The 72,089-nt window shown below is 35.6% G+C and overlaps 1 protein-coding gene across 1 annotated transcript; it reads right to left on the bottom strand.

The window, feature by feature from the left end:
• Window positions 1-40,562: 40,562 nt before the first annotated feature.
• LOC146745891 (uncharacterized) lies at window positions 40,563-49,585 on the bottom strand. Its single transcript, XM_085498797.1, has 5 exons — window positions 49,363-49,585; window positions 47,178-47,475; window positions 43,638-43,791; window positions 43,070-43,517; window positions 40,563-40,777 (listed from the first exon to the last, which is right to left on the bottom strand). Exons 1-5 carry the CDS (start codon window positions 49,583-49,585, stop codon window positions 40,563-40,565), a joined length of 1,338 nt encoding a protein of 445 aa, XP_085354923.1.
• Window positions 49,586-72,089: the final 22,504 nt, after the last annotated feature.

Raw genomic sequence — 72,089 nt, 5'->3', positions numbered from 1 at the left:
CTATGGTAAGTACAAAGAACTGTAAAGATTTGTGAAGTAAGTTCTGCTATTTCGAACAGCGTTACAACTGATATTCCAATCCACAATCCCAACGCACCACCAATGTCAGCAAACAAACCGATGACCTAAAATAGACACAGTTCATAGGGTAAATAAATTGATGTATTCTCACTAAGAGTTTTTAGTAATTATGCAAGTGCAATTAACTCACTAAGATATCAGTAAAGATTAGCAACCAGTGTAACATTATGTTAAGTAGGGGGATTGGATTATACTTGACTCTATTAGTTGAGACAATTTTAAACGATTATATTGATATATAGATGTATACGATTACCTACACCATATGCTTTCTCTTGGGATACTGTTTCAATATGTAGATTGTCAAAGTAGACATGCACTAGACCAATGTTTTGCCTGTTGAAAAGCGTACAAACGAAGGATAAAATATCTAAAATTATTGGTCATCGAAATAATGCAGTCTTTGTGTAATCAGATGTTATGACACAACAGGATGTAAATATGAATCATGCTTATTCAGCGCATGGCTAAAGAATACAACATGTTCATTATGTTTTATTAATCGCCGCCAACTACACATGGGAATGTACTCTTGTACACTTACGCTTATTGGACGAGAGCAGTCATGGGGAATGATATAAATCACAATATAACACTCAAATTATGCAAATGACAATGATAATTAACTCAAATTTATCAGCAGAAGAAGACATGCAAACACGTAAACAATTGTCATCAGTCGGCTGGTGAGTATGCAAGGCGAATTTGAATATTGTAATTTTGAAAGGCCGGTTCTTGGCAAACTTTCTAGTAATAAAGCAACACAAATGACGCAAACACAACCAGGGAGTCAGCAGTTGGATCCGCAGGAGTTAGCAGAAGGGTGATATCCGATCTTCAAATGCCAGATCTCGAAAGCGAAGCTCGAAACTGTGTGGGAAACTGTACGAATATACATCGAAAACGCAAAAAAATATGATAAATATCGCCATCTACAGTACCGTTAAATACATCGATGAGTGATTAATGCTGGAATCACGGTGTATAATTTAAAATTTTCGGTAAATGATTGTCAAAGAGACAAAACTTGGTATATCCTCAAATTGCAAATAATACGAAATATGAAATTGAATTACATGATTACAAACATTGGAACGCGCCATTAATATCCCCATAATTGCAGAGCCCTGCAATACATCAGAAATGTTTACGAATTATTAGGTGGATTACGAAATATGAAATTGAATTACATGATTGCAAACATTGGAACGCACCATTAATATCCCCATAATTGCAGAGCCCTGCAATACATCAGAAATGTTTACGAATTAATATCGATTATCTGATTAAATTATATATAGTAGTCTGTAACTTGGATTGCAATTTGTAAGCGTCTTTTGCAGTACCTCTCCCACCTTCGCTGAAATTTATTAAAAAATAAACCAGCTAGTCTACTAATTTAATAGTAACATACAAGTTATGAACACAATGTTTCGTTACAACGAACGGATTGAGTGTAAGTGTATATGGTAATCAGCACTGAATATACAGGTTTAGTCTATTTAGTTTAGTTTAAAGGTGGAATCGGTGCAGCAATATAACATTTACAACTCGTTGTCATACTACAATACCTTATGCCAGATGGTGTACTAATAGACCGGGTTTTACCATGCATTGCATGCAGCTGGTGTAACAGACGTTCCTGTTAAAATAATAAATATGTAGCGGGGTATTCCTGTAATTATTTACCATGGATCAGTTATAATAGATTCTACATATTTCATCATTGCTGGTGAGGACATTTAGTGAAATTTCATGGATATATAATGTTGTTATTAACTATACTGCTGCAGGAATACACAGTCGAATAACGTGGACGAATATCACTGCAATATCCATTAGTTTCTACTCAAGTAAACATAAATATTGCAACATTATATCTTTTTTAGGACAAGGGCAGTATAATACACTGCTTTTCGCGATGAAAACATATTACATCAATGAAAATATATGAGCATGTAATCGGACTTCTGACTGAAAGCATAAACAATTATTAGTGATACAAGTGATTTTCATTTTTCAGAGGCGTGGCACATATACTTAAATTACTTACAGTGTAATTCTCCGACGGCCAAATTGACTGCGATGCAGTCAACCTGTAACTGTATCGACTGGAAGGAAATAAAGACCATGAGAACAATGAGTAGAGATGATTTCCGTTTTTGTCTCTGGACCGCGGAATTCTTCATTTAAGCAATTACAGTATCATTTGTAAATGTAAATTGGGTGACAAATACCTACCCACAAGGCTCTGGACATTGACACCCCAATTTGCCATTCTCATGTAAAAAGTTCACCAGTTGGTAGCACATATCTATTGTAAGTAAATTGCATAAGTTAAAATGCATTTTCCGAAAGCTACAAAGCGGCAACGAGGACGCCAACCATAGTTAACGGCCTGCTAAGGGTTGAGTTTCTAGTGAACGCCAGTGGTTTATAAGAACCTATTCAGAAAAACTCTCCTTTCCCAGTAAACCGGTAATGTTTTGAATAAGAATTTCTAGTAAACGGGCATTGTTGAAAACAATGAAATGAGTACTGCCACAGAAAAATTGCCATTCTAGTAAACGCTGACCAAATTGTCCTTATCTAATATCAAAACAGTGGATATAAATAATGATGATGTACATATAATGCATGTGCGGATTACAACCATTTAATTGCCAATGAAACTGAGAATTACAGTAATTATCACTTGCCTTGTGTTTGGTTATGAATATTGCACTTATTGAATGCGCTTAGGGTTATTTCATCCACGCAGCCACACTTGTCTAGTAATACCATATTTAAACACTCTTTCTCACAAGCCTTAAAACACACAAGATAAACAGCATATAATTTTATAATTTTCCATTTTTTATCAAATATATTGGAAATATTTATATAATTTATATATAATAATAATTTCATTGAATTTCTTTAATAATTTTTGGGTTTAATCTTACGTCCGTATACATTTTCAAGGAAAACGAAAATGCAAAAAAACGTTGTAATGCATTTGCTGTGAGCTTAGAATGTAAAGCCATTTTATTTAGAAAATAATAACTCACCAATTTGAATCAAAACTAGTGATTTTCTGTTCCATCAATTCTATTATATTTTCATGTTTTTGACGATTACATTGTTGTTTTTGTGTAAATTGCAGCGATGCAGTTTAGTAATAATTGGAATAACGCACTCGTCTGAACAATAACGGTGGTATAATAATAATAATAATAATAATAATAATAATAATAATAATAATAATAATAATAATATAACCACATACCAGAATTGAATATGGATAATGACCATATGGTGTTGTTTCTTCTTCTGTGCAATTGTCCCATGGATATCGTAGTTTAGTAGTTTCCGTCTTTAAGAAAAATCATTAATGATATCGTGAATCATCGCCAACAACCAATGAAAAACAGTTATTCTAGGGATCGAACATCCGGGAATTTTCAACACTTGGCATCCACAACCGGTTAAAACAATTAAGGTTGAAAAAATCTGTACTTTGGGCCAGTTATTGATACTTTACCTAACAGTATAACATGATTACCCCCAACATGTGCAAAATATATAGTGTATGGATCAACTATCAAACTTACCACCGAAATTCCAATGGATGTCTCATAACCAGGTATAACGCTAATTGACTGGTCTTCGGGAAAAGGTTGATTGTTTGGGTTATGTACCGATAACACAAAACCGACCCCCTCAGAAAATAGTGTTAAATATTCGTTCTGCTCAACAAAAAGTATTACTGTCAATCCTAAGAAAAAAAAACATCGCACGTGTCAATGCACGCTATTCAATTTCAGAATACCACTGAAATTATGTAAATTAGTTAGTAAAACGTTTTCATACATAAAAGGCATTAATAACAATAAGGCAATTGCGGGCATCCTATGTTCTGCTCGCACGAGCATTTCGAGCCTCGTTCTGAGTTAGCAAATTATGCGCTTGCCCGTCTTCTCGTACGTACAAACAAGTGCCCCACATAAATAAGATTTTGCAGTGTGATATATTGAATTATCGTGCAGTCCTAAGATAATTATATATTTGAACGAAATGTTAATTAATTATTGGATCACTATGATTAGGACAGTATAGTGTATTGGATTCTCCGACTACAATACCTAGTGATAATGTGAATCGAATTCGTCTATTCTGTATGGAAACCGTGGTAATATGTTTTTACAATATACAGTATAACATATGGTATATAGACATCTTATGTTTACTATTCATAGTGTCTCAATGATTTAAACGTTGAAAACAGTCCTTTACAGCAACATGGAATTATTATGACCATGAATAATCAACTTCACAAGTAGAAAATACAATAATAATCAAAATAGCACAATTTAACCCAAAATTACCAACATTTTGAAAATCAATACATAACTACGTATTACTAGCCCTGTTATCGGGACAACTTGGGGATAATATTATTACTTCAGAAGTATATTAACACGGGGATGTTCGTGATATGCATTAAAAATATCCATTTGGGGGGATTGTTTGTCCATTTTACTGACGTACGGGCGTTAGGGTGCTTTATAGAGTCAAATCTTGTTCAGAATCTGTGCTCTGATTTGCAATGATGGCAAGTCAAACTATAAACGACGATCATGACCCTGAATACTATGAAAGAAATTATAATGCATATATGACTTGCAGCAAGTCGTTTGTGAGTTCATGAGCGAATGCTCGCTTATATTTCATCATCGGCGTATTTAAAAACCGGTCGCTGACGCCCGGCACATCGATGTCCCGCCTCGGACATATCACTATCATTTACATTAATATAATAGAGGTCGATAGTAATAATCATAATATGTGATATGATTATGATTGTTATTATATCGCATTGTTTCAAATAGTGTGACCTACCGTATCGTTTACCACTTTTCGAAGAAGTATATAATTCTCTGTTTTCATTAGATGGGTTGAAGGTGAAACAATTTCCATACTCGTCGTTTTGAAATTCTATGAAGTCACTGAAAGACGAAAATGTTCACAGGTTTACACTATAGTCCAGTCACTTTGTGGACGAGCGTAATGTATGCTATGTATTTGACGTATTTAAATGATACAAAATTCGGTGAATATTGAAATAGTCAGTACGATGGAGTAATTATGACGTATTTAACTGATACAAAATTCGGTGACTATTGAAATAGTCAGTACGATGGAGTAATTATGACGTATTTAACTGATACAAAATTCGGTGACTATTGGAATAGTCAGTACGATGGAGTAATTATGCCGTATTTAAATGATACAAAATTCGGTGACTATTGAAATAGTACGATGGAGTAATTATGACGTATTTAAATGATACAAAATTCAGTGACTATTGAAATAGTACGATGGAGTAATTATGTTATGACATGACATTTTATACACAATATATCAGATGGGGAGCACATACTTATTTTATGTATATTCGAACTTATATACATAATTTAAGCTATTTAAAGAGGATATTTTGCGTAAGTGTTAAGACTATCAAAAAAGTTTTGAGTCGTCACCTACACGTGAAGTAAGCGTTAATAGCGTGCTATTGTTTACGATTAAGCGTCTACCCATGAGTCATCGTGTGTTAGGGTTGTTATCTTCACTTATATTAGGATTTCATTACTTCGCGTGTGCAGGTGCCGATCCAAACGCTTTAACAACACATTTGGAATCCCTAGAATACTGGGAAACGCATGTTACATTACCTTGATTGACATTCATGCGTTAGATATTGACATTGCAATATCATATCTTCTTGCTGGTGTCCATATTTGGCAATGTCTTCAACTGGTATACTGAGTACGTCCCGGATGTCAACTGCCGGGTTATATGCACTCGCCAAAATAATATGTTTCATAGATAACTGGGTTCCATTCTGGATCATGTTAATTGATATATTGGTGTAGTATTTTTCTTTGAAATTGGCGAAGAGTTCGAGATCATGTGTTATGTCCAAGAACTGTGTAAACCATTCAGATTCAGCAAATACGTCGCTATGATGAAATGTGTCTAGAACATTAATACATTTTAATGTTTTACATGATTTTTTTTTTAGGAATGTTTTTCAGATTTTATCACCTAACTACAGTGGAGGTCTGCCAAGTTTGAGCGAAATCCGCTCAGCCAAAAAATCACACAAGAACTAATACGTGAAGACACAAAAAAATACACACACAAGTGATTTTAAGGGCAATCATAGTGGAGCGGATCGCACTGCTGTCTACAATGGTTGCGTCGAGCGAACATCTAGGTGTCAACAAATTTGCGGTTCGATGTAGTCGTGGGCACGGTGCTGCTCGATAACCAACATTTATTCAGAAATAGGTTTATTACGATGTATAAAATATATCAAATTCTCAAAAAAATAAAGTATGAAAAAAAATCTTATGCTGCAGCTTGCTGTATCTAAAATAGTAAATTGTTAGTTCCAGGGCACATTAAACTTCTAACTAATAAACAATTGACTAGCATTGTTTTGATCAGATGCGAGCCACGTAAATTGTTTTGGGACTTAACTTTTTAATCCGATAAACAGCCGATCGACCTTACGAGACTACAATGTAATAACGCGATATTCATTTATTATTCCATCAAATAACGCGAGATAGTACGAGATGTACACAGTAATATTTGGGTCGTAGTTAATTTTTTCTTAGGGAAATACTTTTCACAAATACGACAAACATATGCAAGTTATTTCTGTATTTATTCTTCATGTTTCTATAGTTATAAAAAAGAAGAGATATGATTCAAATTCATGCTCTAATAAAATATCAGCTTTTTACTGAATATTAAATAGATCATCAAAAAAATCTACCGATTTGAAACGACAACGATCGAAAGGTCAAAACACTCAGATTTCATTTCCGGTTAGACCTGAAAGTATTCACCTGTGCATTCGGCACTAGAATGTTATTACGGTGTTATTGTCATTTCTAATCAATACTCGAAATTACTGCTATGGCTATGATAACAATAACCCCGCCGAAGTCGTGCACCACTCGATATAACACAATCTATTTTATGTGCTCATAGTTCGTGCAGTATTTCATGGCATACTGCTTGATAATTACCTACCATAATCACAGTTCTGTTCATCATCGCCACCACTACAGTCAACAAATTTGTCGCATTTCTCATAAAGTGGTATACATTTCGCAGGCGTGTTACCATCCAAAAATACACCAGATGCGCATTGGTATTGAGCAGGACACACTGATAAAATTGATAGAATAAACATTTCAACTGACAATATAATTATATTAACATGAAATGACAATTACTTGCATTCCCAACGCACTTAATTAAAACGACACTGTCGTCTCGCTGCGCGCGCGCTTTCCTATTTTGTGTGAACAGAAATGTATTTTACACGTGCAGTACTCACATGGGACCCATATCGAAGCCGACGCGAGCGACAACTGCGGAGAACCACCTTCGTACTATCCCGAACATTGCGGACCTTAACAGAAAGCATAAGTTGCGCACCAGAAAGCCGCGAGTTGTCGGGTGTGTCACTAACATGGAGTAAACAATGAGCTGCACTTACATTCTGTGCAGTTCTCTTCGTCGGACTTATCTCCGCAGTCATTCCAACCGTTACAAAGATTATCTATGTCAACACACCATCCTCCTTTGCACTGGAATTTATCATCAGGACACGTGTCTGAGAAAGTAATACAATCTTCATACATGCTGTGTTTTTATTATGGCTTCGTAATTTGCCAAGGGCAACAATTGATAGGCAATTTTCCCTTTACTGCGATATCTCGCGTAATGCGTGAAAGACGCGAATCGAACGTTTTCTACAATAATTGAATGATTTAATGTTGAACTTCAATTTCTCTATTTCGGAGTTCACTGATCAATTCCCATATTCCTGGAATATGTCGCTGCGTTATCTCTACTTGATCTATATTGACCATCATCAAATAGCTATAGCAAGTTAGAATATAGCGTTGAAATATCACAAAAAAGTTTCGCGCTTGTCGAATCCCGCGTGATGTATTGACGCCATTATGTCCTTTTATTTTGTTTTGTTTTTACGTTCGCAGTAAACAGTCTATTTATGATCTATTAGTTCATGGTTTTAATTTATGCAGAAAAGCTGGAAATAAGGAAAGGACACATCATGACAGAAAATAAAATAGAATGAAATCAAAACAAAAATATTATTGAATAATTAATTCATGCGTGAACGTTTAATTGATACAGTATTATTTTCATTCCACTATTGACAACATTGACAAAACAATCACCCCAATATTATACGTATGAGAGTGATTTCATGTCGCTCGCATACACTGACTACATGCGTACATACATTCACAGTAGATCGACAGTCTGAGTTGTATATACAAAACATGCATTATGACGTAATTATTCCCCAAAAACTTACGGTTACAATATCTCTCGTCGGTCCCATCATTACAATCACCATAACCGTCACACCACAAGTCACTCTGTATAAATTGTGTGCTTCGACATTGGCTAATTCCATCTGGAATGTTTTCTATAAAGCAATTGATATGTTGACAGATGGCATTTTTAGAACTGCCTGAAACTTTTTCTGATACTGTTGATTGATAACAATATATTAGTATTTTTAAAGAAACCCTCCACATTTGAAATAACAGTAAAATAATTCAAATACAGTAAAACAAGTCATGAATGACATAGCCTTCACTAGTTGTCATTCTAAAGTTGCATGGACATAAATTGGCAAACATGATTTCTATGGCATTTTCAAGTTTATTGCACTCTCCATCCTGGTCAGCATTATTCTCGGCAAGGAAACCAGATAGCACCAAACAAGTACAACAGGTAAAATGACAAGGAAGTATACAAATCAGATCTGCAAATATGTAGAGTCAGTGTTGTGTCTGTTTGGATAAACTAGTTTGTGGCCATTGGATTAGTTTCAATATCTCTAATAAGGACAAGACTACTTCTCATACGACAATGATACAAATAAAGTGCAAAAATCCAGAAAAATATTATCAAGTTTTTATTATCATACATTAATATTAACAAATCGTGTGAAATTGTATGTACAGAGAAACAAATATTTATGCTTTGGTTGACAGAACTTCTCAAAGTAAAAAAAAAGGACCTGCAAAACGTTATACAATTGTCAGATACGCAGTGAATAGTACCGGTATGTTTTTGTAATACATGCAGTTCCAGTGGCTTTGCTTTCTGAGAAAAAGATTCTGGCTCTGCACCTGAAAAAAAAAGAAAGAAAAAAAAAGAACATTTAGTCCAAAGTAAGCAGAGGTTGTAGCATATGTGCTCCCATTGGCTGTTAGATTCAATTAAAAAAGATATTTGGGTCTTTTTAGCACGAAAAAATAATACTTAATAAATTTATACCAGCCAGAAAGAAATTGCAGTTTACACTGTACTATTTTAAACATGTTCCACCAAAGTCTAGGAAGAACTAATTCACCAGTCTGTTTCCACTCTACAAAGATGTCAAACTAATATTCACGGGATTCTGCAAAAATAAAATACTACGAATGTGCAAAAAGCCAGAGTACTTGTGTTGTCAATGTCATTAAAATCTGACCAGAGATATGCCGAAAATTTCACTTGAGCTGAACCAAATGGATGCCAAGCTATCAAAAGAAATAAAAAAATACTATTGAGAAAAATACAAAAAAATACATTTAAAAGCAGATAGAAGTGCATAAAAAACTAAGCAGCAGAGGTAGTGATCATGTAACCTAAGTGTATGTCAAATTTCATTTGAACTGGATTGCAGTGTTCATTCTAGAAAATTGTCTTAGATTGGCTGCTAATTTGCATGTTAATTTGCATAATAATTAACATATTGTAGTTGTATTAAAATAATATATAAAAAAAATTATGACTATTAAGTCAACATCATTAAAATTGAGGATTACGTGAATTTGACCCCCTCCCTAATATTGTATCACATATCCCTTAAAAACATGGCCGCCGTTAAATCCATCTCAGTCGAAGTCCGTAATTTATTTTCTTGCTCATAATGCAGATATATTATGGTAGCTAAACATTGAAATTGCCACCCTGACTTCAGTACCGAAATAAATAGCTGATTGGGAAAATGTGTTTCTGTTGACAGAGGTTCGATTTACCGATAAACTTCAACACTGGTAGGTCCCGGCATGGAGGTCCCGGTCACGAGTGTAGTAACGCACTCGGGTATCATATTTACTTCAAAAGTAATTTAAAAGTGATGATAGATTCATTGATATCGAATTACAGTACTTCTCAATTTCATCATTGCTTTTAAACAGTCACGGTTGGCCGAACTTGTGTTTCTCGATAATTCTAGTCTAATATATGTCGTCACGAAACCAACGAACACCGGAAAAAGCAATTGTGCTTAACAGAATCACGATCAGCGTGTTCTAAACTTTTATGCTTATATTATTCCAGTATTTTATATGCCAAACGTAATTCCCAGGCATCTTAAATGACGAGATAAACTTTCGATTTACACGTTTCATAACCAGTTCTTACAATAATAGCAGAACTGTTTTTTTCTGGCAAAATGTAACCACACTGCGCGATCGCTAGTTTCTCACCAAAGTCAGAACACAAAAAGATAAATCAAAGTTCATAATAAATACCATAAGCACAGTTTCTTACCTTTGAGATAGAATTTAATCTATATAAGCCTTGTGCAAAGAAATGATACAGTCCCGGAATACAATATCCCCAGACGAAAACGACGCCGATTTTCTCATCGGTTAGACTGGCGCATGCGCAATACGTTATGCCAGTTCTCTTGGAAGATGTCGTTAAAACTCGGATTTTTCCGGCAAATTTTGGCATTTTTACTAGTATGAACGCAGGCACGCACGCACGAATGAACGAACGAACGGACGAAAGCCAATCTAGAAGCCTTAGCTTTGTTAGACTTCGTCTGCGAAGGCTAACAAATGAATATAAATATACCCCCACACACCGCCACGAATATTCTATATTAGAGTCTCAACTTATGTCGTTTTGTAGGCAACTTGATGTTGTGAGGTTACGAAAATGGAAATGAAACGAAAACCACCAATGATGGAAGTACTGTATTTTGCGTTGGTTATTTATAAGGGCTGTAATATATATTTTATTAAAAATTAAAATTATTATAACATGATTTTCAAAGAAATGAATTTGAAAGCTGAACGTTTACAAAGATTGAATGTACTGACACTCGACATAATTTATCACTCAAAACCAATAAGATTTTGAGAAAAGTAAATAAAGGGAACACAATTCACAAAAGTCGATAATTATATAACAGGACATTTGTTGCACTGCAATAGAACGATTATATATTTTTTGCGAATTATTGTGATATTTTTCAACACGTTTAAATCATTGTTACACATACACAAACATAACCCATTCAGTGACCACACATTTGGTCAAGTCGAATCTCATGCAAGTGAAACACAAAATCATGTGAATTTGCTACAAGAAAAATCTCAGTAAGAAATAAAAACTTACGTATCTGACAAATACTGAAATTTTCATCTTGTTTGTTCAAGCAGTCGGTACGACCATTACACCATTTACGTACTTCAATGCATTCACCATCGCTCTCACAAGGCAGGTACCCAGTTAGGCAGGTTTCTATATAAATACAAGTAAACGTATACTTTTAGACAAATTATTCCGAAAGTAGTAAATGGAAGCAGAATTGATTGAAATTAAACAAAACCAAATATGTTGTTTTTACTTACGATTTTCACCTAAACATAACAGCGCATCTTCATCTACTGCATCATGACAATCTTCATTCCCATCACACTTCTTCCAACTTGGTATACAAGTGTAATCGTGGCACAAAAATCCAGACTTTTCGGTACATTCTAAAATATAATGACATGACAAATACCGTTGTCTAGTCTAGTCTAGTATTATCTAATCTATTTTCATATTGTCTAGTCTAGTCTAGTCTAGTCTAGTCTACTCTACTTTACTCTACTCTAGTCTACTCTACTCTACTCTACTCTACTCTACTCTACTCTACTCTACTCTACTCTACTCTACTCTACTCTACTCTACTCTACTCTACTCTACTCTACTCTACTCTACTCTACTCTAGTCTAGTCTATTTCATTCAATATACGACAATAAAATCACGGCATTTGACCTCATACATGTCAAATTCTAATTGATCATTTCAGTTAATATCTAATTACATTAATGTTTTCATTCATGACAATGTCACCAAATCTAGATTAAGATCTGATTTATAAGTACTGAATATTTAATAATCAAAGAAAGCTTAGAAAGAACTCCTGTGTGCTGAAGGTACTGGCGGCATGAAATACAAATAAAGAATACTGTGTTTACTATGTAGTTACAGTAAGCACGTGTGCTTCTAGTAGAACAAATACACCATTTAAAAATATAATTGCAAGAAATGGTCAGGGTTGGTACCAGGAAGCAATGGTTTAACAATTATAAATATTTAATGAAATAATGACCATATATGTTGACTTGATATTTCGGTTAAATAACACCAGTTGCATGTTTCCGTCCGCAACAGTACTTAAGATATAGTTATGCATATTATTGAGGTCACATATAACCATATAAAATCATCTAAACATTAATCATACTACATTGATCTCTATCAAAAACTAATCACGTATGTGCATTATCACAGAGAATCTATCTGGAGCATTTGTGTATAAAGATTTATTGAAATCCGTTGAAATGTGTTTTGAGAAACAAATGAAAATGATTGAAATTAGCTACAAATATGCACAAGATTTCAACCAAAAACGAATCAGGTCTACGTAATATACCAGGGCTTCTATGGACCACGTTTCATTGAAATCTGATGAATAGTCATTGAGAAACAAATGAAAATGCCTAAAGATGGCTAATCAATATACTAACTTGGTAATTAATTTGCATGGATTTCAACTAAAAACTAACCAGGCCTGTGCAATACCCCGTGGGAATCTATGTACCATGCTTTATTGAAATGTGATGATTAAAACTTTGAATATCAACAGAATAGCCCAAAATTTACTAATTAGGTCTGTGTATTGTACTATGACATCTATGTACCTGAAACTCGGGTATTTCTCGCACCAAATCCACCGCGAGATATTTCGTTTTACGCACAATGGAGGACGTGGATAACCGGATTTGGACTCCGGTGCGAATCTCGCAATTTCATAAAAATAATCGTATTCGAATCTCAGGCTAGCTAATTTGGCGTGGTGAGGAGCATACAGGCATTTATACCGCCTGGGGGAACGAACAACTGACTTGTAAAGTAAAAATAAATAAAATACAAATGTAAAGTAAACAGATTTAATATTTAAACTAGTAATTCACTCAATATAGAAACGCCATAGCAATAACATGTCAAAGTACAACGGCAATTTCTGAACATTGTGAACATTGCAAAACATGTGCTCCACAGAAAAATAAACAAGGGGAGAGCTGAGTCTGTGCCGTGCTGCCCCCCCCCCCCGAGAAATGGTAGCGTCCAAAAGTACCGCTATCCAACGTAAAGCTGAAAAAAATTACACAGCGATAGTTTCTAAGTTATAACCAAACCGCCAGAAACATGGACAATCGCAGGGTAATCTCACTCCAAACTAAATTACTGGGGCAAAAACAGACTCACCCCATCCACTAAATACTATGTAAAATTTTACAGTGAGGACACAATAGCTTTACCGATACCGTCAGTTCTCATTAAATGATACATAATACAATAATAAACTTATGTCAAAAAATAAATAGTACGATGTCAAATATTGCCAACCAGTTCACAACGTTCGTCACAGTCCCGAAAATCTGCTGACCACCAGGCAAGTATAACTAGCGATGACGCAATGTCGTCGCCAAAGTACACGGCCACTCTCAGATAATTACAGCTACTTCCGAAGATTCCAAGCTCCATGATCAGATGTATGTCAAGTTCCTTGAGCCGTTTCACCGCTTATCGATCAGTTCCTGAGTCACATCAATTCGGTCATCGACGACACAGTCCAACGCTGGATGTCAACAGAGTTGGTGCAACGCAAGTACGACAGTCACTTTGATTACTTTGCGGTACGGGAATAACATAAACTCGTCCGTGGGCTGCCATACCTTGAACACAGTTCGTTCCTAGTAGTTCGTACGCCGACTTGATGCTTTCCAGAACACGTTTGTGTTCACATTTCCAACGCAATCCCGCTTTCAGCTCCTGCCAACTTGTCTGTCCTGCACCTTCTTCTCATGTGCGCGTCACAAATACTGGTTACCATAATAAATAACGCGCGGGCCCGTGATAACAAGAAATATAAAGAAAACTACATAGATTTAAAGAAATGGTAAAATTACACTGGTTTCATAGCAAGTTTCATTGTAATGTAATGATTAGTACTTGAGATATGAGTGCAAAAACCGAAAATTGATTAACCATTATGCAAATTAGTTAATTAATGTGCATGGGTTTTTACCCAAAACTATCAGGGTTGCGCATTGTTCCAGAGCATTTATGTGCCAAGTTTCATCAAAATCCAATGATATCAATCTTTAGATATCAGTGGGGAAAAAAGGAACAGCTAAAAATTAGCTAATTATCATCCCAATTAGGCAATTAATATGCATTGTTCAAAACATATTGTTCTTGAGATATCAGTTTAACAGTTGGACACACACATATACAGTGGTGATACAGACACAGTAACTGTAAAGACTCCCATTGTTTGCTTCGCACACGGGAGTCAAAAATTACATTCATGGCAATATAATCATGTTCAGAGTCATATATAATTTACGTTGTATTCCTAAATTTGAAATTCAACAAATCGTATACTTTCGTATATATACTCACGATGTATACATATATCGACATCTTCGTCATCTCCATCCGGACAGTCAATGTACCCATCACAATCCCAATTCTCATCTAAGCAGGGACCATTGTTGCACTGGAACCCCTGACACGTTTCTAGAAAAAAAAACACAATTTAAGTCAATGTATGTGAAGATTGGCCATGTCAATGTCTCAATTATTTGGTATACAGTTATTTAGCATGATTTACTTGACTGTCTTTCATTTTCTAATTATCTGCCTTGTTTACTCACGGTTTCTACAAATGTCGATATCTTCGTCATCTCCATTGGGACAATCATCATAGTCGTCACAGATCCAATCTTCAGGAATACATAGGCCAGTGTTGCACCTGAAACCATGGCATGTGCCTACGGAAAACATCATATTTTCAGATAATGTGGTCAGTACGTTGTATGATATAAGCCATTATTCTTGCCTATATTTCTAAGGTAGCCAGGTAAGAATTCGTCCCAATTGTTTTGCCTTATGATTTTGTTTTGTACAATAAATTTTCTTTTCATCATATTTATTTGTTGAGTGTTTTTATAAATAATTACTTACGATTCAAACAGATATCAAAATTTTCGTCTTTTCCATCGACACAGTACGTCAACCCATTACAGACTTCTTGTTCGTCTATACACTTACCATCGTCGCATTCAAATTCAGGACATGCACCTAATAATCATGTTAGACGTGTATGTGTAACAAGCACAGTTTTCATCACAAATTATATCGGATATTAAGCACTACAACTCACACAAAAATCAGGATTATTAATTAAGGTGTTACCATATCGTTTATATATCCACCCACTGGATTCACATGGTAATTGACACTAGATAATGTCAAAATTGCGTTTTAGATTTTTACTTTTCAACTTTTATCTACTATTGCTATTGTTATTCTTGAAAAGATATCCTTAAGGCTCATCCAAGAGCTCATTTAATATAATTGTATCTGCCTCTTGTTACAACACTTACAGTGACTCAGAAAAGCAATAAATATCAGAGCGCTTGTGAGGAGGATATGATTTGAATTTGGGACCATAACTAACTTTTGTCATATTCGCATATAGTTCAATATAAACCAGAGTTAAAATTTCTTACGATTGCCACAAATATCAATTCCTTCGTCTTCTCCATCCGGGCACTCTTTGGTACCACTGCAGACCCAATACCATGGCACACAATTGAAATTACTGCACTTGACCCCATTGCATGTTCCTGTATAAAGCATGCAAGTCAAAAAAACGTGCATAAAATTAAATGCAAAAATGTAATTTTAGTGACGTCATACACATGACTGTTTTGAATGATGTCAAGTAAACACGTAGGAAATAGTAAAATCAGTGTCACTTATTTGTATGACCGAATAAATCATATAAATCCAATAACATCTACAGTCTTATCATAATTAATTGATGGCATTGATATAAACATCTACTAAAAGTATATATCGATATCATATAAGTAAAGCAGAGTCAATAAATTAAATAAATTAGACCTTTTCTACAAGTCTCACTACCGTTCAGTGACATGACGTTTTCGTGACGTTAGATGACGAGCGAGTACGTCATTTTGGTGTTCCAGAAGCGCGTCATTCCTAGAGGTCGCGATTCATAGAAATGGCAGATTGACATCACTTCGAAAACATCATGGCTTACTTGTTGATTATTATAAGAGTGACGTTATATGAAGCGTGCTTGGAGTCATGTTGATGTACTAGTTGCTGTAAGAGATATTCTGATAGAACTTATTGATCAAGGTGATCACAATTTCTTTAACACATTCTTGTATTGCCTGGTCTCATAACGTTTACTTACTTATTCAACATTTTGGAGAAAATGGCAACTTAATGTTAGAAATCTAGTGCATCTTATATGAAGAGCAATCTATATCGTAAACCTTTGAATAAATGTCAAAAAATGACAGTTCATAACCTGGATATGACAATTAAAGCACTTCCAAGCATGGGTGCCTCTGCTGTACGATATTAGACGTCAAACCTTTATCAAGCTTAAGATTATTTGAGACTTACGATTTCTGCACATATCGATGTTTTCGTCTTCTCCATCAGGACAGTCATTAAATCCATTACAGACCACATTTTCTGGTTTACAAATATTATTATTGCACTTGAACGCATCGCATGTATCTAGACAAAAAATTAGAAAAAGTTACAATTTGTTGAAAACAATGTTTAGCAATCATCCAAGGAAAGGCACTAGCGATATTCGTATGTAATTATGCTGCACAAATAATCTTTGTTTTTAAAGCTGGGGAGTCGTCACCTGCGCATGCGTCAGATTGCCATAGCGTGTCATTATTTACAAACAAACGTCTACCCATGAGCCTTTGCATTTTTAGCGTGTGTTGTTATCGTCGCTTGGAACTCAATTCCCGCGCGTGCGCAAGTGACGACCCTCCCGATTTAATTAAGTATATACATTGCCATGCTGCACTAAAAAGCAAATTCCACGAATATATTAATTTTGTGTCCCAATATAATAAAGCAACACTACAGAATATAATAATCATGCGGTATTGTATAATAAAATTAACGGGTTGTTAACGTATACAGCAAAATCGTGGGATATAGAAGCAACATTAAAACACACACATTTGTATTTGGGTTTTTTGAATACCAGCAGCATGAAACACAAGACAATGATATTTCTAATTCGGATGATAGTATATGTGCTTACAAGGAAATGTACAGTATATACTCGTTTCAAATTGGGTACTAGAATATTTTGTATAATGTCTCAACCGAAAGCACTAGGCACTGAGAATTATTTCAGAGTGTTAGTGTTGTCGTGTGAAGAGTAACAACTTGAACCCATCATATATATTTAATTTTAATTTGAAAAACAAACACAGACAATACGAACATACTTGAATAACAAGGGATATTATTATATTTATGATGCAAATGGGGTCCCTGGATGTAAAAAACAAAATACGATATTATAATACTGATTATATTCCAATATGTGAATATTTGACATCCCATTACTTTTATTTTAGTACCACTTATGCAAATGTGGTTATGTATGTAGTGTATAACGATTATCGTCAATTTTTTTTATTTGTGAAAATAACTTCAAAACTTCCACGTCAGGTGAGACAGCATTTGCTGGGCGGCCCTGATGATATTTGTTTTATAGTACATATAATGCGTAGCGACCCAGAGGCTCCATTGTATATAAATAAGAGATTCAGTGTTTTTGCAGGAGACATGAAGCGAATAATTTGTTTCCAGTTAAATTTGTTAAACTACGAATTAATTTGAAGTATTACAACAATTGTACATTTTCTAAACTGCTGAAAATAATGACACACCACCGATCCACGAATTTTCAAACAATTTTGTTTATTTTATTGCCATTTTAAATACGGAATAATGGTTGATCGATGATGACAATGCAATATCTCGGGCATACTTACAAGCTGCACACATATCTTCATCTTCATCCTCCTCATCATCACAGTTAGGTATACCATTACATATGTGGTGTTGAGCGATGCACAGGCCATCATTGCACTTAAAATAGGAGCAACTATCTAAAGAAAATAATCTGGTAGTTAATATATGTTATATTGATTGAAGGAATATATCCATCGACACTCGCAACAATTAAAGGTAACTTTTTATCTGGATTTCCACTTAGATGTTGACAGGCTGTCCACGTTGCAGAACTATTCAATTAGTACCAATTAAAACCATTTTGAGTTAGTCACATGAATTAACCATATACTCACAGGTCGTGTGCATTCATGTATGGTCGCCGTCCATCAAACTTCCACGTGTGTTTATCTATACTTGAACATGATGTATGTAAGCGAACATAATGACTGGCAGTAAAAATGTGCCTGTCTTCTGGGTGACATTTGCTTGCTTACATGAAATGTTGTTATCTTATCTGTTTAATTGAGACGAAGCTGCATAAATCTTTCTTGAAGTCAATTTAAACTGGCTTTGTCGATCACTCAAAAACTTTATATGGGGAAACCCACCCAACAGAAACAAATTCTTTTACAACATGCTTAGGTTAAATTATGTATCAAGTACCAAGTTACATAATTAACTTACAATTGCCAGTATGTATTTTAACTTTGGATCAATCGGGTCAAAATATCAATAGCAACATGTCAGACCCTGAACACCTTGGCTAAGACTGTACAGTTTGGGCCAATGTGCAATGTCCAGAATTGACAAGCAGACAGAGTTTTTCCTCAACTATTGAAAAAGTTGTATGAGGAAGTGTTTCAGACCCACGACACAGCAGTTCGAGCTTGAGCTGTTGTCATTTCGCCATTTAAGGCTAATAGGCTAACAACTGTGAGCATGCTCGCACCGGAAACGTGTGAATATGCGCTCTACCAGCATAATGTGCTTGTTCTAGATACAACAGACATGGCTTATTTGGTACTCCAGAGCTTCTCTATTTGCTGAGGCTGTCTCTAATCAATAAGTAAACCCCAACTCTCACCAGGATGAAAGTCATTAACCAAATTCATGATCTTATTCAAGATGGCCAAATGTTACCCACTTTAAATTACAACAAAAGTGATATGCATCAAGGTCCAATAAATCCGATAAATGTACCAAATACTAGACAATATCCTGGGACCTTGGTCCTTATTATCGCTTTAATATAATAGCAGCTGGGGCGTAAAAGGTACAACAGTAATTTAGCTTACGATTATCGGAAATCCCTTGACATGCTGCACCTCGTTCTAAAACGTTTCACTCGCTTTTTCATGTCCCTTTTTCTCCTGTACTTTCTCTTTTTAATGCAGGTCAACTAATGACACAATTCATATTTTTTATCAATTTTAATAGCTTTAAAAAAACAATGTAGTCGCTCATTTTAGAAAGTAATGGCTATTTGTGATTTTTAAAATTTGATAATTTTGTGAAATATTTTATTGTACAAACCCTTTCCACTGAATATTGTTTCACAGACTTTTAGCCAAGCACGATCGTTGTGACTCTTCATTATGTTTGCATATAAGTACCCCCAGCAAAGTATATGCCTAAATATTTAAGGGGGAATTATGGTTATGCTGAGTTGAGAGACAGGGTCAGCCAAATGGGGCGTGGAAAGCCCTACGTGGAGGATACGTCTAGTTTTCTCATTGTATAAATATATGATACAATGAGACTATTAAATACATGGAAAATACCAGAAAGTGTACAGAAAAGTGTGTGTATGCTGTGTATGTATGTAAGCTGAGTGTAGGGTCTGCCAAATGGGGTGAAAAGGGCCTTAGGGGAGAATATGTCCAGAATCCTCATTGTATATAAGAATGTTTTTGCATATTCGCATATGTTCATTAATATAGCACTGTGAACATTATTCATTTTATCTGAATAATGAATAAATGTATTAATAATATTAAAACAATTTACGAGCGGAACAAGAAAACTCTCGTCTTTCCTTTGTATATTGTAAGAGTGTATTCTGATCAAATTAAGCAGGTTTACTCACAATCGTCACAGTTAGCTAAATGTTCTCCCTTAGAACATGCAGTCTGTGACGACAACTTGTTACATCTTTTAGAGCGCTTGATACATTGTCCATCGTAACATCGGAACTCTTCATCAGAACATTGTTCTGTACAGCGACAAACAAAAAATACCAAGTATGCAATCATAAATTTACGTATAATTTTGCATGACCACAACAATAATCACTGCTATAAAAAGTATTTCTGTAGGCTATTCCGTAAAGGTAATACCGATTACTCAGGTAAGTACTAATGACACAATGTTTTTAAATATAATTAAAATATAAAATACCAGATTCATTCGTTTGATTGAATTTAGTTATATATAATAATAATGAATGACGAACATGGTTTTGTCAATTGAGGGGTAACATAGGAAACTTTCACTTTTAACCCTAACCTAAAGAGTTTTTTGCAGAGTTATTGCCATTTTAATATGCATTTTAACTAGTAACACCAAATATACTGCGGGATTCTTCGTTAACGAATGGAATATCAGAATGTTATGCAATTTTGTTATATATGTATATAAGTAATGCAATACTTTGTATGTGTTTCAATTGTACGCAATACCCAAATATTTCCAAAACCTTGTATACTAGCTGATTAGGTTCCCCATTCTCTCAAATTGTAACTAATGTTTTCTTATGTTTTATGCCGAGAAACGTGAAACGCGTTGTAGTGTGTTACGCTGTGGTTCATACTTACGAAGTGGATATCTGCAATCGTCATTATCGGGTTCATCGCTATAGTCGTAACAATCCCTTACACCATTACAAAAGGCTGCCATTGGAATACAGTGCAAACTGTTACACGTCCACTCATCTGTACCGCACGTTACTAAATAATTAAACACATACACGAGTTTGTTGTAGTTATATGATCAGTATATTGGGAGTGCACATAACCCTGTCATAATCACAAACATCATAAAATGAAATGAAACAATGCACCGCACTGCCGCCAACTTCTTCTTGGAAACATCAACACTTGAGTCTTAAATAATGTTTTTCCTATCTGGTGGAACGTCCTTCAAAAAAGCATGTACACAACAACCAACAACTAGGTTTATATATGCTTTTTGTTTACTTATACAAAAAATATCTAACAAAAAAATGGCAACTGCACCTCTTGCTAAATAAAACCCTTCCTAAAAATGTCACAAAAACCCATTTATAAACTTTTTAGTTGGTAAATTTACCCTCACATCCCTATCCAAATATAAACCCCTTGTTTCAAAGAAAAATACCCCCATTCAGTTTCATAGAATTCAGCTATATTTGTTGTAGTTGTAACTAATTATTCACGTAATTGTTGTTTCCATGCCAGCTATATCTACAAAAATCAACCTTCTGGGTCCGTATCCAAGGTAACCAATTCTAAATATTTTACATAAATAACCTTCCAAGTTATCAATAAGCTTTCTAAATTCCAGTTTCCATAGCAACATCATCCATATCTCCCCCCAATATTCATTTGTCGGTGCATCAATATCATTCGTTCTTGAAAATTGCATAAAAATATATGCGTTAGCCTTAAAACAACCAGACGTACACATTTGAAGACGCAACCATTTTGGCAGAGGTAATAATAGCATAAACACAATCAACAAATACAAGACGTTTCTGTTCTTTCTAGAGCTCTGTCACAGTGAATATCAACTACGTCGTATTCAAATAAAACGAAATCAATGTAATACGAATGACGCTTTCTAAAGCTTAAATATATTTCAGAAGTAATATTTCTTTTATTCAAAAAATATCTGAAACACGGTTCATTGATATACACTGGTGATAACCCTGATTCACTGAATATTAACAAATAATCAGAAAATGATGAGTAAGATTTAGTAGTGAGTTATTTCAACAAACGTAAATAAATATAAATGTGAATAAATGAACATCTGAATTACCTATAGGACAATCTGCTTCATCACTGTCATCAAAGCAATCAAATACACGATCACATTTCTGGTCTAATGGTATGCACGTGCCATCGTGACATTCAAATTCCGACTCAGAACAATCTCCTTAAAATCAAAATGAATAACACAACGTTGCGTTTTTACATAATTTTGGTGATGTGAATACACAATATATGTATTACAAAGTGTGCTTTATTCATTAAAACAACAGGTAGTTCAAAATATACATACTACAATTCATCTCATCTTCTGAATGTAAACAGTCCCTTACTCCATTGCACCACATGTAAGATTTAATGCAGTTGTTCTGTCCATCATTACACGGTATATCTTTTGCTGAACAGGGTGCTAATAAAACAAAAGTTAATTAATCATTACGTGTCTATTTATATGACAATACTGTTTTAATTAGTTCAAGTTCAGTTTCAAGTTCGGTTAAAGTTGTGTATTTTAATGTAACCACGTCTCATAAAAAACATGAGTGCCGATTTATAAAACGTCATTATTACTTTCCCACGAATTAAGAGTTTTTAGTTGCAAATAATATTCTATAACGCCGCTGTTTGTGCACCATGGCATAAGAATGAAACTCTGAGAACATGAGTTGAATTTACAGATTTGACATAAGAGATATGAGTAATAATTCAGACTAACACAATAAACAACAATTTTGTTTTGAGAACTTAAATTTGCAATAGTTTAGATTAAAAAGTAGAAATTATGATTACTTTCTGTTTTACCTAAAATGATATCAATAAAATAGAAAATCTAAGAGAGATCCACCCGATGTACCTATATAATCAATATCATAACATAATTGAAAATATCACAAAAAATATAAATTTGAACAATCTAAAAAAGTCCGCCGGTCAACCCACACATTAAATACCAAAACAATCACACTTGCGGTTTTCAAGAAAAAGTTGAAGATATAATTTTAACAATAGAGGTTCATATAACGTTCACCATCCATCAAAGCAATAGGGTTTGTAGTTTTCAAGAAGAAGTCGAAAACAAATTGAGAATGTGGGTGTGTGCAATCGATGGGAGCTAGAGAAATAGCCGAGACACGTAGATTTCAAGTTGCAAAAGATAATTTTCAGAGAAAATGAACGGAAATAGACATGGTATGTGTGTGTTCGCTGAGTAAATATGACCGTGACATAGTTTTTCAACTTCTAAAAAAATGAAAATATTACGTTATAGCCAAAGATAAGATTCTTGTTCGTTATTCTTGCTAAACGGAATAGTGTGCAAATGCTGGTATGAGTTAGTTGAAAGATGATTGCAGTTTTATTTTATGGGAATTCTGCGAGTTTGAAACATTGATGTTCGATGCACTGCGTTTGGAAAGCTCGAATTTTGTCATACCTCCCGGTTTGTTCACCTCAGGTCACGCAATATGCGCAAGCACATAAACAGTGAACGCGGAAACGCTACCAAATTCGGGAATCGAGAATAAAGTGGGAAAATTACATGGTTTTATGACATGGTTTACGTATAAATATAATGTACAATTTAAAATGAACTGAACTAATGTTTTCATTATTAAAAAAAAAGCTACAGCATATTGCTATTATATGCTTTGACTGAAATATAGTAACACTAACCAAAACTAAGACAGAAATAAATACTAATAATTAAAATTATAATTACCTTTATATATTATTGGAAAGTAGTCGTCAAATTTAGCTATATCACTATATGCCGTATTCCTAATAGCCGATTTACGCAGTTTGTTCATATTACACATCGTCACGGAAGGGAAATCAATAGTATGATTTTTTGTAACTTTCAGCTTTACGGTTACTTCAAATTCAAAATATTTGATTAGTAATGCACTGACATGCGAGGTGAAGAAGATGAATGCAACCAATACGACCATGATCCACATGAATTTGCGAAACGGTTTCTCAGATGAAGACACTCGGTTGATTCCATGCGCAGTAGTCGATGATGCAAACTGCTCCAACAGCTCCACGATTTTGTTTTTCTTATTTTTCTTGCGTTCTTCCCCTGGGATCCCCGTTTCTAAGCTTAGCTCCTCATGGTTTGATTGGTCTGTATGGCTATGCCTAACACTGGGCTTACTACTATGTGTCTTCACTTCTGAATCATTTTCTCCTGAAATAGACTGCCTATCAGGCACACCCACTTCCAATTCAGCTTGGCTGCCACAGAACATCGCTGACACAAACACTATGTTGGGATAAAATATAGAAATATATGATAAATAATGCTGTGGCAATGACATTTTAAAACCTTTGACACGACTTCATGGGTCCCATGAGAATTCGTGCATTATTCGTCTATGTTGACTATGTTGTGTAATGTCATTTTTGTTTCCTCCACTTAGTATTTTCTTTTCAATGATGAATTTCCTGTGTTTTTTTATTTCATCTGTGTTATTTTTTTTTCCCTAAGAATAGGTGTATAATATTTTCCTGTGCATTTTTTTTCAATTATGACATCACTTCTAATGGAGCACTCCTTATTTTCTAATAAATATCGACCAGCATAAAGACGCATTCCACAAAACCTGATCATGAATCGTGAAAAGGTGTAATATTGAAATGCGTAATATTTAAATGCGGACTAGAAATAGTGTTTCATGTCATTTTGATCAACGGCAAATCACAGATCGTGCGTGGCGCCCTCTTGAAGTCTGCTCAACTCGCGCGTGATCTAATCCATCGTACGCACGCACTTCTTTGGTCACGTCAGTTCCATTTTTAATAAATAAATAAACTACTCGACTGCGACGCATTTCGGGCATTGTCTGCTATATATTATTGAAATGCGATAATAATATTCTAATATTTATTAGCGATCTGAATGCTCGAACTGAGCTTGTGGGTTCATTATTGTTGACAATATTGATTATTTGTTAAAGCGGAAGAGTCGTCACTTGCGTACGCGCGGGAATTGGGTCCCAAGCGACGATAACAACGCATGCTAAAACACAAAGGCTCATGGATAGACGCTTATTTTTAAACAATGACACGCTATGGCCATCTGACGCATGCGCAAGTTACGATTCCTCCCGCTTTAAACAATTTGAATATGTACGAAGATAGCATGTATAATATTTTGCGTGTATCAAGGGACACAAAACTATAAATACTTTCAGCCATTCCTTGCTATACACCCTTGCTATACATCTACACCTACAACTGATGGTAAAAGATGAGTAGGTGTATTGTTTTGCGAATTTCCATGTCTTACAACTACGTGTCGTCGATTATGTGTTTGTTTCCTCTCTATTATACGAAAACATACTCAAAATCAAATCACGCACAGAGTCTATTAACTGTCATTTACGATGGCAAGCATTTAGTGACATCGAAAACATCAGAGCTTGGTCCAACAGAAAATCTTTCTTGAAAATTTGAAAATTAGCATTGCAAATCTCATTACATAAATCAGGTTCAGTTTCTGACGTAAGGAATTGTATGAGTATATATCGTTTAAGTATCTTTAGTAAAATATTTACTTCAATTTTGTTTCGATGCATTGTTCATTGGTCGAACGCAATGGGTAAGCACAATCTAGTTGCAGGCAAGATTGCTTCATGGACAACATGTTTAATTTATAACCCAGCATTGAAAATATCTTCAGTATATTCTACAGTCCGTTTGTGGATTTAGTTAAAACTTTCCATACCCAGTAATTAATATTCTCAAACATAATGTTCTACTGTCATGATTTATTTCCATGTGTCTAGAGATTGGCAACTGATATCGACTTGATAGCTGGTTCCTAGTAAATAGCTGGTTGACATCATTCAACACTTTCCCATAACCTGTCACCATTTAAGCTTATACAAGGTCCTGGACGGAACTTGAATCAGTGATTGAAACTAAATCAGTTTGGTATGTGTAGTTTCTTAATATAGCGGGCAATTAATCAAATAATATATGACGTGTTAAGTACTTCGTATGATTGGCTACATGCGAGTGATATGCGTGGATGCAAAGCCTCTCTTTTTTAAACTTCTATGTAATTGGTTAAAGTTGGAAAAGTAAATAAGAGTCTTAGTCAGACGTGGCAAGGATTCCAGAGAAAGTCTTGATGGAGTTGTCGGCAAGGCAAGCCAGCCTTGGCGGGCTCTCCACTGGGCGACTGAGACGTTTAGTTGACACGAATTAAGTCTCTGTGTGTGTGTCTTTATTCGGTCGAAAAAGTTGTGAATGTAACGAACCCTAGTACATATTGTAAGGTTTAATAAGAACACGATAATTAAGCCAGCATACTACTGTGCCGTTTTTTTTCAAAGACTCACCCCCATAGCTTTAAACGTTGTAGTCGCACCCAACTTTGAAAATATTGACCCATCTGATGATAAACATACACTAACATAATTATGCACACATAATAATTGTTCTTAAGTGTATAGAAGACAGTTATCATTTCTTTCATTTTATTCATGTTAAATATGATACACGTCATGCATTTTTTTTATCCAATTGTGTCATAAACCACTCATCAAAAATAAAATCTACACTGCAACTACAATGTATTGATATTAAATTTGTTTTTTAAGAGCAAATGTCTGTAAGGATCAAACAATGGTGACAGGGGTCAAAAAATCGATTTGGCTCATATTTTGCACTGTGTTAGTACTCGGTCCACAACCCCTCAAAATAGCCTTCTTTTAGATCAAAACTCCTTGTTGCCATGGTAACGGACAAACAAAGGTTTCTGGTCATTTTCTCCATTTTTTGCATCTCAATAACACGGAAATAAGCATAATTCGCGGCATTGTCTCTGTCACACCTTGAACTTATCGTCAAAACAAAACAAGATCCTAATAGACCAACATCTTGGCTTTTTGAAAATTGTTGTGGAAATTCGAAAGAGATAGACTTCAGTTCCTTGGCAGCCTGAAAACAATGCAATGTTTCAAGCTTCTAAAAAATGAAAATTTGTGCCCAACTTTGTAATGCTATAAGTGCCGCTCTGGTATTTTTTTACTTGAATTTTGTACCATACATAGATAATTAAAATATCTTTCAAATAATATCTTCCAAAATTTGGTAACTTGTTTGGTTCATACGTGGTCGTCGCAAGAATTAGGTCATTTTTTGCGTTTTACCAAAATTGTGGGTGTAAGCCATCTTCAAAATACTCTACATGACTCAACTTCTTTCCAAATGTAGATCTATGAATTACTTATCAAATAATTGCTTGTAGAGTTTCGGGTCGTAATGTTTAGTCACGTGGTTGTCCCTGAAAGTATGCCATTTTTTGCACTAGGCACAATTTCGGAAATTTTGCGATGTTCAAAGTACTATATTAAGAACGTTAACTCAACTGCTGGTCAAATGTAGATGTTTAGTCACGTGGCTGTCTATGAAAGTAGGCCACTTTTTTGCATTTGCCAAAAAAATGAAATTTTAGCCATCTTCAAAGTACTCTATCAAGTCCTTATACCTCCGAAGTGACTATGCTTGGTGTTATCACAACACACTCATACTTCAAGCAGCTTGGCATATCAACGAAACGGCAGGCGTCACCATCAGATGACTGGACTATTGTGACCAACAAGGGGGGAAAGGGTCATGTGACAGACAGGCCGCAACAGTGAAGTCCCACATCAAGACCTGGATCAATGAGGGCCACAATGTTGAGACGGCCGAGGAGTTTAAGATTGCCGTAGAGTATCGTGTTAGAATCCCGGGAGTAAAGTCTTTCTGTGTGAAGTGATTGCAGATGTTGCAGCGACATCCATGCAACTGGATGGAATCACCATACTCTTTGAGTTTAGTATATTTAGAATATTTCCCTTGGCTGTGATTGCCTGCCATAGAACCACCGCTGCTGAAGATTGTCAGTCAGCCGTCAAATCTTGGTTCTGCATTTCGACGCATCAGGTCCAGGCAGTTGAAGGTGCAAGCTCAACAAGAAATCAGATTCTGATGAAGATGCGGCAAGTCATGAGACTGTGCAACCCAGCCAGTGGTAGCGTTTTCCCTTGTCCAGAAGAGAGCTGTGTCAAGATTTATCAAGCATGCAAAGGTCTGGAGGCTCATGTAGGTGTCGTAAAGCACAAACGTTGCCTTGAAAGAGAGACTTTGCTGGACAAGACAAGGTTGAAATACGCAGAAAAGCTTGCACAGGGCCTATCAGAAGTGCCACATGTAGAGCCATCCTTAGAAGTAAATAGAACAACATCTTTCTCACAGCAAGGATGGGCACTGCACAGTCCGAAGAAGGCTGTCAGGTTTAGCCATAAGCAAAAAAAAAGAACCTTGATAAGCGGTTTCGGCTTGGACGAAAGTCAGATCCCATTACTGTGTCCAAAAATATGAGGCATGCGTGTGATGCACAAGGCCAACGGCTATTCCAGGTGCAGGACTTTTTGACTGGCCAGCAAGTCTCTAGCTATTTCTCCCGACTGGCAGCTAAACGCCGTAAAGCTTCAGAAGATTCTGAGGAAGAGGAGCAACAGGACCCTGCTGTAACCGAATCCTCCAACAGTCGCATACAGGAGGAAATCATCACCAACGTCGAACTATGTCACCCTGTCCTGTACGATACATTCATGCTTTGTGACTTGGCAAAGAGCTGAGGCCTGTATGAGATTGGCATAGTACTATTAAGGTCCATTGCGAGCACTTTGATGTCGACGTATCCTCCATCACTGACCATCGACGCAAGTCAGCATTTGTTGCAAAACTTCTAGAGTACTTGAGTTTCTGCCTGGTTTGTGTAAAACTAGAGTGTACTAAGACGTAGAGGTTTGTGTGTTCTTATGTAGGCTTAGTTAGATAAATGCTTTGGAGAAGATGCCTCTTGAACATACATTGTCAATGTATATTATATTGGTATTACAATGACTAATAATGCACTTACAGTGTTAACTTAAAGTTTAGTTAAGCGCCGTGTAAACATCAATTTGTAATAAAGAAACTAAGATATTGTTTTAAATTCAGCTATGTACTATAATGCATATCATGATGATGTTCTATAATGCATATCAAAAGGAACACTAACACAGGAACAAACGTTTCTAACATTCAGTTGATACACACTCCCTAAAACTCTACGAGCATTTACTTGATAGACAACACATAGATGACTGCCTTATGAAGAAGTTGAGTTAGAATCCTTATTTGTCAGGTACAGTAGCATACTTTGAACATGGCTAAAATTCACAATTTTCGTCGAGCACAAAAAGTGGCCTACTTTCAGGGACAACCACGTGACTTAACGTTATGACCCGAAACTCTACAAGCATTTATTTGATAGACAATACATAGATATACATTTGACCAGAAGTTGAATTAGAATAATTGTTCACTTCGTCGCGTAGGGTACGTTAAACAAAGCTAAAATTCACAATTTGCGTCAAATGCAAAAAATGGCCTACTTTCAGGGACAACCACGTGACCGAACGTCATGACCCAAAACTCTGCAAGCATTCATTTGATATGCAATACATAGATTCACCTTTGATAATAAGTTGAATTAGAAATATATTTTACTTCATATAGCATACTGTGAACATGGCTAAAGTTCACAATTTTCGCAACACACAAAAGTGGCCTAATTTAAGGGACAGTCACGCGACAACCAAACAAGGTGCCAAATTTTGCAAAAATGCTTTTGATAGATGTTCCAATTATCTATATATGGTACAAGTTTCAAGCCAAAAAAATACCAGAGCATTACAAATTTGGGCCATTTTTTTTTTGAAACATCTAATTGTTTTCAGGCTGCCCAAAAACTACAATGTATGTCTTTGGAAATTGCACAACAATTTTGAAAAAGCCAAAATGTTGGTCTATTCAGATCTTGTTTTGTTTTTATAGTAGGTTTGAAGGTGTTGCCGAGACAGTGCTGTAAAATATGCTGATTTCCGTGTTTTTGAGATGCGAAAATTAGAGAAAATGACCAGAAACCTTTGTTTGCCCGTTACCATGGCAACAAGGAGTTTGGATCTAAAATATAGCTATTTTGAGGGGTTGTGGACCAAGTACTATCACTATGCAAAATATGAGCCAAATCTATTTTTTGACCCCTGCCAACATTGTTTGATTCTTACAGACATTTGCTCTTAATAATTTAAATACTCCGTATTTGTTATTTGAATGACTTTATGGAAAGTGAGTAGCTAAAACATCAAATATTTATTTCCGAGAATACACTATGAATTATCTCGAATATTAATTATTCAGTAAAAACTTTTATATGATTTGATTAATGAGACAAAATGAAACACGCTTTTGTATAATTTGAAATTACTATTTCATTCCTCATTTAATTTTTTATTACGCTAAGTATGTTTATTACTTGCCACAGTAACACTCACAACCTTCAGTATAAAAATATATCTAGATTGAAACGTAAAATGGCCATAAATGAACATGTAATAGAAGAACACTGTTTTATTTTCTCAAATGCCTACAATCTCCGTTAATATTACGGTCAGGCATCCCCATTTTGTTCCGTTTTATTGAAAGTGATACAACACTAGTTAGCGAGATGATGGCTTGTTTACATTAGACAGTTTTATAGCAACGGTCTTGGCGACTCATTTTGCTAAATGTGAATATTCTAGTAATGTGTTCCTCGATGTACCTTGGTCGTCCCACTTTCTCGTGGTATGAGTTCGACAAAAGCAAACAGTACAACGAGATCTCCGATCTGAACTCAGTGCTGAACAACTCCCCTATATATACCCCCACTGTCTATAAATAGACCATTACATCAGCATACATAATGAGTCTGGAATTTACTATAAATTTCTAGAATGTTCCATTACCTTCTATTGCCTCCTACAGTGTTCTATTATCTATTCAACCAGTTTCTAAAAAAATCTAGAATATTCCACTCAGACACAGTACGGTTCTAGAACATTCTCAGTGACACGGAAGTGGTATATAAGTCGCATGCGACATGCCTCCCCTCTCAAGAATATTATAACATATAATATAATATTACATAACTAGCAACGACGTCAATAATACGAATACGATAACAATTTCAAATAAAACAACAATACAATATATCAAATCGAACTGAATAAAGCTCTGAGTACATAAATTCGAAAATCACATACAGTAGAATATAATAAAATATGAAATACAGTCATAAACGAATAACATTCTACTATACTGTTCAAATGTTCCTCAGTCCATCAATCTACTCAGATAGTCCGCTACCACATTGTCCCGTCCAGGAATATCCTCAACACAATAATTATATCCTTGCAGAGTCATCGCCCATCTCATCACTCGTTCATTTGCAAACTTGGCTTTATCCAGATAAGACAATAGTTTATGATTCATCTGCAAAATGAACTCCACACCGGGTAAATATAGGCGAAATTTATTCAAGCCCCATACAATGGCTAAACATTCCCTTTCTACAGTTGAATATTTCTTTTCTGCATCGGATAACTTCTTACTTGCATAAGCAACTTCTCACCATGATTCTGCATAAGTACTGCTCCAATTCCTACCTGAGACGCATCCGTCCGCAACACAAATGGTTTCTGTGGGTCTGGCAACTGGCAAAATTGGTTTGTCAAATAAGTATTCCCGCAAAGTGTTATATGCTTTCTCCTGGGCCTCTTCCCATACAACTTTGTTAGATTGTCCTTTCCTTAGTAGGTCACTCAAGGGTGATGCAATAGTTGCGAATAAGGGGATGTGGTCTCTGTAGTAATTGACCAGCCCAAAGAATGATCAGACACCTTTCTTGGTCGCTGGTCTTTGCGCTTCTCGAATTTTCTCCATGTTTTCGTGACTTGGACTCACCCAATTGTGTCCAATTTCATGACCCAGGAATTCTACTGATGTTGCACCCAGAACATACTTGGATGGTCTAGCTGTTATGTCTGCTGCCCTTAGTCTTCGTAACAACTCAGATAATACTTGAACATGCTCATCCCAGCAACTTGAATAAACTATCAGGTCATCTATATAGCTTCCAACCCCTCCATACCTGACAATAATTTCCTAATTCCCCGCACCAGAGTAGCTCCCGAATTCTTCATTCCAAATGGCATCTTTAAAAATTCATAAGTTCCATCGGGAGTAATAAATGCTGTCTTTGGTATATCTTCTTCAGCTACTGGTATCTGCCAATAACCCTTACTTAAATCAATTTTCGACAGGAAATTACTATTATGTAGCCTCTGAAATATGTCCACTGTTGTTACCATTGGCTCAGGGTCGCTTACAGTGACCTTATTTAATTTCCTATAGTCTACACATGTGCGATTCGATCCATCTTTCTTCTTTACAATCACCACCGGTGACGCATAGGGTGATATGGACTTCCTGATTACTCCCATTCTTAACATATCTTCAATATCTTGCCTAAGGTTCTCCCTTATTGCATATGATAGTGAGTATGGCTTAGATCGTATTGGTGTATCATTTGTCAGGTCAATCTTATGACTGATTATCTTGGTCTTTCCTGGCAAGTCAGTAAACACCTTATCATAGGTATTGACTAAGCCCACTAGTTCTTTCCTCTGATGTTTGAACAACTTTACCTGACTCCTTGTGTTTACAAATTCCTAACTCTAGAAGATCATCTTCATCTACAGCATTCTCTTCATCTGACTCGTTGGACCCCGCTGTAGCTGCGCACACAGCATTCATCAGGTCTATGGCCGTATTTGGTGAGTAACTTGTCTCACTTCCATCTGGTTGAGGTGACGTCTCGCGCTCAACATACAACTTTAATATATTTACATGATACGTCTTGACTTTGTCACCTACCCTCACTCGATAATCGTTTTCGCCTATTACCTGCTCCACCACATAAGGACCCTTCCACTGCATCAATAGCTTGTTGTTGTCAGTTGGCAGCAAATTAACACCTTATCTCCTTCCTTAAGCACTCGTTTCTTCGTTTTACGATCATAGTAACACTTGTATCGGTTCTGTGCCTTCTGTAATTCCTCTCGAGCAATCTCTAAAATCTGTTCTAACCGATCTCTCAACTCAAACACATACTGGTAACTATTAACTATCTCAGGAGTATCGCTTTCTTTGGTCCATAACTCTTTAAGGATCTTCATTGGGCCTCTAACCATTCGACCATATAACAGCTCAAATGGGGAAAAACCAGTTGACTCCTGTGGTACCTCTCTATATGCAAAGAGTAAAGCACTAATATACCGATGCCATTGCCTTGGTTGTTCATGGCACAACTGCTTTAACATCTTCTTCAAAGTACCATTAAACTTTTCCACCAGTCCATTACAAATGGGGTGATAGGGCGTAGATGTCAGTCTCTTAATGCTGAGCAATCTTGATACTTCTTGCATGCATTCTGACACAAACTGAGTCCCCATGTCACTTAGTACTTCTTCTGGAACCCCCAATCGACTATAAAAGTCAATCAACGCCTCAGCTACAGTCTCTGTATCTATATTTTTAAGTGGAACCGCCTCTGGATACCGTGTAGCATAGTCCACCATAGTTAAGATGTATCGATGACCCCCGTCACTGGCTGGCGTAATTGGTCCAACCAAATCTATAGCCACACGCTTGAATGGCATATCAATTTTAAAGGCATCTTACCTAATGGGGCCTTCACAAGTGATCCCTTTGAAACAGTCTTCTGGCACACATCACACGACCTACAAAAACTGGTAACATCTTGATGTAGCCCAGGCCAATAAAAGCTAGTCACAATCCGGTCTTCTGTCTTCTTTATTCCCATGTGTCCACCAAATATTGAAACATGGGTAATCTCCATAACACGAGTCCTCAACAGTTTCGGCACAATCACTTGACGTACCGTCTTGCCTCCTGGAACTGAACGATCCCAATACACACGAGCAAGCTTCCATATACCTGGAACTCAGTTGTAAGGTGCCCTCTCACTTCTGGTTCTCTCTTATTATAATACTTCTTCAACGATGTGCCTGCTTGCTGCATCTCGATTAATTTGTCTTTTGTTACATGTGCTCCAGTCTTTACATCACACACTTTGAGTGGCTTCACCTTACCAGATTTCTTCGCTTGCGCTCTGGTTGTTACTGCTCCACTCACATTCCACACTGGATCCGGGTCATTTGGTGGTCTTGCTCCGGGCACATTCCCAGCAATTAAATCATAGATTGGGTCCTGCACACATAATGCTTCAACCGTGTCTCTCAAATATGGCGTATCAATTTCCACCATGGCGACTGGAACCCTTCTTACAGTACAATCAACCATCAATATATGACCCATCTTTTTGTATACTGGTCATCTGGTACCAAGCTCTTATTGACTATAATGCCATTACACCCAGTGTCTCTCACATGATCACAACTGTGTCACCAACCTTCCCTTGACCCACAGGCAAAGTCCTGTCCTCCACAACACCACTTCAATCCATACATGCACCATTCACAACCTTTAACTGCTCCCCCAATGCCAACAACATTTTAGGCACATCACTGTTAATTTGAACAGCACAACTAGCACTGATATTAGACTCTTTAACCACTGCAGCTGCACCAGTAGTAGTGCTGGGTTTGACACTCTTTCTTCTTGACCCCTGTGTTGTCCACTACGGCAGAACTTTACCACATGTCCTATGGCACCACACTGAAGGCACTGTTCACCTTTGTCATGGTTGACATCAGTAACACCCTGACATACAAAACAACGGATACTACTACCCTGTCCCACATCAGTATTTCTAATGGCAGTCGTATTACCATTACGCCTCACCTGGTCCTTCGTGGATAACTGTCGACCATGTGCCACTAGGTACTGCTTTGCTATTACTGCCAACTCATCTAAATCATTGGGTGCTCTTTCTTTAAGATAAACTGCAAGATCTCTTGTACAGGCACCAATAAACTGCTCCTTCACTATCAAGTCGGTAACACCATCATATGTTGCTGCAGTGCCTGACAACTCAACCCATCTAGCAAAATAATTCTTAAGCCGCACAATTAACTGGTCAGGACTCTTGGAATATTCAGGTTTAATTTCACGGAATCGCTTCTTGTACCTATCCTCTGTGAAATCGTATCTTGTCAACAGCGCCACCTTCACACGATCATAGGCAACTGCATCAGTGTCGAACATCCTGGAATATACTTCCAGTGCTCTACCAGTCAACAGCACACTTATTTGTAATGTTCCTAACAGATAAACTAACAAACCTACGCTACCAAAAACATAACATTATTGTCGGAGGTAATTATTGTTGTAACAAGAAACATATCAATGCAAAGTAAGTGTAATCCATTCTTATTAAGACAACATGGAAATGAATAGAACTTCTAAACTGATTACCGTGTATATCCACGCTTTTATACAAATGAGTGAAATAAAAAGGTAAATGGTTTCATAAATTCTGAGTAAATCAGAATTAGATCAAAGTACACTTTTGGGGAACCCTGTTTGTTTGCCTATATTACCATATTTACAAATTGTTAGGATAAATACTGACGTAGTCGCTATTCTCGTTACATGTTTTGTTTAGTAAATGTTTTGGGTAAATTCCATATTGATAACATGATAACAAGATATTGCTATAATAAGTACTAACCTTAAGTTAATGTTGAATTAGAAAACAGCAGCTAGGATGAGACTAGACGAGTAAGTGACTTCTTTGGCAAAACAGGTTTGTATATGTACATAGATAATTAAGTATCGCAATATGAAATACGTTGAGCTTCCTCACTGCGCATGATTCCGGTCGGTCACATGTTGAATATATTACAACGCAATGAAATATCAAACATGCGATGGTTGTCTAACAATGGGTTCAATTTTTTAGCCATATTCATAAATTGGTATTAATGTTTCATATCTACTTGCGGTGATTTGGGTGTGTCATTCTAAATTCCCATACTACAACGTTGATGAAAAGAATGAGAAAGAGAATATGTTATTTCAAATGTAGCTCAACGATTATAGTGTGTTTCTAATCTCATATATAGAATATTCACGTTTTCTATATAACATAAGATAGGTGCTGAAATCACACGTTGTAATGACGATACGGACAACAAATAAAAAACAAACAAGTTATTTAAATGGGACTTTGATATCAATGCGTCAAAATATGAATAGATTACTGCGAAAACATCGATCACGTGACCACGAACATTTTTGTTGGGCACCGACCAAGTAGGACTTTTGATATTGTATTTGTGTATGTTATTCAGTTAACGAATTAATTGTAGAAATTCACAAAGCTTTGATGCGTCACTGACATATGCATACAGTCTTCAAACACTGTCACAATCAGCGTACCTGTTTTATTCATTTTTGATAGTAAACAAATAGCTATAAGTTACATGGCGCTGTCATAGACAGTCCATTTCCACGCACACAGTGCGAGTAAATTGTTGTGCGTAAATTCTAAAGTATTGACATTCAGTAGACCCATCTGATGATAAACATACACTGACATATGAACTTATAGTTGTTGTTGACGCATGCAGTACGTGTTTACTTTGTTTTCAAGTGTATAGAACACAATTATTATTTCGTTCATATTATTTATGTTGAATAGGATACACGTCATGCATTTATTTGGGTCTAATTGTGTTATAGAACAATCATTAACAGCGACCATATTTTTAAACATTTTTTCTTCTTAAATACTATGAATTTATGATTAAATAATTGCAATGCCTTTTATTTTAATGCCTTTATCGGAGTGAATAGTTAGGTTATCAAATAAATATGTCTAAGAATGTTCTTTCATTTCAAATATCAATTATTGATTCAGTAAAACGGTCACATGACTTGTCTTCTTCGGTTAACGAGACAAACAAAACAAGGCACGTTCCGTGAATAAATCAAATTACTATCTTTAGTATGTTTATTGGTTGCCATAGTAACACCCACTAACTTCAGTACAAATATACATTGAAATGTGAGAGGGACTTAGATAAATATTGTAATAAAGCAATTTGGCTGTTAGTTTTCAAAAAGAAGTGTGAAATGGCACTCTTTCACATCAAAGCAATAGGCCTAGTAGCATTTTTTGACAAAAATGACAAAAATATTTAATAAAAATAGAGAAGTATGAACAAAATCTTATGAATCTGAAATCACGTTACTGTCAGCTTTTATTACAGTCTACCGATATAATGAATGCTACGAGTCTTTACGTTGTTTTTTCAGAGTCACTGAACACATTGATCTGAAATTCCGCTTTTAGCATCTGTGTGTTTAAACCATATTGTATTTGAGAAACCCGTTTTGACTGGCCACGTGTTTTGGCAGCTTTTTGAGTTTTCATCAGAACGGAAGGCATTTTTTTCACAAGTCCTAGTTCTCCGATAGGGACTAAATTTGCCAAATTGCATCTGTACACTAAAACTTTGTCACAGCATAAAAATAGTTCAGATAAGTAACATTTTCGATTGCCCGCAAAAATTATAATATATGAATATTACGTAATTGGTTAGAAGACAATTATCATTTCGTTCATAATATTTATGTTGAGAGGATACACTTCATGCATGTATTTGGGTCTAATTCTGTTATAGAACAATCATTAACAGCGACCATAATTTAAAATAAATTTTCTTCTTAAATACTAATTAAATTTATGATTGAATATTTTATATTCGCTTTTAATGTTAATGTCTGTAGGGAGTGAGTAGTCAAGATATGGAATAATTATGTCTAAGAATGCACTTTTCGAATGTAAATTTATTGATTCAGTAAAACAGTCATATGACTTGTCTTGTTCGGTTAATGAGAATAAAACAAGGCACGTTCCGTGAATAAATCAAAATTACTATCTTTAGTATGTTTAATGGTTGCCATAGTAACACCCACTAACTTCAGTACAAATATACATTGAAATGTGAGAGGGACTTAGATAATTATTGTAAATAAAGCAATTTGGATGTTAGTTTTCAAAAAGAAGTAGAAAATGGCACTCTTTTCATATCAAAGCAATAGACCTAGTAGCATTTTTTGACAAAAATGACAAAACATTTTCATAAAAATAGAGAAGTATGAACAAAATCTTATGAATCTGAAATCACATTACTGTCAGCTTTTATTACAGTCTACCGATATAATGAATGCTACGAGTCTTTACGTCGTTTTTTTCAGAGTCACTGAACACATTGATCTGAAATTCCGTTTTTAGCATCTGTGTGTTTAAACCATATTGTATTTGAGAAACCCGTTTTGACTGGCCACTTGTTTTGTAAAGAGTGTATTATTTAGGGTTAACAGCGAATTAATTCTACCATTATGTGGACTAATGAAGGTTAAATGCAGTCAGTTTCTCTGATACAGATTATGTCAGTTCATATCTCAGACAACTAATACTAGTTGTCTGAGTTCATACGTAGTGCAGTGCATACAGTATTCTGAACGTGTGGTACATGAACTCGTGTAAGTAAATACCAAAAATCTCATATGTCTGGTGTGGACATTACATGATCGGGCAGCATGACAGTTATACATAAATTCATAACAAATCACAATGAAAGCTATTTGATGTATTTATTATGTTTTGAAGATTTATTTGTCTAACAGTCTCTGGACTTTGAAATGAGCAGCATGAATTCATCGGATTATTTTATTGAAGAAACTAGTAGCTTCGCGATGAGTGGCTTTCACTGTGAGTGGCATAAACTTGTCTTTTCATTGAGAATCTAATTTTGTATGTGTCATTAACAACCGGTGTTAACATGCGAATGTGTCCCGACTGTTTTAAGAACCCGATTTTAAACGTTTGTAGAGAAGTGTTTCACAACCCAGCAATTCACTAATAGTTAATACATTTGCATTGTATTTGATAATGCAGACACTTTCGCATATCTCGTGGGTATGTCAGTCATCAGTGTAAAATTGATATACAAGGCAATGACGTAGTATATTTGATTTGGGCCGCAGTAAGTTACTTACATCATAAAAAGTTGAGAAAACACAAAAAAATGTAGCGACACACAAATGATTTGATTTTTATTATAACAAAATACTTAACATCCATTGTTATGTGAACATACCAATCAAAGATAACCCATTGTCAAACATAAGTGATCCATAAATTCACTGACTGTTTACAAATATGTTATAAGCTACAATTCAAGTGCATCTTGTAAGACACAATCAAATATGCATTTCATCTAGACCTCCCAAAAACAAAAACTATATTTATTATATTAAATTATTTATTATATATGTTTAGTGTTTTAAATATCAATCAAAGGAAATAATTACTCAATGACACTAGCCAAATACACTTATCGAGATTCATTTTATAATAAATGCGATTTTAAAGGAACACTGATTAAGGTCTGCAGTTTCCAGTGTTTGACTGGGTCTGATTCACGACACTGTACTTGATATTGACAATAAGAAGATTAATTGAATCTGTAAACGGGGCTCATGCTTTCATTTATCATGCATAATTAATGAGATGACGTGATTGTCAATAGGGAAGTTTAAATCATCAGTACCACGAGGTCAAAATGAAATTGGTTTCATGTATTTGGTTATCAAGATTTGGTTTTCTGAATATATAATGAGCCTTGTGATTATATATATTAATGATATGTAAATTAATAATCATGCGAATGATTAGTCAGACGACCCCTGCCCACATGGCCGATGATCTCAAATAAAAAAATTGCTGAGTGAGAAGAAATCAAAATTGGAAGAAGAAAAAAAGATGTCTGCAAACCACTTGCTCGATCATGGTCAAAATCATTTCATTTTTCTCTCAAGAAGATTCAGCCATGCATGCTGACATCAAGCTGACCGGTTAAATCACTCATGAGAAATAAGTGCTTCAAATATTTTCTATGTTGCCGAAAATGACGGCAAAATCACGTCACTGGTCCACATTATTTTATTTTTTGCATAAAAAGCTTGCATCATACATTCTATAAGTTTATTGATTAAATGCCTCCATAATGCCTTAAATTTGTATTGATTAAATGTCTTCACAAATGCCTCAATAACAAGATGGCGGCAAAATCACGTGTTTGACAGTTATTTTCTTCTTCCTGAAGTTCAGTGTAAAGATACAAGATTTCAAATCAATAGCAGAAAAGAAGAAAAAGATCTTATCTTAAAGCGGAAGGGTCGTCACCTACGCATGCGCGGAGATTGAGCCCTAAGCGACGATAACAACGCACGATAAAAAAAGCAAAGCCTCATGGGTAAACTCTTGTTTGTAAACAACGATACGCAACGGCCGTCTGCCGCATGCGCAGATGACGAATCCCTGCTTAAAACATGCATCAACGTAGACAGTCTCTTAAACTAACTATTTCAAAGTTAGACGTCTCAAAAACATAATCCAAAAGAAAAGCTGATATTAGATAGCTGTCGGGAAAGTCGGAGTCCAAACTCAAAATTCCCCCTGTGTTTTCGAGGGCGGTGTGTATAATCTTCAGCGCTTTGGGAATTCGTTCAACATCTCTATATTTGAAATACTTGTCGTATGTGAAGTAATCTGGAAAACGAAAATATATATAATACAAATAATAATGTAGTGATAATTCAATGAGGCTGAAAAATCATACCTAAATGGTCAGAAAATGTACATATTGAGGTTTCATTCAGTATATTCACTCCTTGTTAAATTATGAAATATTGTGATACTTTCAATTTATCATGGCAGTTCAGTGTAATAAAGCAGTGTAATAATTGTCTTTATCCCATATATCATGGCAGTTCAGTGTAATAAAGCAGTGTAATAATTGTCTTTATCCCATATATCATGGCAGTTCAGAGTAATAAAGCAGTGTAATAATTTCAATATTTCATGCTATGTATTACTGATTGATTGATGCAAGCATATTGACTTTTCGACGTCATGGATGAATATCGCAAAATAAGCTAATATTTCAATATATTAGTGTTTTTTTTAGTGGAATAACTGTTAAGAAATATATTAATATTTCCGGTAGTTTCAGATGTCTGCTAAAACGTGTGGGTGATATAATAAATCAGTGTATATGTGAGACGTAATTTCAAATTCAAATCTCAACTTCTCCCGGCACATTATCAGTGGCGATTCGCCGGCACCGATTGTGATACAGTCACGATTTGAATTGAATTAAAAATTGGAAATTGTGTTAAAGGGGAAGTCAAGTCAAACAATACAATGACCCCAAAGAAAAAGCTCCACAAATGTAGGAGAATGCAATTTACAGTTTTTTATATCACTTTTCATTCTCTAGATATTCAACATTTCATCAGTATTACGTAGTCAGTCATCTTGATTCTCAAGCTAAGGATTATGGGTGAAGTATGACATCATAGAGTCAGTTGTCAAAAACTGAGAAAATGATTTCATCTATAAAATGGGAAATACTGATGCGAATTAGTTCAAATTTGATTATAGTAATGTAAACTAGAATGTTACAAATACACATAAAGTGAAGATATTGCCAAAAATGTTATATACATAAAAATCGTTATTTTCGTTGTGAAATATAGAATGACACTTTTTTGTCCACTTTGTTATGGTCAACTGGTAATATGTCACCTATATAACCTACTCACATCGGTAAATTGTATACAATATAAGAAAATTTGAGCATTTGGTAGAAAAACATAAATATTTTCAGTTCTGTTTCCCTTACAACTATTTTATAAGCATGTTTGGCACCAGTACATGTATGCTACCATGTTCAAAACTTTCAGCCAATTTGAAGTTCAACTTTTGAAGTTATAGATGAAATCATTTTCTCAATTCATGACAACAGACTTTATGATGTCATACTTTACCCATAATCCTTTGCTGAAGAATCAAGATGGCGGTCTACATAAATTGATGAAAAATTGAATATCTAGAGAATGAGAAGTGCAAAATGCATGTTCTTACATTTGCAGAGCTCTTTCATCGAGGAGTATTATGTTGTTAGCCTTGACTTTCCCTTTAACAACCGTAAATTAGTGATGATTAAAAAACAAAAAAAAACAAGTATATTAATTAATCACAACATGGTAAACAGTAATTAACAGCAATCGGCGCATCACAGTGTACGATGATCGGTTATGCTAAAACGATAGAACACTCTATGATGGCAAAGTGAAACTCAGAAAACACTAAACAAAATCGCTGAACTTGAGGTAAGCGGTGTATATTGGGTGTACTATAATAATTCAATGAATTATAGAACACTCTATGATGGCAAAGTGAAACTCAGAAAACACTAAACAGAATCGCTGAACTCGAGGTAAGCGGTGTATATTGGGTGTACTATAATAATTCATTGGGTGTACTATAATAATTCAATGAATTATAGAAAAGAGACAAAACATCATGATGGAAAAAACACAACAGAAACACCACGGCGCCTGATTTGACAACGCCATCTAAACTCTAGCTACGAAATTTGGGATAGATTTTCTAAAATTGCAGAACAAACATTTGTACTAAAACGTTCTTTCTGGTCCTGAAAATGAACCCGTAGCATATTGTTATATGCGGGATGTAGTTTATATTTTCGTATAGATCTTTAATTTGTGAACATGTTCCAGCAAAAACGAAACTTGTTTGCAAAATCTAGTTTTAAATCTAAAATAAAACATAAAGGCCCAAACACGACAGATTAGCATTTATCACTTTCGTTCTAGCTTTGGAGCGCGTGATGTGAACTTAGGCAAGATGTATTGTTAATTATTTTTCTGACATACCAATACCATCTATGGTCTATCGCAGCACATCTTTAAATTAAAATAATAACATTTCTCATCAAATATTGTCAATGCAGCTATATCAATGATTCATAATTACCTGCTATTGGTGGAAATGTTATGGTTGAATTAATGAGTCTGAGGCTGTTTTCTTTTGCTATGTTGATGACGTTCTCATTTATCCCTAATGGTAAAAAGTATATTCCAAGAAGACCTAATTCACGCAGTCTTGCTACTGTGCTGATAACAGATAAGCGAAGATTGCTTGGATTCTGTCTCTCCCATAACCCATCCGGCATCGGATTACTTCCACGAATGCCTATTTCAGAATGTTTGCTCCAATTAAGCACTAGCTCTGGATGTTGTTCAACAAAGTTGCCATACAGGAACAACGTCAACGGAACGTCGTGCGCATGCGCCTTTACTGCATCTATCAGAAGTAATGCGTTTTTTCGGTCCATTCCAACTTCAACAACAATCGACAGTTGGCTTGCATTGTGACAACGACTGTTGATTTTACCAACAGCACCAGGTGTATCAGCTGGAATCTGTAAAAATATAGTATAAATATGCAAAGACAACACGTGTCATGAAGTTCTTATTGTCTCGAAAATGCAAGTTACTATGGAAAATAATGTATTCATACTGATTGCATGTGACGTAGGTACCTCATTAGACTGTAATGTAATTAAATCAGCGATAGTTTTAGTTTCTGCCGCCCAATTTAGTATTGCCATTTGTTTACTGGTTCCGTTGACGATATTCTTTTTTTCATCTGATGTCAGACCAGTTGGTTGCCAAGGATGATACTCACCATAATACCTTAAATATATAAATGAAAATAAAAGTGAAACAAAAAAGTAACCATACCATATCTGATTTTATTTTTTTTATATTTATTTATTGTTATTTGTGCTTATTTATGGATATGATTTTGATTTTACTTGCCGTTAAGTTCTTTTTTATATATCTTATATTGGTAACCGTAACTACATCTGCAATTGGAAAACTCGTGTAATGGTCAACCAATCAGAACGCGGGTTACAAACTCCTCCAAATGTAAAGAGGAGAGAAACAACAAACAACCTTAAGGCACTCACTAAAAACTCCGCTAGCTGCGATGAACGCAAACTACAAAACAAGTACCTTCATTTGTCCAACATGTAAGTAATTTTTGTTTCGTCCAGAGTCAGCTGGCGTACAAGTGATAATAAATTAAATGCGATATTTACTATATGGGGCTACGCTATCTTGAATCACCGTCCCTCGTGTTGAGGGACGGTGCTTAAATACGGCATGAATCTAAAGAGACAAGTTGTGAAACCGTTTTTAAGATTCCTACAAATAAAGAAAAGAATACCAATCTTTCACAGCCAAACGATCCGATGATGATAATATTAAGCCAATAACCAACAAAAATCGTCCTAATTCGTCGTTTCTGTGTGGAAAAATCCCTTGAATACAAACTCCCAACAAGTCATTGTCAATGACACGTTCCCGTTCCGTTCATATTTGAGTGACATATACATTCAAAGCAGCAACAATATGGATGTTGAACTGCATTCAGTAAAACAAAATAGCCACCAGTCAGCCATTTTCAACACAATCCAAAAAAAAATTTAAACTAAATTTGCCCACGCATGACTCAGTTCCGGTATGGTGAAAATGTGCAATTTTTGTGAATTTTTGACCTTAAAAGGACTGGCCCAAATGCACAGGCATATGTATGATGTGTATGTGAAGTTTGAACTTGATCTGTCCAGGCATGTCCGAGATATGGATCGAAAACTAAATTCTTTAAAACAAAATGGCCGCCAGTTGGCCATTTTGAACTTGATCCGAAGAAAAAATGGTATGCATCAAGCTTATATTATGTTTAATATATGCACTAAATCTGAACAAAATCCATCCATGCATGACTGAGATCCGGTTCCGGAATTGTGAAAATACGTGATTTTGATGCATTTTCGGCCTTAAAATGGCCATCATTCAGCTATTGTTAAGCGGATCATGAAACAAATGCACATATCTATTTGTGACATGATGTACCATGTATGTGTGAAGTTTGAACTTGATCAATTCAGACATGTCTCGGATACGGATCCAGAACTGAATTCTTTAAAACAAAATGGCCGCCAGTCGGCCATTTCGAACTTGATCCGAAAAAAAAAATGACGTGCATCAAGGTCCTATTATGTTTAATGTATGTACCAAATTTGAACAAAATCCGTCCATGCATAACTGAGATCCAGGTCCGGAATGGTGAAAATGTGCGATTTCAATGCATTTTCGGGCTTAAAGCGGCCGCCTTTTGGCTATCGTTAATGAGATCATGAAACAAATTCACATACATATTTGTGACATGATGTACCTTGTGTGTGTGAAGTTTGAACTCGATCAATCCAGTCATGTCTCAGATACGGATCCAGAACTGAATTCTTTAAAACAAAATGGCCGCCAGTCGGCCATTTCAAGCCCGTTCCAAAAAAAATGACGTGCATCAAGGTCCTATTATGTTTAATGTATGTACCAAATTTGAACAAAATCCGTCCATGCATAACTGAGATCCGGGTCCGGAATGGTGAACATGTGCGATTTTGATGCATTTTCGGCCTTAAAATGGACGCACGGACGCACACAGGGCAAAACATAAGTCCCCGTTTTCGGACTACGTCCGAACTGGGACTAATTACACGAGGAACATTTTCCCGGGATATTTGAAACCAAAACTTGTCATCTAACTGTAAAACCGTCGCTGATTGGCTGCTGAGTCGCTCATAAAATACAGGTGGTGTGATAGCAATAACATTACTTTGGGGTAATCCTTCACATTCCGAAAAGAAATATAGTATACAAAGTGCATAACGAAAAAAAAATTAATGCAGTTTAATTTAAACAGTTTAATAATCAAATTCATTGATCATCGAGTTATTTGTTTATTGTACTTACTTGCACATTCCGAAAGCAGTATTTTATTAAAATTTTCAGAATTACGGGATAGATAAACTTTGTTATTATTTATTATTATTATTTACAATCGTGTGATGGAGATAAAAGCCTAACCCCCATAGTCATGATATGCCGACTGAACCGGGTCACATCGGAAAGGACCCGATGCGCCAATATACTTACTTTTGTGAAATTATACCCTTTTCAAAGTGCAGAAACTTAAAATAGATACCCCATATACATACTAAAATCATACTGTTTGCAAGTTGAGGTAACATGAATTCATGAGATTCCCTTTTCATCATTTTATTCGGTACAAGCGTAAACGCGTCAAATAATTAAATAACACCAGCTGAGCGCGACATTACACCCAGGGGGATTGGCACGAGAGGGCGCCGTCTAATCTGGATGGAACGTTTCAAAGTCAGTCGTCTGTAGGCCATCGTCGAGGCAACAACGTCCCTTTTACAGACAGATGAAATAATTACAGCGATTTCTTTACAGAATAATCCTCAACAAAACTTAGAAACATCACGTAGAACAATACAGGCTCTAAAAGTCTGTTGCAAAACAATTCAACCGACAACCAGTTTGACGCCACAATTTCTTGCTGGAGCCTGGGTTCTACGCGTGATTTTATTGCGTTCAAAACTGTTCCATTTCAAACTGCATACTAATTAGGTAACTTGTCACTGATAAAAGTTACTCAAAACATTTTGAACAATTTTGAGCAATAGTACTAGAGTGAAATATAAACGTGCCTTTAAATTCTCCATGAATTTCGTAACCTGCTATGATCCCGTTGAAGAAAAAACTTGTGGTTACTCTCAACAGTATGCTTGACTCTGATCAAAAAGGTGTCTCAAAAAACACTTTTACATCAGTTTTTCGATTATTTTTTCTGCAAGACGAGTTTTTCATTGCTCATCATGAATATTAATTTATGCAACTATTTCAACCATTCGTGTCATACAACTCCCCCCTAATTACACCATAATTTGCCTTCTTGGAACACGATGAATCGCGCATGCGCTAGTCGTAAGGCGCTCTGTGATTGGTCGTCGAAAACATGTCTTGTTGCACGAGATTTCCTATTGCATTGAGTCAAATATCACGTTATGGCGACTGTAATATAAAAAAAATAAAAACTTAATAACGGCTAGTAAAACCAAAAAAAATATACATAAATAAACAAAAAATAATACGTTTGACCGTCGTATCTCTTCACAAATCATAATCAATATTCCAGAAATACTAACTTATCAATCCAAGCGAAGGTATTGTCAGTTATCATTTTCTTCAAGATTCCATACTCAGCTCCCTCAACGTCCAATTTAAGAATAACGTAATCTTCTTGTCTTGTGTTGTTCTGAATCCATTGTGAAAGGTCGATCACAGGTACAGTAACATGGCGATTGAGATGTCTGAGTCCACCTTTATTATTTGTCTTTTTCTCATTTGTAAATGCAAACAGTGATCCACCACCCCACTGCATATCTCTGTTGTTGTTAATTTTTCCGGGATACCACGCACCTTCCAAATACACAGTCATGTTGCCTGTAGAACATAGAAATATTACTATCCTCGGGGCGGACACCCGGGCATTTTCACCGCCTGGCAACCATCGCGGTGAAAACAAAGGCCAAAAACTCGCAGAAAACAGTACTTTGGGATGGTTGTTGCGACTCCCCTGAACAGTGTAACAAGATTAGCCCTGCGTTTGTAACATATATAAATTTGGTTGTTCAGGATTACTTCAAAGTTGAGTTTGTGTTGTTTTCTCGAATTTTCACCGGCTCCACCGGCGTTCTACAACAGCGCGCACATGCGCACAGAGCCCATAGAAATACATGGTACAGTGGTGCGCGTCTTAGCAACGTGGAACGTCTTGTGACGTAGCTCCGCCCCCGAGGATAACCTGGCTTATGTTTACTTTTTTGTAACAATTTATATACTTTTACAGCAATTATTGCCTTAGAGGGCGATATTATATGGCCATCTTATTAGCATTTTTTTTATCTGGTGACCAAATTCAAATCTTATAAATCGATATAAAATGTCAACCAAGTTCAATTTTTTGTGAATAGCACATTTTTTTCAAGATATTAGTTGCATTTTTGCTAAAATTTAATTTGTTCGACACAGAAACACGTACACAGAAAAAAGAAATTTGCACAGCTAAATGTCCTTTATAGACAGGTGGTCTTTATATGGAGGTGGTCTAATTTATTCATTTATTCACGAATATTTATTAAGGACGGAGATTTTAAGGGAGATCACAAGCTAAACAGACAATAAATAAAAACAATGATAAATAGTGTGTATACTGTTGTTGAAGAGTAATGAGTGAGTGCAATAACCTAATATCTTATTTTCCTTGTATAGTATAAATCATTTTTTTCCACAAAAATTGGCAAAAATTCCCGTGAAAGCTTTCGAAAATTTCCAGCAGCAAAAATTGTTGGATTATGGAAACAAATGGCCGAAGAAGGAGTTCGAATTCACAACATTAACTACAGCAGGGAGAGCCTCTAACGACTGAGCTTCCCTGTGTTGAATAATCATTGAATAATTCTTAAATTATTCATGAAGTCCGAAGAGCTTACTCAAAAGTGTTGGTCTACAGAATATAAAGATGTTTTTTTTTTTGTCAGAGTCTTATAAATTGCACTCAGAGCCGGGTGTTTTTTTGTTTTGTTTTCGCTGAAAACACTTGTGTTTAGAAGTGGCCACGTGACGCATGCGTAAGTGACGACCGTGACTTCCCCGCCTTAACAGTATAATTCTCAGTCTGTTTTCTCCGTATTTCATTTTAGTCATATTACCCTATGGGAAACTAGCTCACACTGAATTGTAGTAAGCGCCACACGTCTAACGAGTCAATGGGCACGCCCGCCTTAAAATTGATATTAGACGGAATCCGATGCAACGTGGGATTTTTTGGCGCTCTTGTTAGTAGCAGTTGCTATACAGTTGTTAATGAGTCGACCTCTGTTACGTTTATTGTATGCACAGTGTTGATTATTAAAGTTAGTTGAAATTGTACTCTTTTTACGATTCTTCCGTTCCAATTCATCACCCGGCTGTTGAGAAGACCGAACATTTCTCCCCACAATATCAGGTTGTACGTTTATACTGTCTGTTTTGAATTCATAAGGTCTAAAATGAAAAGAATTAAAGGGTGATGGTCGTCGCGCCGCGCATGTGTGACATTGGTTTTGATAAAAATTGATTTTCCCACAATCCAATGCGATCTTCTAAAGAAAATCACGAGTATGTGTGTTGACCAAAGCACGACCAATCGATACCTTACAATCACCAAAAAATACATTACATGCTTGATAACAACTCAGTTTATATCTCGCGCACACGTGGCGCGGCGACCACTGCCCTTTAACAATACAATACTGAGATATTCTTGTGAATGGCAAAGTTACTTCTTACTGTTTGTGTCTCCAACACCAACTGGTATATGGGCATTTACAATTCCTTGTGATATGTATGAAGCAAAGTACGGGCGTAACTTATCATCTATCTCAAATGAATGGATTTCAAATTCGCTGGCATTCGGGTATACTTCTCGGAACATCGTGACAGATGAGGCCATGTTTGCACCGCAATCTAAAAATATTTTTCTTGTCGGTGATGATTTCTGGTTGTACGTCATCCTCCTAACAAAAATAAACAATTCAATTCCTGGTTACTATTGAGAGGACGGCGTGTTCGAATTGCATGTATTTTACACGCGTTGTGTACATCGCTATGAGTACCTATCGAACAGGACGCGGCGCGACAAGAACCGCCCTTTGCTGTACAGTGGCGGCGACACAGGGGGAGGGGCAGAGGGGGCCTTCGCCCCCTCGAAAAAATGTTGGGGGCGTTGTCCCACTAAAATAAAGCTGAAACCCTTTGTGACAGCAAAATTTGAACCTCAAAACACAGGACATAGCGCTTCAGAGGGTCTATATTTCAAAATGTATAAGGGGGAGCATGCCCCCGACTCCTAGTAAGATCGCGCCTTCGGCGCAAGGTTGGTGAACTGATCTCGCACCCCCCCCCCCCCCCAGCAAATTTCGTGCCGCAGCCTCTACGGTATGTTTAAGTAAATATCCCAATCGTCAAAAACTGTGGAAAATTGAGAAGGATAAGTGAACGACCAAACACGGTTCATCTATTCTTAGACTACTGTTTATCAGTTAACAAAATGCACATGCACATGATGTACTATGGAAAACCATTTGAGACCGAATTCATAGAAAAGCGTAGTTGAAAGTTATACACTTACATTTAAACTAAGGCATTCCCGACTGTTATATTCGTTTCTCGATACAACGGCAGCCATTCGGTATTATGGCAAATAAGTCCAACATGTATGATAACACTCCCGAGCGTGGCATCGAACATATGGAGACTTGTTTAATAAAGATACTAACAACACACGTAATTACTAAATGTGTTGTATGGACGTGTATGGGTTTAAATGATAGGTCCATGTAATTACCAACGGGAAATTAAATTCATTGCATTTTTCACTAAGAACAACCTACATCGATCATTGTTAACCTCGGAAACGACCACTAATTTTTATTTGTAAACGAAAAAGGTAGCCATCGTATCGCATGCGCACAAAGACTTCCTTTTTGCCATCATCAGGCAGTTCAACGCAAGACAGATGATTCCCATGATATTAAGAAACGCATATAACCGTCGGAAATACTTTAGTTTGAGTATAATAAGCATGCAGCTTTCAACTCGGTTTATCGTGATACGGCGTCAACATATATAATTAAATAGTGAATAATAATTCTACATGACATGGCTGCATAATGAGTGTCACTCAATGTAATAATGTCGAAATATAAGATTTTCGTGAATTTGTTATAACATTTAAATCATCAAAGCAAAAGAATAAATTAAATACAAGAGATTATCATATGCATTGAGTCAAATGTAATTAAGGCAACATTTATTATACATTATAAAAAATAATACAGGCAAGTAAAACCAAACACAAAAAGAAGATATAGTTGTATATATTGTATACAGATGTTTGTTACCATGACAGCGATCCCTCCACAGAGAGTGTGTTCGCAACCAGCATAAAGAATAACTTCATATAGAAGAGTAACAAAGCCTACAGTGTGGAATAACTCTACATATTTGTAGTGTTCGCTTTCAATGCCTTTAAACAAAATTTAGTTTTGAATACCGGCGCTATATAAGTTTTTTTTTTTAGATAGATAGATAGATTTAGATAGATAACACCGCTAAAATATACCAGAATTGGCATTAGTAGGTGATGAAAACAGTGACAGTCAAATAATCTAAAATCTTATCACGCTAACAACCTGTTAAGACTTAGCACACTGTAGTATTTTGCTGACCAAAGACAGTCTTTATTATGTCAATGTGTTGCCTCCATGGCTCAATGAAAAACGTGCTCAAGCAAACTATTCAAATCATGGCCTGCCCGGATGTTGCTCTCAGGTGTCTTGTTAATAATTGAAGCTTTGTCAATTATTTTCTTTCACTGTTTTGTTTTATTATTTGTCAATAACCTCATCTACAAAAGATGTTCACCAAGAACAGCTATAAAACAGTATTGTAGCCCACCCACACGTATAAATTAATGACAATATAATTTAATTACCTTAACGAGTTTCCCGTGTAAGTCGACTGTGTGGCTCGTTCTTTTATTGCCTGATCTGACCGTGGATAGTTACATAACAACTTACTGTGTTGTCCTACATAATACCCACAGATAAAACACATGACCAGTAGGGTAACAAACTTTACTTGTTGTCGCTTCATACTGCAAAACCCAAGGAATCAAATACTGAAATCACTTTATGTATACCACGAGGTCCATAATATGATCTTTCTCTCACTGGTTGGCTTATATATAATGCACCTCTCAGTTTATTGTTTTGTTTTTGGAGTTCCTGGACTTGTAAATCTCTCTTTACAACTTATATTAAAGCGCATGATCGTGAATTGGGCTCCAAACGACGATAACAACGTTAACGCACACTGGAAACGTAAAGGCTCATGGGTAGACGCTTGTTTGAAAACAACGACACGCTATGGCCGTTTGCCGCATGCGCAGGTGATGACTCCCCCGCTTTAAACGATCTATTATTGAGTATGTTATTTCTACCTATCAATATTTGTTCACGCTACTTTTTCGTTACTGCTCTTGATGTAATATAGTGCCGATTACATTTCAAAGTACAACGATAGCTATCTCTCCTGGTGTGTTGATGCCGGTTAATCAAGTGTCTGGGGTTGTTACAAAGTGCATTGGTAATTGCTTTCCAGATGCTTGAGTTAGGTTTATGTAAATATCTTACACTCGCTGTATGAAAAGCATTATATGCTCAGATAAAAAATACGAAGCATCTATAATTAGGATTTCTGGATACATGGTGATGGCGACATTACTTGCTAGTCCACACAATCTAAAAGCACGTGTTTTACAGTAATTATGATAAAGTCATCTGCTGATTCAGTTCGAGAATTGTATAGTACGTGATGCATATAATATAACTTAATTTATAACCAGACACCACACATCCCTGGTGGAGAGTAGTTTATCAGCCACTGTACTACATTCAAGTTTATTGATCTGGTATCATTCCCGGGGGTCCGACTTAAAGAATGATCTGGTACGCATGTCTGTGAAAGAAAACGCGTTAAAAGGGTGTTTTTTTAAAGAAAGGCACGTTAACGCGCGTTACGCGTATAGAGTTACCACTTCAGTCAAAATAGACAAAAAGGGTGCCTTTTCCGATACTGCCAACGTAATAAGGGTGGTTATTTTTTAAATGAGATTATCGTTTCAATGATCGCAAAAACGAGGAAAACGTCCGGCCCCTAGTTAACGACCCTCGGTCACTGGCGATCACGGCATTTTGAAAACCCCTTCCACAGACATGTGTTCCAGGTATTTCCACAAGTCGGACCCCCGGGGTATCATCATTGTAAAACATAATAATAATAATTATGTGTATCCTGCATGTGTTAAAGAACTGACTGGCGTTGATAATGAATTGTATCACTGTTTGTTATATTTTCCAGTTCACAATACACCCACTAGAATAGGTTTGTATGTCTGATATCTATGGGGAATTCTACATCACAGCTAATAATCTATGATAACAGTGTGATTATACTAACCTCTTTGTTAACTGTATTATATCCAACGACAGGAGCATATGCCGGTATGTTCACATGTGTAAAATTAAAAAGAAACCTGGGGATTACCACCTTTGGAAGTCAATTAATTGAATAATGCTTAATAATTATGTATTAACAGTATTGTATCACCGCTGATAAAGTGACATCAATTGTTGAATTAATGTTTAACCTTAGACACGTGATCGTCATACTTTGTACAAATAAAGTTTTTGGAAGTTTATGGGGAAGTACAATATGTTGCTATTCTGTTAGTAGTAATTTAAAAAATAGTTACAAACATATGAAAAATATCATCGTCATGGTTGATTACTAGATATACTAAATTAATATAGGAATAATTGATTAATAATTGATAGTGTATCACGTGCAACATCTCACTACAGTAACATTACCTTGCACAACGTACTCCGCGCTAAAATTGGTCGTATATACGTTTTCACAGAAGTCAGACATTAATAAATAGTTCGGTTGTCACATACATTTTGTTTCTACTTTTTATAGTACGTTTTCGGGTAAAAACAAACTTTTGGAATATGGCCGTGCGTAGTGAGGTGGCAGAGGTAACTATTGCGTAAAGTGCAAAGAGCTGTGGGAAGAAGTTTGCACAGACCTGTGTCATATGACGCCTTGCTAGCCGATTTGGGCTAAAATAGCGCTCCGCCGCCTGTTTACACTAGTATTTATACACCGAATAGGTTTGTATGTGTGATATCTATGGGGAATTCTACATCACAGCTAATAATCTATGATAACAGTGTGAAAATAGTAACCTCTTTGTTAACTGTATTATAGTAATCCAACGACTGGAGCCTTTATTTTCACATGTGTAAAAAGAAGCCTTAGGTCCCCCACCCGTGGAAGCCAATCATTAATTAAATAATGCTTAATAATTATGTATTAACAGTATTGTATCACCGCTGATAAAATTGTTGAATCGATTTTTAACCTTAGACACGTGATCGTCATACTTTGTACAAATGTTTTAAAATAAAATTTTTGTATGTTTATGGGGAAGTAAAATATGTTGCTATTCTGTTAGTAGTAATATAAAAAATAGTTACAAACATGTGACAAACATCATCGTCATGATTGATTACTAGATATACTAAATCGCGTTAAAAGGGTGGTTTTTTTTAAAGAAAAGCACGGTAACGCGCGTTACGCGTTTAGAGTTACCACTTCAGTCAAAATGGACAAAAAGGGTGTCTTTTCCGATACTGCCAACGTGATAAGGGTGGTTATTTTTTAAATGAGATTATCGTTTCAATGATCGCAAAAACGAGGAAAACGTCCGGCCCATGGTTAACGACCCTCGGTCACGGGCGATCACGGTATATGCCAACCCGTACTTACACTGAAGCCTGAGGGTTAGACAGCTCAAATATCGCGAGATAAGGCGCGAGTTCAAAGTAAATAGATTTTAAAACACTCAACGCATTTAGGGTATGTATTTTAGCTTTCTATCAGTGAAAAGGATACGAAATTGTGACCTTTTATAACGTGTTCAGAGTCATTTTGAAAACCCCTTCCACAGACATGGGTTCCAGGTATTTCCACAAGTCGGACCCCCGGGGTATCATCATTGTAAAACATAATAATAATATTTATGTGTATCCTGCATGTGTTAAAGAACTGACTGGCGTTGATAATGAATTGTATCATTCTTTGTTATATTTTCCTGTTCACAATACACCCACTAGAATAGGTTTGTATGTGTGATATCTATGGGGAATTCTACATCACAGCTAATAATCTATGATAACAGTGTAAATATACTAACCTCTTTGTTAACTGTATTATATCCAACGACAGGAGCATATGCCGGTATGTTCACATGTGTAAAATTAAAAAGAAACCTGGGGATTACCACCTTTGGAAGTCAATTAATTGAATAATGCTTAATAATTATGTATTAACAGTATTATATCACCGCTGATAAAGTGACATCAATTGTTGAATTAATGTTTAACCTTAGACACGTGATCGTCATACTTTGTACAAATAAAGTTTTTGGAAGTTTATGGGGAAGTACAATATGTTGCTATTCTGTTAGTAGTAATTTAATAAATAGTTACAAACATATGAAAAATATCATCGTCATGATTGATTACTAGATATACTAAATTAATATAGGAATAATTGATTAATAATTGATAGTGTATCACGTGCAACATCTCACTACAGTAACATTACCTTGCACAACGTACTCCGCGCTAAAATTGGTCGTATATACGTTTTCACAGAAGTCGGACATTAATAAATAGTTCGGTTGTCACATACATTTTGTTTCTACTTTTTATAGTACGTTTTCGGGTAAAAACAACTTTTGGAATATGGCCGTGCGTAGTGAGGTGGCAGAGGTACTATTGCGTAAAGTGCAAAGACCTGTGGGAAGAAGTTTGCACAGACCTGTGTCATATGACGCCTTGCTAGCCGATTTGGGCTAAAATAGCGCTCCGCCGCCTGTTTACACTAGTATTTATACACCGAATAGGTTTGTATGTCTGATATCTATGGGGAATTCTACATCACAGCTAATAATCTATGATAACAGTGTGAAAATAGTAACCTCTTTGTTAACTGTATTATAGTAATCCAACGACAGGAGCCTTTATTTTCACATGTGTAAAAAGAAACTTTAGGTTCCCCACCCGTGGAAGCCAATCATTAATTAAATAATGCTTAATAATTATGTATTAACAGTATTGTATCACCGCTGATAAAATTGTTGAATTGATTTTTAAACTTAAACACGTGATCGTCATACTTTGTACAAATGTTTTAAAATAATTTTTTTGTAAGTTTATGGGGAAGTAAAATATGTTGCTATTCTGTCAGTAGTAATATAAAAAATAGTTCCAAACATGTGACAAACATCAACGTCATGATTGATTACTAGATATACTAAATCGCGTTAAAAAGGTGTTTTTTTTAAAGAAAGGCACGGTAACGCGCGTTACGCGTTTAGAGTTACCACTTCAGTCAAAATGGACAAAAAGGGTGTCTTTTCCGATACTGCCAACGTGATAAGGGTGGTTATTTTTTAAATGAGATTATCGTTTCAATGATCGCAAAAACAGGGAAAACGTCCGGCCCCTGGTTAAGGACCCTCGGTCACGGGCGATCACGGCATATGGCCAACCCGTACTTACACTGAAGCCTGAGGGTTAGACAGCTCAAATATCGCGAGATAAGGCGCGAGTTCAAGGTAAATAGATTTTAAAACACTCAACGCATTTAGGGTATGTATTTTAGCTTTCTAACAGTGAAAACGGTACGAAATTTTGACCTTTTAAAACGTGTTCAGGGTCATTTTGAAAACCCCTTCCACAGACATGTGTTCCAGGTATTTCCACAAGTCGGACCCCCGGGGTATCATCATTGTAAAACATAATAATAATAATTATGTGTATCCTGCATGTGTTAAAGAACTGACTGGCGTTGATAATGAATTGTATCATTCTTTGTTATATTTTCCAGTTCACAATACACCCACTAGAATAGGTTTGTATGTGTGATATCTATGGGAAATTCTACATCACAGCTAATAATCTATGATAACAGTGTAAACATACTAACGTCTTTGTTAACTGTATTATATCCAACGACAGGAGCATATGCCGGTATGTTCACATGTGTAAAATTAAAAAGAAACCTGGGGATTACCACCTTTGGAAGTCAATTAATTGAATAATGCTTAATAATTATGTATTAACAGTATTGTATCACCGCTGATAAAGTGACATCAATTGTTGAATTAATGTTTAACCTTAGACACGTGATCGTCATACTTTGTACAAATAAAGTTTTTGGAAGTTTATGGGGAAGTACAATATGTTGCTATTCTGTTAGTAGTAATTTAAAAAATAGTTACAAACATATGAAAAATATCATCGTCATGATTGATTACTAGATATACTAAATTAATATAGGAATAATTGATTAATAATTGATAGTGTATTACGTGCAACATCTCACTACAGTAACATTACCTTGCACAACGTACTCCGCGCTAAAATTGGTCGTATATACGTTTTCACAGAAGTCGGACATTAATAAATAGTTCGGTTGTCACATACATTTTGTTTCTACTTTTTATAGTACGTTTTCGGGTAAAAAAAACTTTTGGAATATGGCCGTGCGTAGTGAGGTGGCAGAGGTAACTATTGCGTAAAGTGCAAAGACCTGTGGGAAGAAGTTTGCACAGACCTGTGTCATATGACGCCTTGCTAGCCGATTTGGGCTAAAATAGCGCTCCGCCGCCTGTTTACACTAGTATTTATACACCGAATAGGTTTGTATGTCTGATATCTATGGGGAATTCTACATCACAGTTAATAATCTATGATAACAGTGTGAAAATAGTAACCTCTTTGTTAACTGTATTATAGTAATCCAACGACAGGAGCCTTTATTTTCACATGTGTAAAAAGAAACCTTAGGTCCCCCACCCGTGGAAGCCAATCATTAATTAAATAATGCTTAATAATTATGTATTAACAGTATTGTATCACCGCTGATAAAATTGTTGAATCGATTTTTAACCTTAGACACGTGATCGTCATACTTTGTACAAATGTTTTAAAATAAAATTTTTGTAAGTTTATGGGGAAGTAAAATATGTTGCTATTCTGTTAGTAGTAATATAAAAAATAGTTACAAACATGTGACAAACATCATCGTCATAATTGATTACTAGATATACTAAATCGCGTTAAAAGGGTGTTTTTTTAAAGAAAATCACGGTAACGCGCGTTACGCGTTTAGAGTTACCACTTCAGTCAAAATGGACAAAAAGGGTGTCTTTTCCGATACTGCCAACGTGATAAGGGTGGTTATTTTTTAAATGAGATTATCGTTTCAATGATCGCAAAAACGAGGAAAACGTCCGGCCCCTGGTTAACGACCCTCGGTCACGGGCGATCACGGCATATGGCCAACCCGTACTTACACTGAAGCCTGAGGGTTAGACAGCTCAAATATCGCGAGATAAGGCGCGAGTTCAAGGTAAATAGATTTTAAAACACTCAACGCATTTAGGGTATGTATTTTAGCTTTCTAACAGTGAAAAGGATACGAAATTTTGACCTTTTAAAACGTGTTCAGGGTCACTTTTAAAACCCCTTCCACAGACATGTGTTCCAGGTATTTCCACAAGTCGGACCCCCGGGGTATCATCATTGTAAAACATAATAATAATAATTATGTGTATCCTGCATGTGTTAAAGAACTGACTGGCGTTGATAATGAATTGTATCACTGTTTGTTATATTTTCCAGTTCACAATACACCCACTAGAATAGGTTTGTATGTGTGATATCTATGGGGAATTCTACATCACAGCTAATAATCTATGATAACAGTGTAAATATACTAACCTCTTTGTTAACTGTATTATATCCAACGACAGGAGCATATGCCGGTATGTTCACATGTGTAAAATTAAAAAGAAACCTGGGGATTACCACCTTTGGAAGTCAATTAATTGAATAATGCTTAATAATTATGTATTAACAGTATTGTATCACCGCTGATAAAGTGACATCAATTGTTGAATTAATGTTTAACCTTAGACACGTGATCGTCATACTTTGTACAAATAAAGTTTTTGGAAGTTTATGGGGAAGTACAATATGTTGCTATTCTGTTAGTAGTAATTTAAAAAATAGTTACAAACATATGAAAAATATCATCGTCATGACTGATTACTAGATATACTAAATTAATATAGGAATAATTGATTAATAATTGATACTGTATCACGTGCAACATCTCACTACAGTAACATTACCCTGCACAACGTACTCCGCGCTAAAATTGGTCGTATATACGTTTTCACAGAAGTCGGACATTAATAAATAGTTCGGTTGTCACATACATTTTGTTTCTACTTTTTATAGTACGTTTTTGGGTAAAAAAAAACTTTTGGAATATGGCCGTGCGTAGTGAGGTGGCAGAGGTAACTATTGCGTAAAGTGCAAAGACCTGTGGGAAGAAGTTTGCACAGACCTGTGTCATATGACGCCTTGCTAGCCGATTTGGGCTAAAATAGCGCTCCGCCGCCTGTTTACACTAGTATTTATACACCGAATAGGTTTGTATGTCTGATATCTATGGGGAATTCTACATCACAGCTAATAATCTATGATAACAGTGTGAAAATAGTAACCTCTTTGTTAACTGTATTATAGTAATCCAACGACAGGAGCCTTTATTTTCACATGTGTAAAAAGAAACTTTAGGTTCCCCACCCGTGGAAGCCAATCATTAATTAAATAATGCTTAATAATTATGTATTAACAGTATTGTATCACCGCTGATAAAATTGTTGAATTGATTTTTAACCTTAGACACGTGATCGTCATACGTTGTACAAATGTTTTAAAATAATTTTTTTGTAAGTTTATGGGGAAGTAAAATATGTTGCTATTCTGTCAGTAGTAATATAAAAATAGTTCCAAACATGTGACAAACATCATCGTCATGATTGATTACTAGATATACTAAATCGCGTTAAAAGGGTGTTTTTTTTAAAGAAAAGCACGGTAACGCGCGTTACGCGTTTATAGTTACCACTTCAGTCAAAATGGACAAAAAGGGTGTCTTTTCCGATACTGCCAACGTGATAAGGGTGGTTATTTTTTAAATGAGATTATCGTTTCAATGATCGCAAAAACAAGGAAAACGTCCGGCCCCTGGTTAACGACCCTCGGTCACGGGCGATCACGGCATATGACCAACCCGTACTTACACTGAAGCCTGAGGGTTAGACAGCTCAAATATCGCGAGATAAGGCGCGAGTTCAAAGTAAATAGGTTTTAAAACACTCAACGCATTTAGGGTATGTATTTTAGCTTTCTATCAGTGAAAAGGATACGAAATTTTGACCTTTTAAAACGTGTTCAGGGTCACTTTTAAAACCCCTTCCACAGACATGTGTTCCAGGTATTTCCACAAGTCGGACCCCCGGGGTATCATCATTGTAAAACATAATAATAATAATTATGTGTATCCTGCATGTGTTAAAGAACTGACTGGCGTTGATAATGAATTGTATCACTGTTTGTTATATTTTCCAGTTCACAATACACCCACTAGAATAGGTTTGTATGTGTGATATCTATGGGGAATTCTACATCACAGCTAATAATCTATGATAACAGTGTAAATATACTAACGTCTTTGTTAACTGTATTATAGTAACCCAACGACAGGAGCATATGCCGGTATGTTCACATGTGTAAAATTAAAAAGAAACCTGGGGATTACCACCTTTGGAAGTCAATTAATTGAATAATGCTTAATAATTATGTATTAACAGTATTGTATCACCGCTGATAAAGTGACATCAATTGTTGAATTAATGTTTAACCTTAGACACGTGATCGTCATACTTTGTACAAATAAAGTTTTTGGAAGTTTATGGGGAAGTACAATATGTTGCTATTCTGTTAGTAGTAATTTAAAAAATAGTTACAAACATATGAAAAATATCATCGTCATGACTGATTACTAGATATACTAAATTAATATAGGAATAATTGATTAATAATTGATACTGTATCACGTGCAACATCTCACTACAGTAACATTACCCTGTACAACGTACTCCGCGCTAAAATTGGTCGTATATACGTTTTCACAGAAGTCGGACATTAATAAATAGTTCGGTTGTCACATACATTTTGTTTCTACTTTTTATAGTACGTTTTTGGGTAAAAAAAAACTTTTGGAATATGGCCGTGCGTAGTGAGGTGGCAGAGGTAACTATTGCGTGAAGTGCAAAGACCTGTGGGAAGAAGTTTGCACAGACCTGTGTCATATGACGCCTTGCTAGCCGATTTGGGCTAAAATAGCGCTCCGCCGCCTGTTTACACTAGTATTTATACACCGAATAGGTTTGTATGTCTGATATCTATGGGGAATTCTACATCACAGCTAATAATCTATGATAACAGTGTGAAAATAGTAACCTCTTTGTTAACTGTATTATAGTAATCCAACGACAGGAGCCTTTATTTTCACATGTGTAAAAAGAAACCTTAGGTCCCCCACCCGTGGAAGCCAATCATTAATTAAATAATGCTTAATAATTATGTATTAACAGTATTGTATCACCGCTGATAAAATTGTTGAATTGATTTTTAACCTTAGACACGTGATCGTCATACGTTGTACAAATGTTTTAAAATAATTTTTTTGTAAGTTTATGGGGAAGTAAAATATGTTGCTATTCTGTCAGTAGTAATATAAAAATAGTTCCAAACATGTGACAAACATCATCGTCATGATTGATTACTAGATATACTAAATCGCGTTAAAAGGGTGTTTTTTTTAAAGAAAAGCACGGTAACGCGCGTTACGCGTTTATAGTTACCACTTCAGTCAAAATGGACAAAAAGGGTGTCTTTTCCGATACTGCCAACGTGATAAGGGTGGTTATTTTTTAAATGAGATTATCGTTTCAATGATCGCAAAAACAAGGAAAACGTCCGGCCCCTGGTTAACGACCCTCGGTCACGGGCGATCACGGCATATGACCAACCCGTACTTACACTGAAGCCTGAGGGTTAGACAGCTCAAATATCGCGAGATAAGGCGCGAGTTCAAAGTAAATAGGTTTTAAAACACTCAACGCATTTAGGGTATGTATTTTAGCTTTCTATCAGTGAAAAGGATACGAAATTTTGACCTTTTAAAACGTGTTCAGGGTCACTTTTAAAACCCCTTCCACAGACATGTGTTCCAGGTATTTCCACAAGTCGGACCCCCGGGGTATCATCATTGTAAAACATAATAATAATAATTATGTGTATCCTGCATGTGTTAAAGAACTGACTGGCGTTGATAATGAATTGTATCACTGTTTGTTATATTTTCCAGTTCACAATACACCCACTAGAATAGGTTTGTATGTGTGATATCTATGGGGAATTCTACATCACAGCTAATAATCTATGATAACAGTGTAAATATACTAATCTCTTTGTTAACTGTATTATATCCAACGACAGGAGCATATGCCGGTATGTTCACATGTGTAAAATTAAAAAGAAACCTGGGGATTACCACCTTTGGAAGTCAATTAATTGAATAATGCTTAATAATTATGTATTAACAGTATTATATCACCGCTGATAAAGTGACATCAATTGTTGAATTAATGTTTAACCTTAGACACGTGATCGTCATACTTTGTACAAATAAAGTTTTTGGAAGTTTATGGGGAAGTACAATATGTTGCTATTCTGTTAGTAGTAATTTAAAAAATAGTTACAAATATATGAAAAATATCATCGTCATGATTGATTACTAGATATACTAAATTAATATAGGAATAATTGATTAATAATTGATAGTGTATCACGTGCAACATCTCACTACAGTAACATTACCTTGCACAACGTACTCCGCGCTAAAATTGGTCGTATATACGTTTTCACAGAAGTCGGACATTAATAAATTGTTCGGTTGTCACATACATTTTGTTTCTACTTTTTATAGTACGTTTTCGGGTAAAAAAAACTTTTGGAATATGGCCGTGCGTAGTGAGGTGGCAGAGGTAACTATTGCGTAAAGTGCAAAGAGCTGTGGGAAGAAGTTTGCACAGACCTGTGTCATATGACGCCTTGCTAGCCGATTTGGGCTAAAATAGCGCTCCGCCGCCTGTTTACACTAGTATTTATACACCGAATAGGTTTGTATGTCTGATATCTATGGGGAATTCTACATCACAGCTAATAATCTATGATAACAGTGTGAAAATAGTAACCTCTTTGTTAACTGTATTATATCCAACGACAGGAGCATATGCCGGTATGTTCACATGTGTAAAATTAAAAAGAAACCTGGGGATCACCACCTTTGGAAGTCAATTAATTGAATAATGCTTAATAATTATGTATTAACAGTATTATATCACCGCTGATAAAGTGACATCAATTGTTGAATTATTGTTTAACCTTAGACACGTGATCGTCATACTTTGTACAAATAAAGTTTTTGGAAGTTTATGGGGAAGTACAATATGTTGCTATTCTGTTAGTAGTAATTTAAAAAAAATAGTTACAAACATATGAAAAATATCATCGTCATGACTGATTACTAGATATACTAAATTAATATAGGAATAATTGATTAATAATTGATAGTGTATCACGTGCAACATCTCACTACAGTAACATTACCTTGCACAACGTACTCCGCGCTAAAATTGGTCGTATATACGTTTTCACAGAAGTCGGACATTAATAAATAGTTCGGTTGTCACATACATTTTGTTTCTACTTTTTATAGTACGTTTTCGGGTAAAAACAACTTTTGGAATATGGCCGTGCGTAGTGAGGTGGCAGAGGTAACTATTGCGTAAAGTGCAAAGACCTGTGGGAAGAAGTTTGCACAGACCTGTGTCATATGACGCCTTGCTAGCCGATTTGGGCTAAAATAGCGCTCCGCCGCCACTTTACACTAGTATTTATACACCGAACTTGACACTTCTTTTTACAATTTAAGTTGACTTTTAATCACATATTTCAGTGAAGTAATGTTTGGTGAGTAAAATATTAATGATCATATATACATAATTCAATCTTTGGAACAGCATAAACACAAGTACATATGAACTATAGAGGGCGCCATTGCATCGCAAAGCTTAGTTTGGTTCCCTGTCCAAATGTCAACGCTGAGGGCGGTTAAGAAAATAGTACTACTACTTGTAATACTATTTTCTTAACCGCCCTCAGCGTTGGAATTGGGACAGGGGACCAGACTACGCAAAGCTATGTTGTGTGTATAAAAACTACTGTACTATCCTCGGAGGCGGAGCTACGTTACAAGACGTTCCACGTTTCTAAGACGCGCACCACTGTACATGCATTTCTATGGGCTCTGTGCGCGCTGCTGTGAAACGCCGGTCGAGCCGGTGAAAATTCGAGAAAACAACACAAACTCAACTTTGAAGTAATCCTGAAAAAATAAATTTATATATGTTACACACATAGGGCTAGGGCTCGCTCTTATTGATGCTATCGGGCGACGTAGAATTAAATCCAGGCCCACCCAAAAAGATTAAAAGAAGGACAACAAATTATAAAAGAAACCACGACTTCATGCAGTTCTTCGGTATCTACCCGTCATGAACTTGACGACACCTCAGACAACAATGGTGCTATTGTTCGTGAAAACTGTGATGTCAGTTGTGAAGCCAGTGGTGGAGCGTTTACTTTAGTGGATGTCATGGGTGAGATACGTAACCTGAGACATGAAATTACAGATAGTATAACAATAATAATAATAATAACTTTATTTAATTTAGCGCAACAATTCCAACATATGAAGATCAATGGCGCTGATACAATTAACAATCAGTTAAATATTAAAAGCACAATTAAATAAGTGCGTTTTCAGTCTGGATTTAAAAATGTCTACTGAAGGACTAGAACGAACAGACAGAGGTAATTCATTAAAAAGTTTAGGACCTAAATTTTCAAAAGCACGGTCTTTGTATAACACCTTGGACTTTTTACTACTCATCTGACGAGTTTTAATAAGAAACTTCGATTCAGATCTTAAACTACGACTCGGTACATAAAATTCGATTAGTTCACATAGATAATTTGGGGCAAAAGCATACAAAGATTTATACAATAGTAAAGTAATTTGAAACTGATTCTTTGTACAACTGGTAACCAATGAAGTTTAATAACAATGTCTGTAATGTGGTCATATTTTCGAGCACTGAATGATGATGGAATGAAGATTTTATCCAATGAAGTAAGAGATGTTAGTAACAAAGTGAATAACAATAGTGAACAGGTGTCATATTTAATGGGAGAGAACAAAAGGCTTAGTGATCGTTCAAACTGGTTGGAATAGGAGCTTGATAAAATGAATTTTGATGTAAAGTGTCTTTCCAGTCAAACACACAATTTATGTTGGTGTTTGTTAACAATATATAACCAACCTATAGTATTAATAGCAAATGCGTATAGACCACCAGCGGGGTCACGTTATGCTGATAAAGATTTCTTTGACACATTGGAAACAGAATTATTGTTTTACACTTCAAAATACAATTGTCAGTCAGTTATACTGGGTGATTTTAATGGGGGAACAGGTAATCAACAAGGTGGTATTGACTTAGATACTACTTACTTGTCAATTGGAAACATTGAAAGTAATGGAGATATAATAACTCGTGTGTCAATGGACAACAACGTGAATCTGTATGGATTAGAATTACTTGATTTTTGTTCCACAAGCGGGCTTTATATTGTAAATGGGAGTCTATATAAGAATAGAGGAAGTGGAAATTTTACATTCATTTCTGAGACTGGTTTAAGTGTAAATGACTATGTTCTTGCAAGTACAGAGTTTTTGGGAAAGATTACTGATTTTACAGTGGGATCACGTATTGAATCAGACCATATGCGAATAGAGTTTATAGTAGCTTTTCAGAATGGGGTTGTTAATGACAACAAAGAAGTGCATCTTGCTACTCATCAACACAATATACCCGGTAAACTTAGATGGGATCAGAGCAAAAAACAGATGTATCATGATAATTTCTATTCCACCAATCAATTACGCTACTGTTTCCATAAACTATTGAGCAGGGTGATGTGGCTAGCGCCACAGTTTCCTTAAATGACATAATGTACTCCTGTTGTAGTCACATGAAATTTGATGTAAACAATAGCACGAAAAGGAAAAGTGATAACCCATGGTTAGACAGAGAATCTGGTAAAATGAAAAACGAAGTCTACCAGGTCCTTAATCATTTTAGAAACTGTAGAACACGGCCAAAATTGGAACTCTATCTAGAACTGAAAAAAAAAGATACAAAAGCTTGATTAACAAGAAATAGTTAGCTTATCAAAGCAAGATGCGTGACAATTTGGTAAACCTTGCTACACAACCTAACGCTAGGCAATTTTGGCGAAACTTTAGTGATAAAACAGAGAGTATATCAAATAATATTACACAAGATGAGTGGTTTGATTATTTTAGCAAGTTATTTAATCCATAAATTACAACAGATGGAAGAATGGCAGACTTCCATTCATTGGTCCAAGAATATGTTAATGAATTGAATTTTGATGACTTGCATAATATTAACTTGGACTGTAGTGATTTAAACTGTCATATATCTATGGCAGAAATAAAAAAAACATTTAACAAAATTGAAAAATAATAAAACGCCTGGTCAGGATGGAATACCGACAGAATTTTGGAAACACGCCCCATAGGAGTTATATAATATGTTACATATTTTATTCAATAATGTTTTGGACAGGGGTTTATTTCCCATGGAATGGGCTTTAGGATTAATAACTCCAGTTTATAAGAAAGAGTCTAAAGGTGAACCGGGAAATTATCGTAGTATTATGCTATTAAATACTATTAGTAAATTGTACACAAGTATTTTGGCAGGTAGACTTTCGGTATGGATTGATAATTATTGTAAAATAGTTGAAGTACAGAGTGGCTTTCGGAAGGGAAGGGGTACCATGTATAATGTATTTATTCTGTCTACACTTATTGAAAAATATGTATTTCATTTAAAAAGCCGTTTATACTGTGCATTTATGGATTACGAAAAAGTTTTTGACCGTGTTCATCATTATTCCCTGTTCTATAAATTAGCCAAGGCTGTTATAAAAGGAAAACGCTTATCATCCCTATTTTCAATGTATACACATGTTCAAACTGCTGTCAAAACACCAATTGTGGTCACCGATTTTTTCAAATTAAACGTAGGTTTGCAACAAGGGTCAGTTATATCACCACTATTATTCTGTTTTTATGTTAACAATATTGAAAATGCACTTTCACAAGGGGTTGAGACTTGTATATTCCAATACTTTGAAACTAATGTATTTACTTTATGCAGACGATCTCGCGCTTTTTAGTAGTTCTCCTATTGGTTTACAGCGTTTGTTAGATAGATTGGCTGATTATTGTAGCAGATGGAGATTGAATGTAAATCTGAATAAATCTAAAATTATTGTATTTCGGAAGGGAGGGAGATTAAAACAAGTTGAGAAATGGTTTTGGAAAGGAGGAGAAATAGAAGTTGTCTCAAGATACAATTATCTCGGTGTAATTTTCTGTAGTTCGGGTATCTGGTACCAAGCACAAAAACATATTGCAGATCAGGCAAGGAAAGCTTTATATTCCCTACAAAGTATGCTTTATAAATTTGGGGGATTACAACCAAGTATTGCATTCAAAGTTTTTGATTGTAAAATTCTCCCAGTTCTTTTGTAGGCAGCGCAATTTGGGGAGTCCATAAATGTAATGATATTGAAAAAAATCACCATAAATTTTGTAAATTTATTCTGGGGGTAAATTTGAAAGCCACAAATTGTGCTGTCAGGGGTGAACTGGGTAGACACCAAATACATACATTTATTAACATTGAAAATAATTCGTTTTTGGTTGAAATGTATAAAAGTAGACTCCCCAGAAACTGTTAGAGATTGTTATCAATACCAGTATACTCGGGCAAACCAGGGGTTAAATTGCTGGGCACTGTATGTCTTAGGCTAAAATTTATTCCACATTTTTATTTTTCTCCAGCAGCAGAATGGAAATTTATTTCGTTAATTAATTCAATTAATTCAATTAATTCAATTAATTCAACTACATTATACAGCGTCCGGATTACTTTCGGAAATTCCGTCACGTTTCGGAAAGTTTTAATTTTCACAACTTTTGAATATTTATTCATACTTTTAGGTTAGTGAGGAGGTTATAATAATTTTTCATTTCACTTTAATTCTGTTTTTGCACCCATCAGCCCCTTTAAAAAGTCATTTCTGGCTATTGTAATGGCCACTATTTTTTTAATGGCCAGAATATCAACCAGAACTTTTTTAATGGTCAAAATATTGACCAGTATTTTCAAACTGGTAGTTATAATCACCACTATTTTTACACTGGTCAGAATAATAGTTATGTTTTATTTAATGATGGAGTGGGTGACAATCTATTTTTAATGGGTATTATAATGATCTTTTTATTTTTCATTACATGAATAAAATGGTAATTTTTTTTTTCATGTCACAGATATACCCGGTAATGGCACATGGGGATTGACAGCTCTCCTCTTTTTCCTCCCTCGCTTCAGTTTGCTTCAATTTTAAGCCAGTACAATTGTAGGTAAACATAAAATACAAGATTTTGAAAAATTTGAAATATGGAATTATATATCTTGAAAAAATATGAAGTTTTGGGTTAATTTGTTTTTAAAATCACAACAAATCATGCACTTGATACTGTTGACTTAGTAATATATAGTGTAATGCAAGCAAATAGAGGGCGCTGCAAAGTGAAACAAGTCTCAAACTTCGGCTGCAACTTCTCCAGTTATTTTTCTTTAAGAGAGGACGATATCATTTAATCATCCAGTGCATTGCAACTATAAAGTATCAGTGAGTACGCACGTGAATTTTTGCAAAATGGGCATCAGTATACAACAATATAGAAGTAAAATTGGTTGTTTCCAGCAACCCAAGCCGAAAGGAAGAACCGGCCATATTGGTTATTCATTAAGTGACATACCAACTGTTGTTAGATTCTTTTGACTAATGTTTTCTTGTAATGTGCGGTGACGTGGAATCCAACCCCGGTCCTAAACAATCAACATTGACAGAGGATGGTATGATCTCAACGGAAAGTCCACAATCTATGAAATTACGGAATGGAAATAAAACCAGTGGTGCTAATATAGATGACACGAGGGCACCATTTGAACAAATGTTAAAGGAGATGAAACAACTAAATGGTAAAATGGATAATCTCGCTAGTAACCTAAATACGAAAATTAATAATCTCAATGGTGAAGTTCAGAAACTAAGAAGTGAAGCTAAAGTAACTAATGACAAAATGAAGAGTCTCGAGTCAGAAAATAAACAGTTAAATGAGAAAATCGACCGATTGGAAAATAAGCTAGACTCGCAACAGGGCCAACTAAAACGCGACAACTTAATATTCCAGGGCATCAAGCAAGACGTAAATGAGACATGGGATGATTCTGAAGAAAAAGTTAAACATTTTATTAAGGATAAATTAAACATAGCAGACAACATAGAATTCGAAAGAGTCCACCGAATGACCGGGTCACGCGTTAAACCTCAACCCATTATCGCCAAATTCAGTCATTTTAAAGACCGCTCAAACGTGTTAAAGAATGCGAGAATAAATAGAAGTTCGTTGGATGCTGGTATGCGTGTCGGTGAAGATTTCTCAGATTTGGTGAGAGAAAAGAGACGCAAGTTATGGCCGAGTATGCAGAACGCACTGGAAGAAGGTAAGCGCGCAACAATGAGATACGATAAGTTGATTATCGAGGGTGAAGTTTATATCTACGACCTTAAAACTCAGACCGTGGTTACAAATGGATAAAGGTTCGGCCAGGGCTTACGCAACGATATCAAACTGCAGCAGAACTCTAAAAATACTATATTTGATACGAACTATACAACTACTAACAATCTTAATGAATCGTGTGATCATAATGTTATTAATTGTATATGCTGGAATGTCAATAATGCTCGATCTAAATGGTCAAACCCTGATTTTCTTTCTTATCTAAAGAAATTTTATGTGATTTGTCTCAAAGACATGGGCCACTATAAATGACACATTTTCCCTTGATGGGTATAAATCCTTATGTAGTATTCGACCCAAGCATTGTTACCTTGGCAGGTACTCTGGTGGAATTCTATTGTTATGCAAAACGCATGGTTTCAAGTCAGTAAATCAATTGTATAGCAAGTCTGCGGATATAATGTGAGTGAAAATGAAAACTAATGATAATTTATTACTTATAATTGGTATTGTATATTTATCTCCCGAGGGCTCTTCTTCATATTCTGATATTAATTTATTTGATGTACTTGAAATTGAATACGCTAAATATTCCCAAATGTATCCCAACTACCATTGCTTGGTCTGTGGTGATTTTAATGCTAGATCTGCGAATCTAGTAGATTATTTAAGCCAAGCAAATACTGTACATGTTCCCTGTCATGAAGAATATTTGAGTGATGATATTTTACCACCAAGACGGTCACGTGACACAGAGACAAACCGGTACAGCCAACGCCTTTTAGAGTTATGTAAATCATCTGGGTTACGTATTATGAATGGACGTTTTGCAGACAATAGCGGCTACTTTACGTGTTTAAAAAGTCAAGGTGGTAGTGTTGTGGATTATTTGTTATGTAATACCTCAGTTATGAAAGATCTAACAAATTTCCATGTGGGTGACAGAATTGAGTCAGATCACCAACCTTTAATTTTTAGTGTGAAACAAAATCGCAATGCTATAGTAGCTTCGAATGTTGCACCGGTTACAAGTGATGATCCAATAATTTATAAAATAGCCTGGGATGAAAAATATAGCGAAAATTTTCACCGTTTTTGGAACGGAGAACGCGCTGCTTTCATGTTGGAATCACTTTATGATTTGATGAGTAGCAATAGTTTGGATGAGTCAATTACTCGTATTGTTGATCTTTTATATACTGCCGCAGCTGAAATGAAACATGTGGTCAAAAATGGGAGACCAAGGCAGCATTCAACAGTTTGGTATGATCATGATTGTTCCGTTGCAAAAACCATGGCAACTAGAGCACTGAATGAATTTAGACGAACCAGAACACATAACTCGCTCGATAACCTAAGAAAGCAAAAAGCCAGTTATCGGAAATTATTGGCACTAAAGAAAAAACAATTTGAAGAGAGAGAGAAATTTAAACTACTGGAAGCATCCAAACAAACAAATTCAAAAAAACTGTTGGTCCCTGCTAAAAACAAATAAAAATAGCCCTTCTTTAAATATTTCTAACGATGAATGGTTTGGTTATTTTCGAAACCTGTATCATGATTTATATTTCAGCTTAATGGTGGTTGCCATGGCATCTACTGATATGGGTTAAATGACGAGACAAGTCAGCTTAATAGTGGTTGCCATGACATCTACTGATAAAGGTTAAATTACTGATAAAGGTTAATGATGAGGCCAGATGGCGAAACTAGTCGAAATCAGCCGAGACATCTCATGAGTTTGCAACTTTTAAGATTACACGGTACGGTGGTCGTAACCCAAAACTAATGGTGTTTGCGATTTTAAACTTATGCGGTGTCTTTGTGGAATGTTATTGCAAGACTATTAAAACCCATAAATATAAACTGACGTTGACAATATGATAGTAGTTTTCTTAATAGAGTGACGATTAATCAATTGATTATGATGTGTAAAACTTTCATGTGATTGGCTGTTTGTTTGAAGGCAAGGCCTTAAAGTCTCTTATACTGTATTGTAATTGGCTAATGGGTGACAAGTAATAAAAAGTGATTTGAAGCTGTCTCGGGTGAAAGCTGGGGACAAGCGGAGAATCGAATGGACATGAACGGAGATTGTGTGTGTTTTTGTGAGTCCAGCGTGGGGAACAATCGAATCCCGGTTACCTAAGTGAAAGGTTTCAAAACATCAAAAATACCTATCACACCTGTTCAATTATAATGAAGGTGAAATTGATGTGGACTTTTTTTACGAAGAGGTTAAACAGTTTGTGGACAATTTTAACTTTCAAGAAAGTGACCAGGATTGTAACCATATTAATTGTGACGAACTTGGGGGCGAAATTACACTCGAGGAAGTTAACAAAGTAATTCATGACATGAAAAGGGGTAAAGCTACAGGGTATGATGGCATACCAGTTGAATTGTTAAAAAAATGTCCCACCGAATTTACAGTTTTACTAGTTAAATTATTTAATAAGTTATATTCTGCTGGTTACTTTCCGAGTGATTGGGTATTGGGGTTGATTTTACCGCTATACAAAAAGGGTGACATTCAAAATGTTAATAACTATAGGGGAATTACATTATTATCACTGCTGGGTAAAGTATTTGCTTCTATAATATATACCAGATTGAACAAATGGGTCGAAAGAAATTGCCCT

The sequence above is a fragment of the Saccoglossus kowalevskii genome, chromosome 5 (assembly GCF_978046115.1).
Source record: "Saccoglossus kowalevskii chromosome 5, keSacKowa6.1, whole genome shotgun sequence".
Classification (NCBI taxonomy): Eukaryota; Metazoa; Hemichordata; class Enteropneusta; family Harrimaniidae; genus Saccoglossus; species Saccoglossus kowalevskii.
Note: the sequence above shows the minus strand (reverse complement) of the source record. Positions and strands in the feature narration are given on the sequence as shown.

Bases quoted from the DNA above. Each gene is read 5' to 3' on its own strand.
- LOC146745891 (XM_085498797.1), bottom strand. From the start codon at position 49,585: ATGACGTACAACCAGAAATCATCACCGACAAGAAAAATATTTTTAGAT. The intron at 43,792-47,177 runs GTTAGTATTTCT...TATATATTTAAG, and splicing joins ACCTTCGCTTGGATTGATAA to GTATTATGGTGAGTATCATC. The intron at 43,518-43,637 runs GTACCTACGTCA...ATATTTTTACAG, and splicing joins TTACATTACAGTCTAATGAG to ATTCCAGCTGATACACCTGG.